This window comes from Rhipicephalus microplus, chromosome 7, assembly GCF_043290135.1.
Source record: "Rhipicephalus microplus isolate Deutch F79 chromosome 7, USDA_Rmic, whole genome shotgun sequence".
NCBI classification, from domain to species: Eukaryota; Metazoa; Arthropoda; class Arachnida; order Ixodida; family Ixodidae; genus Rhipicephalus; species Rhipicephalus microplus.
In genome coordinates this window covers 82,057,250-82,129,338 of record NC_134706.1, presented here as the reverse complement: position 1 = coordinate 82,129,338, position 72,089 = coordinate 82,057,250, and the positions used below count along the sequence as shown (strand labels likewise).

The 72,089-nt window shown below is 44.4% G+C and overlaps 3 protein-coding genes across 5 annotated transcripts in view; 2 read left to right on the top strand and 1 right to left on the bottom strand.

Moving 5' to 3' along the window:
• Positions 1-1,697, top strand: part of LOC119180410 (THAP domain-containing protein 10) — a 12,533-nt gene extending 10,836 nt beyond the window's left edge. For both annotated transcript variants that reach the window (XM_075869337.1, XM_075869336.1), the window contains one exon: positions 1,475-1,697. In XM_075869337.1, coding sequence (XP_075725452.1) covers positions 1,475-1,653 — 179 coding nt within the window. In that variant the 3' untranslated portion in view covers positions 1,654-1,697. The remainder of the gene's footprint in view (positions 1-1,474) is intronic.
• Positions 1,698-16,709: 15,012 nt separating this feature from the next.
• On the bottom strand, positions 16,710-44,767 carry LOC119179623 (sorting nexin-29). The gene is made up of 23 exons (XM_037430741.2): positions 44,557-44,767; positions 44,002-44,063; positions 43,688-43,740; positions 43,346-43,423; positions 42,283-42,338; positions 34,706-34,880; positions 33,548-33,618; positions 32,672-32,803; positions 31,654-31,747; positions 30,551-30,783; positions 29,387-29,516; positions 28,284-28,399; positions 26,446-26,604; positions 24,716-24,779; positions 22,763-22,891; positions 21,919-22,004; positions 21,439-21,542; positions 20,498-20,614; positions 19,627-19,685; positions 19,433-19,529; positions 18,670-18,810; positions 18,173-18,312; positions 16,710-17,188 (listed from the first exon to the last, which is right to left on the bottom strand). Exons 1-23 carry the CDS (start codon positions 44,561-44,563, stop codon positions 17,047-17,049), a joined length of 2,445 nt encoding a protein of 814 aa, XP_037286638.2. The 5' UTR covers positions 44,564-44,767; the 3' UTR covers positions 16,710-17,046.
• A 3,120-nt stretch (positions 44,768-47,887) lies between these two features.
• RpL10 (ribosomal protein L10) lies at positions 47,888-68,064 on the top strand. Of its 2 annotated transcripts, none has more exons than XM_037431599.2 (6): positions 47,888-47,906; positions 48,075-48,114; positions 48,235-48,293; positions 50,016-50,262; positions 59,563-59,725; positions 67,852-68,064. In XM_037431599.2, the coding sequence occupies exons 2-6, from the start codon at positions 48,092-48,094 to the stop codon at positions 68,020-68,022; spliced, it is 663 nt and encodes a 220-aa protein (XP_037287496.1). In that variant the 5' UTR covers positions 47,888-47,906; positions 48,075-48,091; the 3' UTR covers positions 68,023-68,064. The 2 variants fall into 2 exon arrangements, with proteins under 2 accessions (XP_037287496.1, XP_037287495.1); XM_037431598.2 differs by lacking the exon at positions 47,888-47,906 and adding an exon at positions 47,916-47,934.
• Positions 68,065-72,089: the final 4,025 nt, after the last annotated feature.

The following is a 72,089-nucleotide window of genomic DNA, read 5'->3' as shown; positions in this document are numbered from 1 at the left end:
TCGCAAGAATGCTTTCCTTTTCTGAGACAGCACCACCTTTTTTAGCACGCCATTTTCGATAGTAAACATGGTGTTCATGACGCAGTGAGTCTGTGTGTGGCCGCAAATGCGCTGCTTAGTTCTGCAAGAAAAATGTTATGTGACACTAAAATGCACGCTGAACCTCTAGATCCTTCTCCCATTGACACGTTTTGTGTGTTTCTTTCTAGACGCTATAACAACGCGATCCAGCCAAACTCAAATCAGGCGCAAGCTGCCGTACTACTTGTGGAGCAACAAGAGTGTGCGGAAGCTCCGCCTCCATAGCTTTAGCTCTGTTGTCAGTGTTCATCGCCGAGTAGAACGCGATCTCTATGCCGCGAGACAAAGGGGTACAACCACTGGTGGGAGGTATATATATATATACCTTCGCGGTACGCACAGCTCAGTGACACCAAAAGTCGGAGGAGCAGCCTCCTGGAGCCCAATGTAAACTCTCTTGGGGCAACTAAAACAAGCACACTTCCAAGGTAACCTCTGTACGCGATAAATCATACTTTTTTGTGAGGTGCAAGCTAACACAAGTACACTTGCAAGGTTCCAATGTAAGCCATAGATCATAATTTTGTGAGGTGGGAAACAGTACAAGTACATTGGCCCTGTATACACCTACTACACTGTAAATCATAATTTTTGCGAGGGGAGTAGGAAGCACCCTCTATGTCATGATTCAGGCTTCTGCCAATCAGCAAGGCAGCCAGCACATCTGTAACGCATTATGCACATTTTGTTGATGGGTGATGATGGTGAAGAATCGTGGCTGAGCACTGCGCAGTGGGTGCGAAGCATCAAACCACACACTCGTTGCACAATTAGCATTGTGTGATGACTGGTTGTTATTTTATTCTGCCATGCTGTATTAAGCATGTCAACAAGATTCCTTGCCTAGCATGACGTCTGTATAGGGTCTCTCCTTTGAAGAAGTGTCAACCACCAGCATGGATCTCTGGTTCAGTACTCGATCGACTGCTGCCCGTAGTTCCTTGAGTTCTCATCCCATCTTATCCTGGATATACTTTTTAGATGCGATACAGCTTTTTGACTGACACGTGTAACGCCGTACGTACTAGCATTGGTAAGAATGCGCCGCGACGCGTTTTCTTCGCCACAGGTGTTGGAGCGGTGCCAAGTAGGTCAGACCCCAGCTGCGCGTTGATATCAGGCTTTGATGTAAGGACACAAATTTATATACCCTCTTATAAAAGCTAAAATGAATGCTGAAGCAATGGAGGAGTCATGGGACGCTCATATCGTAAATGGCTCAGAATACTTTATTGTCTGGCCTTCATGGTAAGCGGACTTTTCTCGCGTTGTTCACCGAAACGTGGCCGCCAAGGAAATAAAGTCCACAGCCCAAACATGCGGATGCCAGTGTAGAAACTGTGTTGAGGTTCCGTTGCACCCTAAAGATGTTTTTGTTCTCCACGTCTTCTAGGGCCGGAAAAGGCTGATGCATCAACGCAGTGCGCGGTGCGAATGACGATGAAGGCCACCCAAGCATTATCCCATCCACGGGGCTTGAGGACGGTGGCCGTGCAGACCATGATCAGCATGGCAAACGAACGATTGAGTGGGTGTGCATCAACACCTTATGGTGTAATGTATTTTCGTTGACTGTAAATATTCATCCATGTTGAAATAAAGGACTAAGAGCTCTACCATTGACTCTGTCTTGCTAGGAGTAAAATATTTGTGTACTGTCTAGAAACTCGCCAGACAGAGAATAGACTTTTTTAAACTCTTGACAGCCAAATTTTTGTTTGCGACTTCTGTGCCTTAGAGGATGGTGGAGTCATTGAGGATGGAGAAGTCATAATTATTAGCCTTGTGCCTGACAATACTTAAATTGAATCGTAAAAACTCTAATTTATCGGATAATTAAAGAAGAACTAAAGTATTGCATCTTGTTTTTTCTGTTGGAATAGGTATTAAACGACCCACTCATGATGGCTGGAAAGCTCATTTGCTCAAGCGTGCTATAGTTGATTGTTTGGAGGTGGTTTTACAGCACTAGGTTGCAGCTTTAGTTTCAGAGAGCACCGAGTGAGGCAGGACCCAGATTGGTTTTCGTGTAAACGTAGCTGACTACGTGAGCACGCAAAACAACGTGTGCACATAAGCACTGCCTTGACACACTTTTTCAATGAAGGATTTTTGATTTGCCGCTATAATACCCTCTCAGAAGTGGTAAAAATGTGTGACCCCCCCCCCCCCCCGTCCTAAAAATGCACGGCCGAGAAATAGCCATCCGCCTTTGCACTCCCACGCAAGCCTGACCCCTCTTTCTCTGGAAAAAGTCTGCTCGAAGAGCGCTCGCAAGGGTCACGGTAGCCTACAAAAACATGCAACGCAAGGAACACTTGGTGTTTTTTTTTTTCTTTGCACAAAAGCCATAGGTGTGTACAGTTGTTCTTCCCGAACTTAAAAAAGAAATTTTTTTGAACATGTGCTTGGCTATAATCAATGATATTTCTTGAATGAGATGCGTGTCCACACAAATCTGCCCCACAAGCAATCTCGCCTTCAGAATTTTTTCAGTACTCCTTTTAACGAATGATTGCGTCGTTCGCTTTGACCAGTTAAGGCATCACTTTGAAATACCTTTTCTAGAACCGTGACAATTTAGCATGCTGCTGGGGTGAAGCGCCATAAAAACTTGGGGGACCCTTAAAAGGTGAACGTGATGCAGATATTCTGTCTCTAGTGCGTACTCGAAGCACTCGGTGTATGAGATATTTTTGAACTTGCTGTGGGCCCGCAGTAACGTGTGGGCCTTTTGTAGTGGGTGGCTGGCTTTAAACCATGAATCATTATAATCACATGTCCTGATGCCTGATGCAAAATCCCTTGTACCACGCATTATTACTACAGTATTTCATGTATTACGAAGAATGTATACAGAACACATGTGTATGCAAAGCATGTAAGTTACTTTCAATGCATTTGTAAGCGGAGGTAGTTACTTTCACAGCATTCACATGCAGACGTGTGGCTGTGTGATGGAGCTCTTGCTTGCCATGCAAACCACCCTGGTTCTATCATCACTCTGACCAAGAATTTTTTTAACATTTTCTTTATTTGAATCTTGCTAAATTTTCTGATCACGCACTAGATGATGATTTTTCGCTCACTACCAACAACGCTGACGCCACAATTTTTGTGAAACGCGCTCTTTAACGCTACCACACTGAATTGATGTGCACTGAAGCTTTGGTGACATCATGAGTGTGCACTTCATGAATGGGGGGGGGGGGCTGGAATGTGAGAACCAATAAAACGATTGGGGTGCTGCAATATCAATTAGCGTGTTTTGCAACAGAAGCATTCTCCAGCTGAAATTATATCTGCAATGAAATGGCACGCGACTCAACCATTTCACTATAATTCGAGTTAATCGTAATAAAGAAAATTAGGGTACCATAAAAGGAACATTGTGAAATAATGCTAAAGATGTGCACAAATCTTGTACGCACAAAGATATGTTGAACATTAGCGTATGTTTTATATCACCTGTTGTTTACAATTGAACGCGACAGCGATATCCTCTTCCTAGTGTGTGCTTCAAACACTCAGTGCATGAAACATTTTCGAATTTGCTATGCACCCACTACGTGGCCTTAAGTGGATAGGGGCAGTAGCGTGTGTGCCTTTTGTAGTGGGTTAGCGGCTTTCAACCATAGAGCCATTATGATAATCGCATATCCTGGCGCCCGTTGGCAATGGACACTTGTACCACGCATAATTACTGTGATATTTAATGTTGCATTGTGAAGCATGCATAAATGACGCATGTGTTTGTGAAGCATTAAAGCTACTTTCACTGCATTTCCAAGCACAGGAAGTTCTCACTGTTTACAAAAGCAGAGGCGTGGCCGTGTGGTAGAACATCCGCTTGCCACGCAAACGACCCTGTTTCGATCCCTACTTTGACCCAAACAACCCTGTTTCAGTCACATATCTGCTCCAGGATTTTTGTCATTCATTTAACTTATTTGCATTGTTCTTGATTTTTAGGTCACACATAAGATATGATGATTTATGCTCACAATCAATGACGCCGACACCGACGTCGACGCCAGAATTCCTGCGAAACGAGCTATCGCGTTAAATATTCGATCAACAGCTCCTACATACCATTGCAATCTCTGTTATGCGAAGAAGCATGCGCAAGGCACGTGACTGTTCGGTAATTTCTTTATTGAGCGGAATGTTGTGAAATAATGCTAAAGATATGCACAAATGTTATAAGCATAAACATATGTTGAACATTAACATATGTTTTATATAACCAGTTGTTTACAATTGCATAACTATCCAACAGCAACATAGGTTGTACCAACGTCGAAAGTGGTAAGCCGATATGTAGCGCTCGTTCAATTGTAAGGATGGTATAGCCCTGGCTAGCGCTACCAACTTAAGTGGATGGGGCTAAGTACTATACGACAGATGTTGACCCAACATTACTGCCCTGTCGGAACGCCTCTGAGTGGACTGATTTTGTGTGTGCGTGTGTGTCGGTGTTTTTCTCTTATTTATTTTTTAACTCTCCCTTTCTCTTTCAACCCCCTTTTCCCCAACCCCAGCGTAGGGTAGCATACCGGATACTAGCATCTGGTTAACCTCCCTGCCTTCCTTTTTTCTCGTTTCTCTCTCTTGACCCAACATGACGCCTGTACCGTGGGAGCACATATGTTATGATTATATAATTAGATGGGCAGCACTGCAACTCCACTGGACTTTTCACCAAGATTACGGGTGCGTAGAGTTTTTTTTTTTTTTTAAGCAGTTTCGAAACCTTGCGTGGATTTGAATGCTTGGTTTCGATTCCTACTGGGGCCATGTTATTTATTCTTTGCATTAGTCAGATCAATGCTGCCAATGATTCATTTTCTTAATGCTCTGGCATTTACATTACCAATGTCTGTTCGCGCCGTTCGTGGGCATGCAAGCCCTCGGCCGCCTGTGGAACATACGGAGGTCGTTGTGTACGGGTGTACGCCGCACGTGTCTGGAGGAAAGGGTTTGACGATTTACGCGATGGGATTTTGACATTATCCATGTCATAACCAACCAGATGTATTTGCCAGAGCTCCCTACAGACCCCTGCGCGCTAATTTCAGTGTACCTCAAGTCATAGAGGTACATTGATTCAGCAGTTTGCCAAGAAATGAGTCGCATTTAATAAATAAATAAATAAAAGACAACTTAGACGATCTTTCAGTGTTCACTGATTTTAATAAAATTGTCAACATATGTTCCCCTCTGTACGTTATATATGGGCCAAATTATATGACTAAATCACTTATGACAGATGGTACTGGGGCACTGCTTCATCCAATAATTGGGCTGCCACCTTTATTTCCATTATATGCTATTGTGAAAATGAATTTGGAAGATTGTAGTGTGGCATCACACCTTTAAATGTTGACCACCCTGCATTTGTGACATTATATTGTTACCTATCCCGTCCTGCCTTGCTGTGTCCTACCTCCTGTCAAGCAGACTAAGCAGGCATTATTACTGTAATATTTCATATTGCGTTGCCAAGCATGTATACAGGACGCATGTGTTTGCGAAGCATGGAAGCTACTTTCACTGCGTTTCCAAGCAGAGGAAGCATCAGGAGGCTGACAACAGCTGACACAGAAAATAATTTGGTTTTTAAACTGTGTTGTTTGTGGTAAAGAAAAACGGGCAAGCTGCTGTTCCAAGAACTGAGCAGTACAGACCTGAAGTATATTTTGTCACTCATTTCCCTCCAACAGCGCACTTCGGGGGAAGTGGCTTGGTGCTACTTGGCACGACAACCCATCCCCCAGTAAAAATGCTGGCGTGGGTTATCCTGCGAGGCCCATGGCAGTTTCTGCACGAAGCAGCTAGTTCTTTCAGTTCATATGCCTCTACTTTTTGTTATGTTTAATTATTGAAGAGTTGAGGAAACTTGAACAACTCAAGCAGTTACAGGAATGTAAAACTTCAATGTATGAAAAAATATACCGAATTTTCTCATTAGGTGGGTCAACTTGGCTAAAGTGGGCTTCCCGATTTATGGTGCAAATTATTTGATAAAGCTGTGGCAGAAAACTTGCACCACCATTTCTAAACACCATTTCAGGCCCTATTTAACAGTAGAGCAGTTACGACAGTCTGCAGTGTGTCCCAGATAGGAAATGATCTTTACGAATTGGCACACGCCCAATTCCATGCCCAAGCACTTGGTTCAGATGATTAACAAGAAAAGCTGCATTGTGCGGTCCCTAATAGGTGTTCACTACCTGAGTGTTTCCTGATGTTTAGTAGACCACTGCATCAAGCAGTGGGGTTTGCGCTATTTTTATGGCACATAAACGCTATAGAAGTTTTACAGCGCAGCTATTATGGTCACGGCTTGCCTAAATGCAGAGATAGAGAAAGAGATTCGAGGACACTAGGAAAAGAAGATATGAGGTGGCAAGCTTAGCCTTGCATGGTATAGCAAGGAGTGGGAAAAAGTACAGTGAGAGGGTAAAATCCTAAGTTGGGCCAAGCCCGGGGCCCACCAGCTCTGCTGCGATCCAGTCTTGCGTAACTAGGTGCGGCTATAGTACAGTGTAGCAAGGTGTGGGAAAAAGATGGGTGAGAGTGTAAAAGCGTACCCAAGTCGAGCCAAGCTAGATGCCAACTACCTCAGCTGCGGCCCAGCCATACGCGACTTAGTGCAGCCATTGTATAGCAAGGTGTGGGAAAGAGAGATGAGAGCGTAGAAAGCGTAGCCAAGTTGGGCCAAGCTAGGTGCTCACCAGCTCTGCTGTGACCCAGCCTTGCATCACTTGGCGCAGATATATATCGTACAGTCTAGCAAGGTGAGGAAAAGAGAGAGGTGAGAGTGTAAAAGCGTACCCGAGTCGAGCCAAGCTAGGTGCCGACTGCCTCTGCTGCGACCCAGCCATACGCGACTTAGTGAGTCATAGTATAGTATAGCAAGGTGTGGGAAAGAGACAGGCGAGAGGGTAAAAAGCGTAGCAAAGTTGGGCCAAGCTAGGTGCTCACCAGCTCTGCTGTGACCCAGCCTTACATGACTTGGTGCAGCCATAATATAGCACATCGTACAGTCTAGCAAGGTGAGGAAAAGAGAGAGGTGAGAGTGTAAAAGCGTACACAAGTCGAGCCCAGCTAGGTGCCGACTGCCTCTGCTGCGACCCAGCCATACGCGACTTAGTGAGCTATAGTATAGTATAGCAAGGTGTGGGAAAGAGACAGGCGAGAAGGTAAAAAGCGTAGCAAAGTTGGGCCAAGCTAGGTGCTCACCAGCTCTGCTGTGACCCAGCCTTGCATGATGGTGCAGCCAGAATATAGTACAGTCTAGAAAAGTGTGGAAAAGAGGTGAGAGCAGGGCCAGATTAACAGTGCAAAGGGCCTGCTTCAATAAATAAATAAATAAATAAATAAATAAATAAATAAATAAATAAATAAATAAATAAATAAATAAATAAGGCTGGGGGCTTCTCGCCCCGCCCCCTTTCTTTCCCACTTTGCCATCTGGTCTTGCTTGAGACTTGATGCTTTTTGGCTGCAGAGAACATAAGCCAGTATTATTCTAGGCCTTTCCAGAGTGTTTAATATCCCCTGGACATTTTGTTTCTCGCGGAACACATGGAGTGATTATCATCATAATAATTGACTATATTAGGAGACGAAAACACTTGGACAGCATTACGAGTAGTCTGGTTCGTTGGATCATACTGAAAGAAGACTAAACTGTGTGAGAAGTTGAGGCAAAAAAAAAGGAATGCATGTAACACTTTGAAGTGCAGACCAAGCACCGCGTATGTTTATTCCATTTGTCATAACGAATGGAAAAGGCACACAATGGCCAACGTGGTTGCTTAGGCGAATCGGTACGACATGATTCAAGTAAAAAACTGTGCCAATAACGAGGGACATGAAAAGAAGGAGACAGACAGTGGCACTGACTTACAACAAGATTTATTTGCTGGAACCGCGTAATATATACTCGAGCAGTATCTGACAAATAAGAGAAATGACAAATTGAAGAAAACAAAATTAACTTAACAAGCGAGTCATCATCGTGATAATGCGCCATGAACATCACGTGTGCCAACGTTCTGAAAAAAATCTATTTCTTTTTGTGATAGAGTCTCCTTCTTTTCTTGTCCCTCGTTATTGGCGCTGTTTTTTATGTGAAACACGTAATGGAAATTGCATAAAAGAAGTTCAACAGTGATGGTCGGTTGAAGACTGCCACCACAAGCTCAAGCAATTGCTGCGAGGGTCTGCTGGCAGCCAGATAGTGGATACATGTTGTTGATATTTCCTGTACACAATCTTTACCGAGTGCTGGTCTCTTAAGTTTACCTATATAACCACCAGGCAGGAATTAAGACAGAACGACAATGCCAGACGCAAAGATCAAACCATTACTCCTTCAGAGTCCTTGCATAATCAGGAAGTTTCGTACCAAATATTTTATGGTGCGTTGTTTACACTATAATGAAAGCATACTATAGCATACCTATATGCATCAGCTTTATGTCTGTACTTTTCATTCCACACATTAAATGATACTTCATTTATTACACCTTAAGGGCCTGAAGGCATGACATAAGGGTGAGGGCATACACAGGTTTCTAAACAGTATAATACAATAATTGGTAACAAATAAAATTCAAACGGGAACCACTCTCCATGCGCTTTCACGTTGCGTGTTTGACCGTAGCTGCTAAAACTCTTGTCAGGCTACTCTATGTATCCGTCCGCTGGATCGGCACCTTCCATCCACACGATGCATGGTCTTGGGCGAGTGCACCAAGTCTGGAGAACTGCGAGCTGACTTCAAGATTATGCATGTTATGCAACGAACAAACTCTTAATTGAAAGATTGCATATTGAACATTAAAATATATATCTGTGTCTATCAGGGGAATCCAGCTGGAGTGTTAAACTTTTTTGAACAAAACAATGAAGTCGGCCAATTTATCTGGCCCTGAAACCAGAGGACCAGGTTCATTTAAACCCTGGATAATCTGCTCCTGGGTGAGAGGGTAAAAGCGTAGCTAAATCGGGCCCAGCTAGGTGCCCACTAGCTCTGCTGTGACTCAGTTTTGCACAACTCGGTGCAAGCCGTTTTATTTTTTTGAGAGCCCCCCAAATTAGACATGGAATGTATAATCTCTAGCAGCACAGTGCAAGAAGCACATTTGCTTGAGATTTAAAGCTACATTTGGTTGAACCAAGTGGTGCTGGTTTGCTGCTGTGCTGAAAAAGCTATAAGCCCCATCTCAGGAAACACAGCACAGATTGAACACAACGCACAAATTGAAAGTAAACTTTTTTATTCTCATTATTCATAACATTCATTCAGATGCTTTACATGTGTTGACAAAGTACAAACAATGCTGCATGCAGCATCACGATGTGTGTGGTACATAGCAATGTAACTGCAACTTTCTGTACAGCAGGAAGTCCCTTCACAATCGGCAACATCTTTCCTCCGGCTGTCCACTGTGAATGCATGCTCACGTACAATCCAATTCTTATCACAACACAATGAAGGTGACAGGTGTCAGCCAAGGTTTCGAACATTTCGCCCACATTAACAAACATTTTGCCCTCAGAGCTGCCGACCCTGCAATACCCCGTCTCAGCCACGATATATACGAGAAAGATTTTGCAAGCTGCTGTGTGCATGGGTACAAAGTCGCCTCACACGAATGCAAAATAATGGTGCAAGTGAATTACAGGCATGCAGAGATACACAAACGTGTCATAAACAAGACAATGAAGGAAAGAAGTGTACATGCATGTGCAGACCCTTTATAAAGCCCGCAAGATTCTTGTGTCGAACGTCAGCAAATTTTTTTCTTGGAATTGCCATTTCATATCTGTTTGCAGAAGCCTTATCCGCCCTACAGTCTACAGAGTTGGTAGTGTTTATGGGAGCTGTGCTGTGTGGCGCTTTAGTCGACATAAAAATGATGGGTAGTGTGCACAAATTTGTCTAAACTTCGTATTGTCGGCTCCATTTGGCTACATGCGGCTTACATCAGCTTTATCGCATGACGAAGTTGAGCACATGTTTAGCAGTTACACTTCACTGACCTGACCTTTTCAGGCTCACAAATTCGAATCAGCTCCACAAAGTTAACAATGATGTATCCTTTTATCCAAAACAAACACCAAAACACAACATTAACAAAGCCGCAAGCACAAAGATGAGGCAAATCTGTGTACATTCCATCATTCCCCTGGTGGCTGACCGACTACAGCGCCAGAGTTCCCTTCAGATAACTGTAGGAAACTCGACGCTACAATGTAATGAGGTGCTGCCTGCAGAAAGCTCTGCGAAGCACCCAAGCACCAGGATTAGGTTTTGAAACTTCTGCTCTATACAAAGCAGACGTCGACCGTCACATTCTTCTCCCTCTCACCTCATCTGCATGATCTCGCAACAGTCGTTAACTTTCTTATTTTTCTGCAACAAGCACATCGCGAAGCTATGACCCCACAACCTTATCGTGATGGTGACCTTCACTGACAAACTGGGCTGATGATGTGTCATAGATTCTGCCATCTAAAGAGGCCCTGAAACCCTTCTTCAAGTAACTATGGAATGAATTCACTAGAAGAGCTTATTGTCTTACGAATTCAACGCTGCAAAAATTTTAAGAATCCGTCCAGTGCGAGTGGAGTTACAAAGGTTTGTCGCATGCTGCGATTGCATTCTTTCTCCTCTAGTCCCGATGAAAGCGCTGGAAGCTAAGCAGGGAGGGATGGCAGGGGCAAAAAAAATACGTCACACACGCCTCCTGGCCTTGAGCACTTTTTTTTTCTTCGAATGCACTGCTTTTTCAGAGTGATCTCTGTAAGGACTGAGCGTGCCATGTTCAAATCAGCCAATGGCTGATAGATGGGCTTGCTACGTGTGATTTTTGAGCGTCTTCTGTCATTTGTCGAGAGAAGAGAAAGCAATTTATAGCCGACTCTGATAATTTATTGCGTATTCCAGGCTGCGTGCTGCACTATAATATTTGGCTCGCGTGTTGTTGGGATCCTCTAGTACCGATCGGCATCGTTTTCTAACCATGTTCAAAAAGTGTTGCAGGGCCCCTTTAAGATCATGTCTCCCGTCTTCCATAGTGACGCACATGCAGGGATCATGCTGCAAGGGAGTTTGCGTGTCCTGTACAAGCAATTTACATCCAATTGCAGTTGATGACTGTTTCAGGACTTTGGAAATCTTATCATTCTGAACAGAAACACTACCTGCAACATCCGCCAAACATAACAATAGGTATGTGTGTGCACCATGCAGGGTAGATCCATATTATACAGCATCATCTATGAGTGCAAAGTGTAAGTGCACATATATATGCATAACCACTGTCAATATTTCTATGTACAAACAAACATGCATAATGCTGCGTGCTACAACTAGAATACTGGCAGGAGGGAATGTTGTACATAAGCAATGTGCAGTATGTGCACAGGCTGTGTCATGTTACTTAAAAGCAGGAAAAAAAGAAAGAGCAAACACTATAAAGGCATCGTGCATTGAACCTTACAAACCTGCCCAATACTGTGCTTCTCTAAACGTGACTTTGCAGATAATTTAGCAAAGGTGTTTAAATAATGTGCTCACAGCTATCCATTGAGACATACACCGCATTTTCATAAATTTAAGGGGAGTATCGAGTCGAAAAACAAGTTTTTTTTCCCCAAAATTACATCTTTCTTTTTTGCTTTGACAAGTTCAGTTTCTCTACTTTCACTACCAAAAAAACTTACCAAAACACTGAACATTTTAATTAACTTCGAAATAGGTTAAAATCACTTTTAAGAGCACAAGGTGGCTACTACAAACTAAGAACAGCTCATTTTTGAGAGTCTCCTGGAAATTGTCACATCACTGCTTGCCATAACCTTTTGCATGAAGAGGTCACTAAAGCTACACGCTCAAAATAACCATGATTGCCAAGCTTTCATGATGGGAGATCTCATCTCAATAAACCATATCTTTTCCACATACCTTATACCTTTACAATGCGTTTTTCTAGAGCTGGATGAAATTTTGCCCACATAATTCTTAACATAAGAAGGGTGCAAGTAGTATCTCCTTTAAAACTTGATGTTGCCTGCACAATTATTACGGACTTAAAGTGAGCAATTTCTATATACTGAGAACTCTAACATTAAAATTTTTCTTGACCATCAAAATGCTTTATACGCACTTTCTTGACAGTTGTTTGCATTCTACAGTAAATATGAGCAATATCAGCCTTTAATGGCTCAGTGCCACAAAAGTTTATTGGCATAAAACGTTTGTCTGAAATGAACTATACTTTACACAATGTCATGGCACAATACGAAAACTGCACCACTTACTATAAAGCAAATTACATACTTGAAATGAGCATAAAGGTCTATATATACAGCAAAAACTTCATTGCCTTAGACCACAGATTAACACATCTTTTTTTTTTTTTTTCGAATCGCATCTTCCCTCAAGTTCTTTTGCGTGTGAGTAAGGGGGGGGGCGGGGGAAACAAAAGGATGGAATGATCACTCTGCATCATGTTTAAGATCGTGCAAAATGGCTATATTTCGGCACAGCATGACTCGCAAAGTATAAAATTTATTTTAAACCTACTCTGTGGTTTGCACATATATTGCAATATCTTCAACTCGATATTACGACTTGTACTCTTTCGGAAAAGTTTGGTTTGGGCTGTTGATTCAAACCTTTAGAGTAGGTAAACGGTGCGATAAAGACGGAAGGAACAAGTACACAGTACGGCCATTGATCAGTTGTTTCCCTGTCGGCATATGTTTATTGTGCTGTCTTCTGATCTTACATCATTATTATTACTATACAGTCGAAACCTTTTATAAGAGGTGCTGATATTAGACAAATGGGTATAAGAAACGGAATTAAGAAGAGACTGGTATAAAATACAGGTTGATAAAAAAATGCCTACGTAGTGCCCTGCTTATAAGAGACAAGAATTGCTGCCCAGGACGTGCCTCTTATAAAGGGGTTGCACTGTATTACTATTACTACTTCATAGCTGCTCCTCGCACTCCCCTTTTTTGGTAATGTCATTTTCTTTTCTTTTCATTAATGTCAAAACGTTTGTTACCAAACCTGCTGTGCTGTAATGCAATTCAAGCACAAAATTTTTTTGCACATAATGATAACAGGCTGACCTAGTTAGTAGATCCAAGTAACAGCAAGTTTTAAATGCCCCAAAACAGATATACGGTATGCAGAATACTGGGTTACTGGAGTTGTAGGTGGGTTTAAGAAAAACGTTACAAAGGCTTCATATACAAGCGCCAATGCAAACAATAAAAGCTAAATGTGGTCAGTGACAGTGATAACAGTCACGCGTTCTCTACAGTTAAATCATGCACCACTAGATGACACTACGAGCATCACTCTGCTACCTAGGTTTACCTTAACCGAGCAATCTGCAAGGAGCAACAGTTTCATGCACTCATAACCATGCAGAAATTCAAGAAGGTGAAAAAACAAGCTCATGCAGTTTCATAGTCACTAAAGAATGGTACTAAGATCAAACAGCACACAAAACAGCACATAAAGTGGGGGTACACATTACTGAGGCTGGCTAGATACCATCTTCAGTAAGTTGACATGGTAGCTTCACACACAGTCTGGAACCATGTGGCCATTAAGGCGGCGTAAAAGCAAGCTCACACAGCTTCATAGTTACCACGAATTAGGTCATACTACACTCAAAGTACGCACAGATCTTAAACATACAGGTAGCACAAGGAACCCCACCCCCTAAAGTGTTTCACCATGTGCCACAGGTTCATGGATTGTGGCAAAATTTCACAAAAATGAGACTTTAGATAACAAAACAACATACTATATGACACTATCCATGCCTGAATACTATGCAAAAAAAAGCACAGTTGTCATATGCCCCCACTAGTTGAAAATTCGTTTTACAACCCTGCGACACTCACATTCGTGAACCTGCAAACACCGGCAGTTTGACGAAGCAAAGTAGCAAAAAAATACGCAGAGAGAAAAAAGGCAATTTTTTTTATATATATTTAAAAGACGCTGCCGCTCTTGAGGGAGCCGAGAAGTCCTTGATTGATAGCAATGTTGCCAAGCATGGTAACAAGTGAAAATTTTAGTGAAGCTTGGCTATAGTGAAAGTGAAAATTTCAAGCCTGGCTACACTTTTTTTTTGTTATTTCTCACTGTTTCCCGAACAGACGAGCTTCTGTCAAACGACTTCACAAGCCCGAGTGAATGTGGTGAGATATGAACAATACGCAAATGCCATAACTACGTCTGGCACGCCTAGCAAAGTATCACTCTGCAAAACTCACGCGCAAAATGCCAACAGTTTATATCGTTCTACAAGTATTGTTGTTTCACGACTGAGAGGTGTTGTACTGTTCCGTTTTATGTGTAAAAGCTCTGCAAGTACGAACGCCAGATGCAGCAACAACGTTCAAAACACTATAGCTCTCCTGAAGCCAGCAACAAGGCAGCAAGATGTGCCTGTAGCGATCGCTAAACTTATCTACGAGAGACGTGCAGCAAATGACTTGAAGCTGTGTGACACTGCGCACTTGATGGGCGCAAATTTGTCGTGGAGAAACCGCAACACACAACCTGATTACCAAGTTTGGTAATAAGCAATTTCAAAGTTGTATATCATGGATTATAATTTCCAGCTAGAGCTACGCTGTGCTTCCTTTCAAAAACTATTGGCTGAAAAAGAAATCTTGTGGCTTACTGTTTTGCCGCGTAACTCGACAGTCACTATAAAGTACGGCAGTTATATGTTTGTATTTATTTAAACATATAAATACATAAGTATGTACAGTAAAGTTACGACAATCAAATTTCACGGTAATAATGAAATGCATTGAATTGCACAAAATATTAACGCATTCTATCTCGCTAAGATTTTGGCATTCACACCGCATAACTTCATATTTCCATGACGACCATTCAGTTCTAATCTGGCTATTCTTTTCACTACTTTTAGCCTTGCTTATACCAGTGTGCCCGGGATAACTAGTTTTGGGCCACTTTCGGCAAAAGCTTTTTACAAAGTATTGCAGGGCATGCCTTTTCTTTTACTATTGTTCAGTCATGGTTTGACTACTTCTTAAACTTCCTGCCTGGAACTTCCTCGTTTTTGGCTACCTTTAAAAATACTATTGCGAACTTTTGAATTTTCGACCTGGTACACTGACTACTATCACTATAGACAGTTACGCTCACCATATGTCAAGAGAAAAGGTCCTTGAGTCACGTTTATGCCACCTCAACTTCTCAAGAACTACGACAAATATTGAATTCTGTTCATACTAAGTTTGGCCTAGCAAAATGACTCTTAAATGTCAAAACCATCAGTCAGTGCCAACCATAATATATTTGTTTCAGTGTCTGCTGTATACCTCGATAGGTGTCACTTCTACAATTCTAGTAAATAAACGAACTTATATACCCGTAGCTATGTACACTCGCAAGTTACAGGTACAGATCTTAGCATCCGACGCTCTTACAGGTAATCAAGCAAAGTTATGTACTGGCGTAAGTGAACCCAAGTTTTTTTTCTTAACTGGCAGTAGATTCAATATCCTACAATCTTGTCCCCTACCATATGCAGAACACATCTAAATATTGCATAAATGATTAGCAAAGACACATTTCTTGTTTCACCATCAAAAATGCGCTGCGGCAAAACAAAATGACGTATTCCAGTGAGTTCTGATTACAACCATAAATGTAAATTGTGTGCCCTCAACCCTCAAAAATACTTCAGGTACATGGAACATAACCATTGAACATGCAGTGTTGTGAGAAAAAACACTGCCACCCACTTTACAAAGGTATCACTAATGTAAATCATCAGTGTAAAAAGAGAGAAGAAAGCATGCAAACTTCCCAAATACTCACAACCACAGACCTTACCTTTCTTTTCAAGCAAGCTTTATATAATCAACACAGGTCCCATAAGAAGCAACAGAGTACATGTTTCTGTTTACGTTAATATGTTGTTTTCACTACTGATTTCAGTTTCAAGACCCGTACTTTGGTCTCAAAATTCTAACGCCTTACTTTTCAGACAAAACACAACTAAACAGTGGTCCAACCTAGGCAGACTTTCGTATCAATTGAGTGCCTCGCAAAACGAAAAAGCGTTCATGTATCGAATAAGGAACGACCAGAGCCATTGGACCATCTGACGTGTGCACCGATTCGTCGACAAGACTGTATAGACCTGAAACACGTCCCTCGTCATGAGAGAATCAACTATTGTTGATAAAACGACGAACAGCCCGTCTTCAGCCCCTCTGACCACTGTTTCTTCACTACCTATGGCGATGCTAGGCTGAAGCTATACCGCTGTGCTATTCAATACAGCCTACTTCACTACCCAAATGCAATGTGTGCAGCACCGAGGCCAATGCCGATGAATGCAGAGAAATAGTGCACCGCGAAAACGTTGCCGGTACATCGAGAAAGTGTCAGCCCACAGTTTTTCCAACAGGAACTTATATAAACTCTGATGGCTATGACTCTGATGGGCAACGTAGACATTCGCAAAAAAAATTCAGTACCTGGGCACCGATGTGTTAACCCGCGCGACTGCCAACAACACCATCCATGCCACGGGCACATAAATGATAGGTGGCGCAACTGAGCCTGCGCAATCAGCATCGTACGGCATTTTTCCTTGCCATTTGTGGGCATCAGCACCAGCAGTTAAAAACACATGTCGCGACAGCGAGCTGGCTCTGTTCCGAGACTATGGAAAGAGCACTCCTGCGACGAAAGGAACAAGGGTATTTTCACGACGGGACACGAGGTGAAAGACAGGAAATACATGGCACCTCCTCAACCTTTGGTAACGCACAACAGTAGCCAGGTAGGGAAGGTCAAGGGTGCCAGGACCGACAAGTCGCTGAGATTCTCGGACGTGGTTTGGTCTCTTCTCGCCTACCAAGCAGCGTTCAGTGACCCATGTAGTGGCGCACGGGCACCTGGGACGAGCTGGCGCTTTGGCTAGGCGAACTGCCCGCTACCACTGGCACGCGGAGCCGCTGTGCTGTGCGTCGTGCCTGTCGAACCTTTGGGTGCGTCGTCTCTTGTTCCCTGGAAAAGTGAACGAGGATGTTCTACTTGTAAATACCACTTTAAAAAAGCATGAAACGTTCGTGCCCATGTTCACGGTGTGGGACACCCCGAACGTGGGGCGTCCCCAAACACAGCGCAAAAATGTGGCACCCTCAAACATGGGGTGTAGCACCCACATACACACACAAGCAGTCTTGCCTTCTTCAAGGCAGCTTTTGCTGTTGTGGAGAAGATAAGACAGCTTGTCCAATGTTGGGTCCCGCAACAACCTGTGTTCAAGAATTCATATTTTCAAGCTTCCACCATCACCTGAACTTCTGCTTTAAACATAACCAAATAAGTATATCGCAATCATGTGACGGAGCCTGTCATGAGTGTGTGGGCTTTCATGGAGGTGACAGGCATCACCATTTATCATTCAGGTATTTAGCCACAAGGGGGGCAGCGGACTATTGCCAATTGTAAAGAATGGTCATACACCTAACACAGTTTTTCTTCACAGATGCCTTTAAATTTCTTGGTGCATTTGACAACCAATAATTGATAGCTGCCGATTAAGCTCTGCAAGTTTATGCTAATATGGCAGCAGAGTTGAGCAGAAATAGCAGCTTTATATTTTTGTTGTTTTACTGGCATCTATTCAAGCACTGAACTAATGAGCTCGCCGATCCGGCACCTGCCATGCAACCAGCCTGCAGAACAAGCTTATCAAATAAGTCGTAAAAGGCGTGTATGCGAGATTTGTCACACATGCTTCCGCCCATGCATCGTGCGTCTATTTACGTTTTAAGCACCAGCAGAGTCTTGGGCAAACTTTCGCTCAACAGCGTTCATTCAACCACTGGCACAACGAATGCCCACTTCAGAACATTGGTGTTGGCTTTTAACAGTGAAAAACTGGTCTACTGCTGTAGTAATCGTTCTGTTTGCCGCCGGTCTACTTCAGCAAGAACACAAGAGTGCACACACACATCAACTACCTCATTATGATCAGTCTCTCACCTAAAGAAAGGAAGCAGCCTGACAAGGGTGGCTCTGTCGGGACTGTCAATCAGCTCCTGCGACGTCTGCGTGAGGAAGTTGAGAACGCTGCGCAGGTATCGCTGGAGCCGTTGACGCCTCTCTTCCACGACCTTGGCATCCTGGAACAGCGGGAAAAACCATGACAGATGATGAATACAACCCCCGTTCAAGTCTGCCACTCGGGCCAAAGGTTCGAACCACAGCTTTCGCAAATCGATCTGCTTGCGGCCGTAGCAGAGCCCAAAACGCTGCTTTACTGCAATGCCTATGGTGACATGAAGAAGCAAATGAAAAACCTGAAGGGGCCACTTTCAGGACTAGTGCTACTAATCAAGACACAAATATGATGTATCGAATAGCAAACACTATTATTAAAATATTCGCATTTTCGAATATTCACACACTCCTACTCAGCTCCCCCATCCCCACATTTGATGACGAAACAATTTGCTCAATAAATGAACTTGGCGGCACACCTTGTTGCCTATCGACTTCTTGGGTGGGAAGTCAAAAGAGTAGACGACGGGGTTTTTCTTGCACAGCTGCTTGTGCAGGGCGTAGAACTGCGAGTAGCGCCGGTACACGTTCCACTCGTCGTCTCTGATGCGCACGTACACCTGCAAATAGCGCACAGGCACAAAACAGAAAATTGACACCACTCGTACCCGTCCAGCAAAATGAATCGGCGACAGCTGGCATCACATTTCAGCATATAGCGCTCAACTAGAGGCACTTATTCCCAAGTCCCTTGTTCACAATAAACAGTGACACTAATGGCTGTCAGTTACGTAAGTGTGAGATTGTGTACACCACACGCAGTGGAATAAACAGGGCGGGAGTCAACCTGCTAAGCATCTATGCATGCGCTCTGTGCAACCTTGCTATTATACTCAGAATAGTTGCCTTTGATATTCACAGCGGCTACAACACTGAATAGAAAAAGGCGTTCACGCAGTACACCTGTTTGTAGTACATTTTACGCACTGTAAATGTGGAACCTAAAAAACCAACTCACAATTGTATTCACTTTCCGTTGCAAATGCAGGACAAATTCAGGTCAACACATGGAGATTAAGTAATTTAGTTAGGCAAATACTTGTCTAATTGCAACAAGTAGATACCAAGTGGTGCAAGACGAGCCGAACAGTAAGTTGGTCTTTCATTTATGTTTTCACACGAGCCAGCTAAACTACCACGTCCTTGTCGCAAAAAACTCGAGGTTCTCTTCATTGTACTTGCCTGGTAGACATGGAATGCATGTGATTGGTGCCCAGCGAGGAATGCCGAGGGTATCCACAAGTTGATGAGCGGCCTCAGAGATGCACTCTGCGAGGACCTGCATGCGAAAACCGAAGATGACCAGCTCATCACTCCGGTTTAAGACAATGTGATTAAATAAAAAAAAGACAACAAAGACAGCGAACATGACTCACGCATCATAGTCTGACGTTACGCTCAGGTCGTCATCCGAGGTCTGGTTTTCATCGGGCAGCTGCAATGAAAATTGTTCTAGATTTTACAAAAATGCGGCAAAGTTGTTGAACGTTGACAGGGTAGACCAGTGGCAACAAGCAAAAATGCCAGTCAATGCCAGGAGCCGCACAAAAAATTTATAAATAATTTTATCTTCATTGCCTAACAATGGAACTCGAACTCTGACAAAAACAAGCGACTATACTTTCACGGGGTCACGGCGACGACTAAGGGAGCAGGCTTAATTTCAAAGATCAAACTGTTTATTAGGCCGAACTTGTGGCGAGTCAACGAAAAGTCAGATTACAGTGATACACTCACACTGAGAGCGGCAAACTGAGCGTCGTCCGTCAATTAACTGACAAGCGGCGAAACGCGTCGACATTTTTATACATTTGCGGTCGAATATTCCAGTGTTATTGCTGGTGGCCACGTAAGTTCCAGAATAATCTGTAATGTTCACGTTGCGCGCCTAATCTTGACAAAATGATCCATTACAGTCCCGAAGCTTCTCGAACACTGCAGGCGCGGTTTGCGCTGAACATTACTTAGAGCGTAACGAGGCAATAACAAAACTTCAGGAAAAAATGTGGCAACACCTTCATGACAATACGATGGCAGACATAAAAAACAATGTACAGTATAGCTGCCAGTCATTATAATGGGGAAATTGGCTCATTGATAGTAATTTCGTTAGAAATTTGGCCATCATCTAGTCAGTTTGAATATTAAAGCAATACACTCAGAAATCCCAAATGTTGTGTTAAATCTGGGGCGGCTTACAACGTTAGTTGAACCGTTGCAACAGGAAAACCACAATGTTGCTCTTACCGGTCCGCGCAGGTCGGTGAGCTCCTCGCGTAGTCTGCGGATAGTGCATTCGCGGAAGAGCAGCAGACGATGGAGCCGCTCGTTGAACTCCATCAGCTCTCCATGCATCTCGGCCACCTGTAGATAATGCCCGCATGGCATCCATCTTTTTTTTTTTCAACAGATGATTGTTGCACAGTGATGGAAATCGAGTAGATCAACGAGACAACTATATTACATTTACTCATTGTGCATGCAGACATAACATGGACACAAATATAAGATGAAGACTTTTGAGTGTGAAGCATGTAATCGTGACATGATTTGATGATGCTTCAGCAGCTAGTCACTATATATCGGCTAAAATAACAATGGCTGGCTGGATGGTGATAATCAAGAACATAGCCAGTTCTGCATGATGAAGATGGTGGTGACGACAAAGGGCAATTGTGACAATAAGCAGCCTTTGGCAACAAGTGGCAAAGCAACTGAAATGTTCCGCAGTTTTCATTCTGCCACGATGATAAAAAAGCAAGAAAAGTAATCGAGGTCAAGTGCGTCATCATAATTTTTAGATAGCGGAGCCCCCCAGTTTGGCTATTCCTGTAATGTTATTGTTCATTTACATCTATTGATTCTCGTCATCACATCCACATAACATGTCTCTTAAGTGAATTTTTAAGTGAATCTAAAAAATCACGGCAAAGAATAAATATCTGCAGGTGTATTCATGACTCATTCAAAAAATAAATGCGTTGAAATTGGCCACCCTTCAGCATAAAATTTATATGCCTAACATTATTGCAGGAACCTAAATTGGGGAATTCAAATTATACAAAACGAAAAAAAACAGCAATATTTACCTTCAAAGTAGTGCTGCCTCAATGCAGCTTCAAGCCATTTGTGGCAAACAATTGCATACATAGACAACTGTGGTTGGTGCAGTCAACAGTGTTCCATACCTGAACTAGCTTCTTTTCATACTCGCTGGCTTCAAACTGGTGGTCGATGTGTGGCTTGGCGTCAGGAATGGCTGGCTCGACGTCTCCCACCATGTTGCGCAGCTCTGGGGCAGCAAGACCAGACACCGACTATTGCATGTGCTTTTGATGTTTTACTAACTTGACGCATCAAAATCACGAGGAACCCGCATATGGCTCGCAAATAGTAAACGGATACCCTTGGATGCAGACAATCAATCATAGCCCCGAGTTAAATTGTGTGACAAGCAGCAAAAAGTAAGTACTAGCCGTAATACAAAATTTCCTCAATGCATCCTCAGCTCAAATACACACACAAAAAAAAGATTAGACCAAGCACTCATAAAAGCTATTGTATTGTCCAAAGGCAAGTTCTAGGTGAACGTTGACTGGCTTTCTATAATGTACTGAGATCTCAATCAAGTAATTCCAGCCTCGGCAATATTGTGGGCTAATGCCTACCTTCATGAGCAGCCAGGCCGTCCCGCTTTAGCATCTGCACAGCCGCTATGTACTTCTTGAGCTGGTGCTTTAGCAGTTGGTTTTCCCTGCAACAAACAATCACATTTGGCTTTTCGACCACGGCAAAAACCCCAGATTTACGCATGCTGCTCAATTGTCATACGCATAAGTTGCTGCAACCTGAACTGGGTCAAATTCAAGAGACTCAAAGCAAAACGCACGGCAAAAAGATGCGAGACCAAACTTCGTTCTTTTCAATGCTTCGTTAACGAATGCCTTTACAGCTAATTGATTTTGCAAGTCCAGCTCCAGTGCGAGCACTACGACATGTGACCTTTACAAATAAATGACGTGTTTTTAAGAGGTCTCATGAACTTTAGAAACTCATATGACTGTATTTCATAAGGCAGAAAAATGGCGTATGTGCCTTGGACTAAGGATATGTGATTGTATACTGCAGCATTCAATGATTGTGTGACCGAGCGTTCATTGGTCGTACTCTTTTCCTCAATGAAAGAAGAGTTGGCGAGATCAACGAGAAGAAAAAAACAATTTTTTACCCAGCTGGTGAGCGAGAGAAAAGCAGAAAAAAGTCACGCCACCGGAGTAGATGCCTTAATTTGTGTGGTTCTCGCGAACCGACAGAGCGCAAGTGCGTGGGATGGGAGCGGATAACAACTAGAAGCTGCACATGTTTATTGCTGTGACGACATACGTGCAAGAAAGAGGAGAGAATTGACATCGGACGAGCTTCAAGGTGCAATGCATGCACAAAGTTGTTTTCTGGGTTTGTACAAGGAGGAGCAAAGACATTGCTCTAGAAGGCTTCCCACTGATACGTTACCTGGTGAGTGTCTGTATCCGGGACTCCTGTTTGTCGAGCCGCTCGTTGGTCTGCTTCTCAGCCTCACGAGCGTCGGCCCGCAGTTTGGCACTTACTTCGCTCTCCTGATCCACCATTCTCCGCAGGGTACTGCGCAAAAGCAAGTTTAACGAACATTAAAGGCCAGGCTCTACACACACATTTAAAGGGGCCCTACCACACACTTCGAGCTTGGTCAGGAAATGCTGTCAGCTGGTAGTCAAGATTCCTGACAGCACGAGGGTCAAATATTACAGGGCAGCATTCTGCCTCGAACTTACAATAAATTCCCAAAGGCAGCTGACAATGGCTTTCTCTTCTTTCAACAAATGACCGAAAAAGCTCAAAAACCACTCGCCGCAGCCACTGTATCAGCCATTGGCTGATTTGAACATGGTGTGCTTGGTCGTTACAGGGATTGCCGTGAGAGGCCGCGACTTGCCCACGAGCGGGCTTGTGATCGCATTGAAAAGCCGCGCATTCAAAGAAAAAAGAAGTGCTCAAGGTGGCGCGGGCATGATGTAGTTTCTTCTCTCATGCCATCCCACTTTGCTAAGCTTTCGGTGCTTTCATTGGGAGAAGAGAACGCAAGTGCAGCGTGCAGCAAATCTTCATAAGTCCACTCGTACTGGGCGGATTTAAAAAAAAATTGCGGCAGTGAATTCGGCAGTGAAGCAATAAGCTCTTTTAGTAAATCCATTCCATGGATACTTGAGAAAGTGTTGCATGGCTCCTATAAGGTTTTCATTGCTCCAGGCAGTGCAAACAGGAATTGTCATCATGACTTTGTGAGCACCCCCTTCGTCTTCTTTTTCAACTTCTGCTTTACTTCTACAGCACGTGCGCATATTTGTCAAGCATGCATTACAAAACTATGATGGGCGAGTCGGTTGCATGACTAAAAACGGCATAACATCATGTTACACCTAGTCGCTAGACTGAAATCTCGCAACGTTGCCCAACTAGCCAAGTGACTGAAATTACGTATCACACAATAGTTCTGCAAGTAAAAATCGAGTAACCAATTCACGTGACCAAGTCACATAACTGTCATGTTAACTGCTCGTGTAACTAAAAATCACCCAACATCGTCTAATAGTTAGTCTAGCGATATGTTCCCACTAAAAGCTTTTTAAAGCCAGTCATATGACTAGCTTCCTCCTGTGACATCATGCAAGACGTGGACAAGTGACATGTCCAGGCAAGTCTAGCCATACTGAGTACTACTAGCCAAACCTGAGCATCTCTAGCAAGAGCTTTACATTACCAGCGAAACTAAGCTACTCTAGACACTAGCTCCACTGATGGTTCCAGCCTTGTGCTACTAGTGGAAGCTGCAGAACCTTTTTAGTATGACATGAATAATAACCATTTTTGCTCCAACAATACCTTTTTTCAGAAAAATTAGCACATTACCCTAAATTTTTACACCGCTAACAAATTGAGAACAGTTGTAATACTTGAGCCTCTTTTATTTCCAAGGGAATGTGCAAACCAGTTTCTTGAGGCCGAACAGAATTCAAAAGGGTTTAGAGTTGTTCTAGGCCCACTCTGAAATGTGGGCATGGGACAAAATGCCCCATTTAAATGGCAAATGTAAATAGTATACAGGCTGTTACAATAGACTTAAGCCGACATGCTGAGATTGCAAAAAGAGAAAAAGTCTGCCAGCATCCATATTTTTGCTTACAACTGCAACTGAGGCACCGAAAAGCCAAGTGCTTCATTCTCATATTTTTCTGTTCATGAAATTTCGCACTTACTCCATTTAGCATTTCTGAATTCATTTCCAGGGGTAAAATAACTAGGGCGTATCCATTTCGGCAAGTTGTCATACTATATTTCCTCCATTCCGACTTGCCAATTAGTGAACGACAAATTCATTTAATCAATCAATCAATAAGTAACTAAGGAAGTTTAAAATGTAGTGCTCACATGTTCTCCTGTTCAACATCCTTGATTTGCTGAGTCATCACAAGCAGAGCTTGCTTGAGCTCCTCTGCAACATAAAGAAGGCAGAAGCTATCAGTCGGTCTGCCCTAATGCTAAAAATATTGCCAGAAGTAAGAATCCTGCATGTCATATAACTGAACCCAAATATATTCCGTAATTTAAAACTGTGACATTTTTAGGGACATCAGAAATCAAAGTGGACATTATCTCAAATTGTTGGCTCCAGCATCCTAAACCTAACTAATTGGTAAAGGTGAGACAAGGGGGGGGGGGGGGCGAACTAATCTAAATTTTGAGATTGTCAATGAGCACATAAAATGTGACGATTGATGCTACACAGCATAGCAGCTAACATTTAGTTCGGGGATTATTCGCAGCGTCAGTCTCATCAGACACATGCGTGTTCTTGAACACAGTGAAAAAAAAAAGGGGGGGGGGGATGCACAATGTGACGCTTTTCCAACAGGCATCACAAGACATCACCAGGTGACACCAACATGTGACAACGACACTGTCTCGTAGCAGTGGGTTAGACAAGGGAGCTGACTAGGTAATATTGTAACGTGGCGATGACATTATCACATAGTGTGACACTTCGTGAGCTGATGTGATAATAACTGATGACAGGACGTTCAACACGATGGCTTGATCACATGAATGTGAAATCAACACTTTGCCATGTAGGTTTTGGCATCGCATTGTGCTCACATTGAATTTCTCACTTCAAGGGCCTTGGGACACTGTTGGATTTACGACGAGTAGGGAATCTGTCCACAAGTGTGGTGTCGTTTTTTTTTACAGCTTCGCTGAACATTTGCTTTCGGAGGGCCGAGATGGAGATTCAACATTTTTAGGCTTGTGTAAATATTTGAATGTTTTGAATATTTGAATGTATAATGCAGTATTCAAGTTTGCTTCAAATTGAGTTAAAATTCATGAAAATTTCGAATAATTCGAACAGAAAGAACAAATGCATATCAGGCCGTATGTAACACCTTGTAAAGGTGGTTTCATTGTAGTAAAGAAGTGCTAAACTGTGAAAACATGTATCCAGAGGAAATCTGCACTGCCACCAAGTCCCACTTCAAGGTTAAACGAGGATAATACTTTCACATCAGAGAAAGCTTAAATTTGAAAGCTTACTACACCAAGTTATATACTCTACTAAAAGTTAAATCCTGCTACTATTCCAAGTTTGTTTTCACTTTGTTTTGGGGAAAAAAGGTACCTGTACAGGCCTTCCCTGAATTTTTAAAGAATACGGTGCAGGTTAGTTAGGTAATGCCAAATATGTACATTCTTTTTTTATAATATGCAATACATATACTATTCGAATTTGATTCAAAATTATTCGACCAAAATCACTGCTACCTTTCAACCTAAAATTCACTACTTGCACAAGCCTAAACATTTTTTCTCATTCCAATCGTCTCGGAACACTAACCCGCAACACCATTGTAACTGACCTAGTAAAGCCCTAGCTGGGCAACAAAATACAAGAAACAACACACAAAGTGTGTGTAGTGTTGCCACATGGTGCAACTGAGGACAACAAACACACTGAACCTATGCCACACAAGTGCCCTTATCCGGCGGCACACTTATATATATAGGAAGGGGTGCCACCATCTCTTGATGGCAATTGAACACAGCTAAAGTCAACAAGTGCCGACGTTCGACACTACCGTGTGCAAGCTGCTTTGCCTGCTAACCTGGGGTCGCCGACACCATGTCAGAGGAAAGCTCAGCTTCCGCAGGCGCAGCACTTGGCGACTCGACGGCGCTGAGCGCAAAAGATGAGACGTTCTGCGCCAGCATTAGAGCAGCCGCTGCCGTCTCTGTGTCTTCGCTGTAGCTCGGAATAGAGTCCTCTGTGCAGACCAAAAAAGATAATTGTCGGAGTGTTATGTTTCAATACCACGATTCAAATAAGGGAGGCCATATTGGAGGGCTCCAAAAATTTGGACCAGCTGGGGTTTCAATGCACCAAAATATAAGTGCACAGGAGGCAGAAAAGGAGGACCAAGGACACTTTCGTGTTACTCGTATGTATGAACAAGCAATGGATCAGACACAAATGAAAGGTCATGTGACTGCTTTACAATGTGAGAGCTACCTCAAATTAAAGTAAATTCAAATGTTTTACACGTCATAAACTAGAATGTAACTGAGCTGTGCATCAGTAGTGAACTGCAAAATACCATACTTACTCTAATTTATGCCAACTCCGATTCTAAGCCGACCCCCTAAAGTCCGAAGCTCGGAAAAACAAAAAAACTTAGCTCAAATGTATGTCAAACAAAACAGGGAAGATAGCGTTCACAAAGAGAAAACACTCATTGAACATGAATAGCATGCAAATAACTCGAGAAACATACAGCCGCTATTCCTGTTGTGTGCATCTTTGTCTTCTTTTTGGTGCTGCTTCTAGTTATTTGTGTCATAAAGGTGCCGCACTTGCCGATGCCGCGCTCATTCCGAGTCGTCGTCGACGCTGACTTCTTTGTCACTGTCTTCAAACTGTGCGAAATCCTTGGAGCCATTAAGCACGTCGAATATGCAGCACTTCGAAGGAAAGTGCCCAATCAAAGTTCTTGAGATGTCCTCCCACGCTGCAGACCCTCTAGCAACACACAATGTTTTCGTCCACTCCAAAGTCCCGCCCGGCTTGAACATTCGTTGATGACTCCGTAGCTAGGACAGTTTTCCTTTTATAACCGGCACTATAATGACACTGCCTGTTCGGCACCATTGAGCTACACCACATACAGACCACTCGAAGCTCGACTTGAAATGACAAATGGCTCGCCTCAACACTTGCCATTTCCATGCTCACCACAAAGATCAAAATGGCAGCCTCACATGTATACACCAGGTGTTGGCTCAACTACTAATGGCTATAATACCGTGTAGACGTCGCTACTTGTGCACCGCTTTTCTCAATAAGAAATAGCGCGTTTTTTCAAAATCTCTATATTCAAGCTGACCCATGAACTTGATACAACAAAATTTGAAAAAAAAAAAAAAAACTGTCGGCTCAGATTCAAACAGATACGGTAATTTTGAACATGTGAAGTTCCCCAACGTAACTGCAAGAGGAACGAATGTGAACTGGTCTACATATGTCCAGAATCAAAAGTTCTCTAACAATAAAGAATGGTGGATGGCTTCGGGTGGGATAGCACTTTTCTGTGAAATGCCGTCAGGCATCACTGATGGCGATGATACAGTTTGGCTGAGAACCAGCCCATCCGCCACTCGATGGCATGTGCTTAGCTTTGACCACATGAGGTGTTTCTTACAGAATTAGCACAGCCAAAGAGATGAGCGGTCTGAGAGGAGCACCAACGACTGTCCTCGTCTTTGTCTTTCACAAGCACTCCATCTGCATTACACACACACTGCTGCTGGAACAGGTCACGCTTCATCTCAATGAGGTCGCGTATTATAAATGGTACCTGCGAGGTATACCTGCGAGGTATCCACTGAATGTCGACACAGTAAAGTGCGAAAGACACAGCAATGTCACTGCAAAAGCCAGCTGTCGCACCTGATCTGGCGCCATCTTCTGCGGGATGGCAGACGGGAATGAGGTCCCCGATGGAGAGGTCCAGAATGGGTGTCAGGGAAGATGGCTGACAGCTGGTGCCCACTTCTTTGGCATGGCTGAAGTTGAATAATGGAAAGATCGACCTAACCAGTGTAACAGATGCCACTCGAGGAGATACTGCACTTAAACACCCTTTTAACAATATCGATTTAGACAACACTTGCAGAGTTTATGTATAGTTATTCTGGAAGTTTAAATATGCAATTATTTTTCCAGTACCATGTGGTTTTCAATGTACTATCTTCCATTCCATGTGCCATTTTTGGGAGCTACATTTTGTCTAGAATGAGAGAGTTGCAAAGTAGATCACCTCATGAGAATATTTTTGATTGATAATGGTACTCAGTAAAACAAAAATGGATGCGCTAAGCGCACCTGAACAATAGCTTTGGTAGGTTGATAAGTTCTGACTGGAATCCCAGCCTGACAGAGAGTCACTAGCGAGTGTTAAACATACCATAACTTTCGTTACTTCACTTTGAACTTGGCGAAACTTCACTTTACTTCCTCCCAACATTTGCCTGGCAACAATGTCTGTGCATGAATTTTAAGGGGCTACTATTGCAATATAAACTAAGCTGATTCTCCAAATCGTGCAAGTCTGTCATTTTTGACTACTCCCCACATGCTTCTGACTCATTACGGGACATAAATTTCACTCGATCAAGACTTCTCAGATCACTGGCTGAATTTAATAGAAGAAGCCATTCAACATTAGCAATTCAATTTTTTTTTTTCATTCAACAATATTTTGGTTGATTCAGCATTTACCATTACCGCCTAATGTATTGGCTCCTGCTTGAGGTCAGGAAAATGCATTAGGTTGAAATTAAATGCAAAGACATTAGGGGTGTTTATTCTAAATCTTTGAACCTTACGACTTAATTCCTCATATATTTCTTTGAGTTATTTTTAATGTTAAGGGTCTCTACCATCGCAAATGGCAAAACTCATGCAAGCTTTATCAGCATATTTCATTCACTCAGAACGAGCCGCTTAGCACTGAGACATTATTAATGAGTTAACAGTCATAATGATGTCACCTCATTGGTGATGAGGACATGGAATCGGGAAGCTCAGGCCTTGGCGATCCCGAGGATTCGGTTGATCCCGACCACGTCTTCGCTCGCTCTACCGGGATGGCTGCTGATGGCTTGCCGCGGGGGTTGGGCTCTGTGACCATTGCGAAAAATACCAATGCGAAAAATCAATTTGGTGTTAATATTATTGTTATTACACAGCAGTGCAATTACAAAGTAAATTTGACCTGAAATAGGTCTCAAAGTAACATATCTCCTGGGAAGCTCTATTTAGAACATATAAAAAAATGTAGGACATACGATGACACTGGAGTTTTACAACAGGCGTCGAGCATAGGAGATTTACAGTGATGCTCGCGTGCATAGCCAATAGTAAGAAGCTGCCCCGTTATATTATTTTTAAGGAAGTACTACTAAATGAAGAAGGATTCATGAACAAGTCGTTCATGTTTGAATCGATTTGGCTTGTGTAGGATCGGCGACTCCATGGACTTCTTCAGCGACCAAGCATGTTGGTCCTCGATTTGTTTCAAGTTCACCTCATGGCTCATGTATAGGGAGCCTAGTGCGATGGCTAGACGGATCTTGTGATGATCCCCGGGGGACTAACATCCATCCTCCAGCCACTGGGAGTAGTGCTCAATAAGCCTTTAAACACTGCGTGGGTGAGCAGTCTGCATGCTTGCGTACAGCGAGTGGATGCTGGGCGACAACCCGAAGACCCTCGCTGGCCGCCTACGACATCAACCGCTTACAACCGTTTACGGCTGCTGGTTGTCGTCAGCTAAAAATCCCTCCTAGAAGAGGTGGTGCCCAAATAATTCTGCAAATGCTGTATCAGCAATGCATTGAACAGAACAGAGGACAATGCCTTCTGGGGCGTTACTAGTGAAAAGCGTGCATCACCTGACTTGAGTTCGGACGAGTCTCAATGACAGGCACATCGTGACCTTCTGGCATTCAACTATGTAGGATCACCATCCAAATAAAAAGATATGGAACCGCAGTACAACTGGTTGTGTTGTGTATTTATCAAGGTAAGGGTGTCTCGCAATATTTTGCAATTTTTAAAAAAAATTTCCATTTTGAAGATAGAAAGTTTGAAAGGTCAACCTATATTCTCGTTTTTATGGTATTCTTCTCAGAAGCAATGTAGCCTTCACCAACCTCTCTCGTCAGACAGGTTCCCATCAGAAGTTGCGAGGGACTCGACACTTTGAGCGTCGTCTGCCGGAGCCTTTGCAGACGTCGCAGTGGCGGCACCCCCGTCATCGGCAGTGTCCCCCGCAGTTGACGACACCTCATTGTTCGCCTGCAGGGTTGCAGCTGGGAACTCGGTTGCCACAGGAGACGAGACGCATGTCGCTGGTGCACTGAAGCAGCTGTGGTTGCCCAGAAACCTGCATTTCGACCACATGTAGCATTGTCTTATCTCCCCCCGTAGCGTGGAAATTAATTAAGCAAGTCGGGCAAGAATGTATAGTAGTACACAAGCATTTTTATAATGTCGTTGTGAGCGAACACACATTACCAGGCAACACTAGCTAGTTGTCACCTTGTGACATAATCATTGCGTTCCAGTTTAATGAAACCTTTTCATAATTTGCAAGTGCGCTTTTCCGCACAGCATATTTTAACAAGTAATGGCGGCATCTGTCGTGCTTCAAGCGGAGACGCGGTACTAGTTGAACGTGCTTATGCTTATCTATTTATGAGTTTATATCAAGAGAGGCGACTCAACATTTTTCACGTCGTAGCATAAGCAATCCGCACTTGAACAGGCTGTTGGCAGTAAGTGACTAACCACCATCAGTTGTTCCAACTGCATAACAGGAAAGCTAACCTTACAATTTTGAAAGGGCCTATTGTACTGGTATAAATGTACACTAAGATACTGCAGGACATACATGCACGCACCTACTACCAACACACTTTCATTCCACGTTTAAAACTTTTGCAGCATTGGCCATGTGCACTAGACAAAGTGAATTCTCGGTTCTTGAAAATTATCTCACCAATTCGAAATGACCCCTCCCGATAAAAGTAGTCATTCTGGTGAGGTGCAACTTTAAGTGACCCTTCATTGCGCATTTAGACGTTGGTGCATGTACGTTCTACGAAAACCGCAGATTGTACATGCACCGCAGTGCGCAGTGCACACATTAACTTATAGTCCATGCTGGCATGATACCTTAACACGTATTCGAGGCATAGAATCAAAGAACAACAAAATGGCTGCACAGAAGCAGCAACTATGAAATGACCCTGACCTGCTGTCCAAGGTGTAATCATCGTCGTCTTCGTCGTCAAAGGAGACCACGTTGGACCGAGGCTTGCGCCGCTTCTTCTTCCGTTTGCCCTCCACTGCATTATCAAAAATGGTAATTATAACCTTGCCTACTCGTAAATGCCAGCGATCTGAGCAAGCAGCTGCAATGAAAACTGCAGAAGTCCATTACACAACAACTGTGCAGAACACAACCATACAAGCTTCTACGCACCTGACTACGCACATGCCAAGTTGAAGCTCCACTCATGCCCTGAACCCACTAAAGCCTGGAATTCTCCATACGGTTCTGTTTGTTTATGCCCATCCCCCAGTTCTGTATATTCCATGCACAGTATGCTGCAATACACTTGAACTTTAATATAAGGAATTATCGGTTATAATGAGGAACAGTTTTGTCAAAAGTATAGTGCCACAGATATACATTCATCACGAATTTTTGGATATGACGACGTATTTTCAGCGCAGATGCGACTTCATTATGGTGAGGTTTGAATGTAATTAAGAATAAAAATAATGCACTGCAGCATACAGGAACGTTAACTTCTTTTCACTAAGCAGTTGAACCTCAATTTACGTTCTGCCTGTAGCTGGGAACTTTACTGAACTGAAAATTTCACTAAGGAAATGTTTTTCTTTCTTAAGATTGTCAAAGAAGCTCCATAGAGAGCATGGGTACTTTACATGGGGCTATGCTAAAAGTGCTCACGGCTACTTCCACGGTAAACATCAGCACTTCTAGCATAGCTTCTCGAATAGACCTTGACCTGCCATTGCCTACAATGCTCTTCCAACGTGCTGTCTGCAGGCATTTCGAAGCCCTGGCCAAGGCAGTGCAAACTCGTTTCAAAAGTGCTGCCGTGAAGTCAGCACAGTAGGTCCTTGAAAGGCTTGCTGGCTTCCCTCCACTTTTGCTGTCCACTACATGCCTTGCAAAGTGCAATATATCTTTTTTATTCAAATTTGACAGGCCGGCGCTTGCAACGATGAAGGTGCCCTACCCAAGCCTTTGGCCAAGACTGGACGTGTGTCCGCAAGTCCACTCTGCATGGGACCGCGCACTGTGACACTTGACTCGGGAGGGTTGAGGTCGGGATTGTCGATATTGATTGCAAACAGGATGGATCCCAGACCTGCGAATGTGATTGCAGAAGAGGAAGAAGAGAAGCAAGAAAAAAACAGTTCTTGGATTATCTGGCTACCCTGCAATCCACAAAATGTATGCTGATGATGATGTGAAGCTCCTTGGATGATTATTAAATGTTTATAAAACTTTTATTAAATTATTATGGCGGTGCCAGGTGGCTACTGGGGTGTGCCAACGGACACCGGTCACGCAGGACTCTACAGCACTGTTGCTTTGCTTGTGTAGCGTCACTGTGCCCAGCGTGTCCAATCACGCAAGGGAGACCCGAGCATCGCATTCGATTCGAACCGACCACATCTCAATAAGCACAGGCATTCGCCGAACACACTCAAGAATGTAAAAAGTGACGGAAATAGGGACAGACGGATGTACCGACATAGCACTGCCTATCTTTGAACCATATGCATAATATAAACGCTATAAGTAGGGCATATATAACACCTGTGTTTCGGCTTGACAGGAACCTACTACAACGACGCCGTCAACAGACATCGTGCGAGCCTAAGAAGCTTCGCTTCCAAAAACAGAAAGAGGAACCACTTACAGCACCGCTACATACCCACCAACAACTATGTGCGGCAACAAATGCAAAAGCTACAAAGGCAAAAGAAATGCGACCGATCTCTGGAAAACAGTTCTTAATGTCTTATTAATGCTAGTTCACGTTAGGAAGCAACAAATGTAAACTCCTCGTTCCCTACAACTTCTACACCAAAATATGCAGACTCACCTGCTGACATGATGGGAAGCATGCTGCTCTTTTCCTGGTCCATCAGGAAGGCAGTGTCCTCATAGAACTGGCTGCGGGCAATAGCACGGCAAACCTCACATGGTGCACGGTACTGTGTTTGTATTCTACTTCATATATTCTAGATGTCTAATTTTTCTAATAATTGCAATGCCATAAATTAGTTCTGCAGCTGTTGCTTTTCTACTAACAATGTATTAACAAACCCTATGCTCTCACTTACTAATAGTTTTCTCAACTCTGGGACATCCTTCTGTATCAACGAATAGATGATTGAATCAATCAATCCCTCAATGAACAAATGAATCAATCAATCAATCTATAATTGAACCCTCAGCAAAAACACATTCCAAATTCACCACTACTGCTGTGCACAGCTTGGGCGCTAGCCACTCAGCCTGATGGTTCGCAACAACAAGGTATATTATAATCAGAGTACTTATTTTTCTGCTGAGATACACAGCCACTCTCACGAATATCTTGAGCAATGGGTACAAAACGTTTTGTTAATTAGTACACAACACTTAAAGGGACACTTCAGTAAAACACTAAATCAGTTTTGACTGATAACATAAATTTGAGAACTCTGCTGACATTAATTTCACCGTGATTAATAACTAGCAGAGAAAAAAGAATTGTGTTTTTTTTTATATTGTACAAAAGCTACAGCTAGTAAATGCAGTATGACACTGCAAAAGTTTAATGTTGTTTGTTTCATATTTCAGCCATGATGGCTGAAAAAACCGTTCCCCAGAGCTTTCCACATTAACTTAGTCACATCTGAGTGTGAACCGGTTTTACCACTGGCTACCATACTATGTGAGCGAGTTTTTTACAACACAATGTCATGAATTTTTAAAAATAAATATATATGCTCTAGCAGGTGGCACCGAAATTTATCTATATATTGCGGCGAGTTGGCAAGGGAATTTCAGGGCAACCTCGCCAGCTCCATTTCGTTTCCACACAATTTCTGGCTTACCAATTATCTTGTGAATGCAAACGTAGTCCTCTTGGTATTATGAAAAAAAAATTTTGCTAATGTGAAAGAAGTCGTTTTTCTATTGCATGTCCCTCTATTACCGGCATTAACGAGGCTACATTCAAACGACCCATGTGCTACAGAGAACAAGGGCGCACCTGATGTGAGCGGGATCACCGACGAGCATGTGCATGTACCGCTCGAGAGCGTGCTCGTTTAGCGCCGACCGCAGCCAGGCGCGCCCGCGGCCCTCGTCGGTGTTGACGTGCCGCAGCACCAGGTACCGCTCTAGCTCGTGCTTGGTCAGGTGAGTCCGCACATAGTGCCAGAACACTGCAGCAGGACAGCGGCCAAAATTAGGACGCGCAGTCACTGAATCTCAATTCACCGAATCATATGTGGTCACCAACACTCAATTAGTCACTGACTCCCAACTTTCAAGTCATCGACTACCTATTAGTCACTGAATCTTGATTCACCGAGTCATATGTGGTCAGTGACACCCAAGTAATCACAAACACCCCATGTAGTCAGAGACTACCGATTCGCAGAGTCATATATGGTCTTTGACACCCAATCAGTCACTGACTCTTGACTTTCAGGTCACCGACTGACAGTCACTAAATCTTGATTCGCCAAGTCATATGTGGTCACCAACACCCTACATAGTCACAGACTACGAGTTCACTGAGTCATATATGGTCATCAACACCCAATAAGGCCTGACTACCAAGTCACTGACTCCCCATGAATCTCGATTCACCGAGTCTTATGTGTTCAGCGGCACCCAATTAGTCGCGAACACCACATCTAGTCACCGAGTCACACCACTGCAGGTTTGGGTCTGAATAGCAAAAGTAGGCAATGCAGTAGAAAAACTTGAACTGCGCCAAATAATTATGATTAAAAAGACAGCAAACACCAGATATTTCACCTCGCACCTCACTTGTACTGTATTTTTATCTAATAATGTGATACAAATTAAATACTCATCCATTGCGTTCTTTTTTTTAGTGTGAAGGAGGTCAGAACACACAAAAATAAAAGGAACTTAAAGCATAGACTTAAAATTGTGTTTAGAGAAAATATGCATAAACACCCTCAAATATCATCCACCAAGAAAGATGGTATGTAAAGGTGTTTAAGCATACCACATTTCAAGAATATTAAGTCAAAGAAAAAAATGCAAACTGATAGCTACACAGCTATCACATCTGCTACACTGATTACCTGTTAGGTTCCCATGAAAACCATCAGACCATCTTCTCGAGCCAATATGTCGGACTGTGAGAAATATGATGCACGTTTTTTGTTTTGCTTTATAATTAATTATCTTAATCAGTAATTTTTAACTGCAACTGACTGACCCGCACTTGGCCTACACCTGCAAATACAGCTGAACCATCTCTCCTAAGTAATTGATATTCTGTGTTGAATAACATAGCGTTGTGGTGCTTATTGCCAACTTTTACAAGCTGTAAAATAATAAATGATACATCAGCAAAATTGAACAGAAATATCCCCGTTTTTTTTTGTTCTTTTTTGCCAGCAATTCATCATTAGATTTGCCCATAGGGCACAGAGGCGCGATTGCAACGCCTCTGATAACAGATTGACGCTACGGCCCTGTAGGCGAAAGCTAACCTGAGGCAAGTAAGCAAAGCAAAATAAATCTATACCGATGTTCCATGGCTCACAATTACAGAAAGCCATTGTGTTCTGCTATCAGCAGGAACATGTGATTCATCTATCTGAATGACTGAATAATCCCTTGTGCAGTGATGTCATTTAAGAACTTGATCCAGAATAGAACGGTCAGTCATAACAATAGAAGGCAGCCCAAAAATGTGCGCTGGCAACAATGCGGATAGCCCTGTGCATTGGGTACTGCTATAAAAGTGTGCCATTCGTAACTCCTGCAACGATGTTATTGTGTATTTATAGATGCATACATTGCTTTAAATTATTAGGAATTATGATAATAATATGTATAAGGCTTTTGCATCAAATTTGGACCATTATTTGTTTTGTTTGACATTACGAAAATAAAGAAGTAAATAAATATATTGCTCGTATCAAGTCGAGATCAGCGATACGCACACTGACATCATGGCTGCGCAGGGTTGTCTCGTTAGGACGACGTGGATGTAACATTTTGCTTGATAAGAGCTCTGCAGCTGTTTGACCTGATAGACGCAGCGCAAGTACGGTTGTAGGGCACTGTCTGACATCGCAATTTTTCTCCAATGATGGCAAAATGTGTGCGACAAAAAAGCCTACCGACAAAAACCAAAAACATCATTTACATTTTATCAGCGTTAAACTACTCATACCTCCGTTACTGATAGCTCCTCCGCAACACATCGCAATGTTACAGGAGCCACGCGAGTGCTGCGTCGTCATACGTCGAAACGATAACAACAAAAAAAAGCGACGTTCGCAGGAGGCACGCATTAGGACGCAACAAAAGCATGCGCCGCTCGGCAAACCTCGCAAACCGTCGCAACTCGACAGCACATCTCCATTGTTTTAGACTCTGCTTATCAGTGCATCGATGTCACGAGTGCGGTGCTTCCGAAGCCGTGTTATCAGCGCACTCGCGACATGAGTCCACTTTCGCCTTGTAAGCATTAACTCTATGCCAATATAGCTGCCCTGCACGTCACACCCCTGTTTGAGCCCTTGACTTCCAAGGTCAAGCGTTAAGACTTCTCCGAATCGCAGACAATTGTTAACATCACTGTCCCACATTCTTGGCTATTATCTGACCTTGTTTGTCGGTACATCTCTCTTCTCTAATGAAGGTTGCTTTGAGAAGGCTGCACGGAAAAGCACGGTGGTCAGGTGTTGAAACACTACATCCCTCAATAAACTGTAGCATAAGCAGGCAAGTTGTAATAGAAATGCCTGGGCATTGTGTCTCTGTAAAATAATAGAACATACGCAGATCATAGTTCTGCTGACTTATTATTAAGCTTAAGCACAGCAGTATCAGCCATTTAAAAAAACCTTTCAAGGTATATTTACTAAATTGTGGCAACAAATTCTAGATTGAAAAAAAAAGTAAAGCCAGATAGTGACGACAAGAGCCTCAGAATTTCTAATGTTCTGAATGTTTCGACATGTCAAGCAAGGTCACCTAAAGAAATCTTACCAAGGCAAAACTTTTCTTTAGAAAAAAAAGTCCACAAGCTCTTCAAAAGTAAAAAAAGATATCAATAAAATGAGTAAAGCACTCGCTGATTTCAGTGGCTTCCCTACTAGCTTAGTAATGTTATTATAGTGCCTTGTTATACAGTAGAACCCCTTTATAGGAGACCCTGATATAAGAGACAAATGGGTATAAGAGACCCCAGTGTGCCTAAAGTAAAATACGGGTAGATAGGAAAATGCATGCATAGTACCCTGCTTATAAGAGACATCTCATATAAAAGACAAAGATCCCTGCCCAGAGCATGCCTCTTATAAAGGGGTTCAACTGTACTTGATGGCAGCATAACATTAATAACTAGGCTTATGATGGGGTGCATTGATTAAATTAAGCTGAGAGCAACTAAAAAAAGGCTTTTTTTTATATTGGTCATAATCAAGCAGTTGATCAAGTTGTGTAAATAGACCACTAATAATAACAATGGACCAAGGCATCACACTGTTTTTAGGTTTCAAGACACTAAAACTGCTGCATTCAAAAGCACAAAAAAAAAACTACTGTGGTTGGAAACAATGCTTGGTGCAGGTAAGCATGCCTACTTTACGACTGAAATCTATGATATAAGGTTACTTCAACAAGATAAACAGTCCCATGAAACCTCTGCATTAGTTAATAATTAACTAAGTGCATTCCTTCCTATCTTGCCACGCTTCGTGTCATACTGCATTCACTTTAACCAGATGACCCTGATTGTTGTCTATGGTGCCAAAAACACCGAAACACTTAATTACAACATAAAAACGTTTTCATTGTTTTTGCACTGTGCCTAAACACTTTATCTTAACAACTAGCCCAACTTTCAGTACTAAAGCAATACAGGTTTGAATAATGTCGAAATAATCACACCATGCCTCTCGTGAACTTTCTCAATACAACAAACGACATTTACAGGACGATGCAGGGCCGCAGCTCTCCTATAGTGCGAAAACATTACAAGTTAATCGCGACAAAGTCCGCAAACTGCTGGCAAGAGCCTGCCGACATCAACCTACCCACAGCTCTGTCGCAGAGAATAGATGTAAGCGGCCTGTCTTTCACAGCTGGCACAGCCCCTGTGGACGTGCTGGAAAACTGCGCTAACATTAACCTTGATACTGATTTAAGGGTGCGCTGCTTTTTTTTCTTTGTTTCTTGAGCGTTCAATGCACTAGCCGTTGCTTTCCTGTAGCTCATAACAGCAGCCATATGATTTTCTGTGACTTGTAAGTTTTAGGTAAAAACTAACAAGCCAAAATAGAGGTCTTGATTTTTCAAGCTCCCTCTTTGCCATAGGGAATTAGACGAAAGCGCAGTTACAACGCTGACAAACACAACACAAACAACGGTTACCACAGAAATCATTAAATTATGAAATACTTATGCAGGTTATTGAAGAATAGGGTATGTTGCAGCATTTAAGAAACAGGCATTAGTACTTTAAATGACAGCGACATTATGCTGAACACAATTCAAACGCAAGCATGTGTACCGGGAATCTCCGAGTGATGACAAGTTTTTTCACAGTTGCTGCTTGAAACACACACACACAAAGTATGTCAAGCCGTGTAGTTCACTAACACACATGTATATATATGTAAACATGTTATATCGCATTCCCGACATTTTAGCAGCCGGATGAAATTAAATCTTCTTAGCCCTATTGCTTCACCTTGCTTCTCAATAACATTCATTCACAAAAGCTCTCACAATGTAAAATCTCCAATTTAAGGACTGTAAAAGTAATAAAAACACCATCACAAGTCACTAACAACAAAGTAACAGGAGCACAAAAAGCCTCAGCAAAGAAATAAGTTTGTTGACACAATGCAATGTGTTTTGCCCTTGTTGTCAAGGTAACCGACAGCCAACAACTCTGTAAAAGCTTTATCTGCCAAGGCAGGATTATTGCAAGGATACCCCAAACCAACAGGTGGCATGATGGGTTTTGTTTGCCTCAACAGTAAGGAAGACTTTGCTGTCTGCTACCAGTCTTGGCACTGATAAGATAACGTGCAGTTCGGACACTTGGTTACCTTTGATCATCAGGCACAACTTGTCGTTACCCGGAAAATACGCGTCTATTATTGACAACTCACACGTGCTCTTCGCTGATAATAGGCTGTTGATTGTAAGTGCATCACTTGGGGGTTAAAACGGGAACAGCGAGTGACGTGCGTGCGCCACACACACAAAAAAAAGGAAGCAACGCTGAGTCACTGTCTACAGTTTTTGTCCCATGGTACTACCATATCTACAGTAACACAGGAAGGTCATAATTGAAAATTTTGTTCTAGCGCACTAAAAAACAGATGGACAGAAGAGGCTGACAAGGACAGTGCTTGCTCTCACAACTGATGGTTTATTAGTCAGAAAAGATATTTAAAGCAGATACATGGCCTTTCGCACATGTGCATCAGAACAGGGTGCCACAGAAACCACTCGTGCCAGGATTACAAAAATTGCCCATATTATGTGTCATTTATTATATTTTACAAGTTCTAGGTGTCGAGATGCGCACATTTTTCATCATGCAGTACAATCGTAGCTTGGCTCGACACGAGTAGTTTCTGCTGCACCCTGTTCTGATGCACATGCGCGAAAGACCATGTATCCACTTTAAATAACAATTCTGACTAATAAACTTTCAGTTATGAGAGCAAGCGCTGTCCTCGTCAGCCTCTCCTGTCCGTCTGTTTTTTTAGTGCACTTCAAGAAAATTTTCTATTATGAACGTAATCCAACGGGCCTAACTAGCCATCTTGCTGCAGCACGGGAAGACTTGTGAAACGGAACTTTAAGTGTACAAGAATATATATGCCCCGCAGCACTGAAAATTGGGGGAGTTGGCACTGTTGCATGGATTTTTGAACGGTGCAACAAAGCAGACGAAAAGACTACTGACCACTATTGTGTTCATGCGATCACTAGTCTTTTCGTCTGCTTTATTCCGCAATTACAAAACCCGCACATATGTGTTTCACTAACAGAGAGATGAACAGGATGTCAAATTCGCGAACGAGACCAATCATACCAGAGGTAGCTGAACCATTTATGCTACAATTCAACTTGAGAGATTTCAGTTTACTGAGAGTGAACTGTAGTTTGCCATCTCCTTAGTAGTTATGGAACGGAGCACTGAACCGGGTAGGCATGACACCTTACACAGGAAATGTTGGTCAACAAAAGAAATGTTTAATTAAATTATTTTTTAGATGCGGAGCATCTTATACTCGCGCCTTGTAGTGCGCCGTCCGTTCCGTCCGCGCCGTCCGCACCGCTTCTCGAACATTCGACAGCTGACGCGCGCGCATGCGCCGTCGCGCCGTCGCCCACTCTTCCACCATCTGTGCATCCCTTCCTCCTCTACACACCGCGCGCGCTTCACTCCTCCACCATCTGTGCACCCTTCCTCCTCTACACACCGCGTTCGACATCTACAATTCTCCTGATTCTCCAGTGGACGCACATGTGGCGTCGCGCTTCGAGAACATTCAACAGCTGACAGTGCATGCGCCGTCGTGCTGTATATATACTCAAGGTCGGCGCTCGCTCGCTCAGTTGCCGCTCGTCGGTTGGTTTGTACGGCGCGTCGACGTCCAAGGTCGCGGTGAAATGAATTCCAACGAATCCACAAACACAATGATCGACGTCCCTTCGACCAGCGCCGCCCTTTCGCATACGTGTGTACGTGTTCACTCATTTAACACCCCCTCCTACAACCACGTTAACCAATTTAGCCATCGACCCAAGTAAGTCGCAATTTAACACCCCATTTCACAACCACGTTAACCAATTTAGCCATCGACCCAAGTAAGTCGCACTTTAACACCCCGTTAACCAATTATATGGTCCGCATCCTCCTCAGTGTTCCCCCGAGGGAAGCTGCGGGCAATTTTTTTTTTCTGGGGGAAATTGACGGAGCACTTTGCAGAATTGTTTAGCATGCTAGAAATGCCAGGAACCATCGACAGTCATACATATCCTAATCACATGCCCTTATAATCAAACACAAAGACGAATACATTTTTGGCAAGTTATACACACCCCTGCATCCCAGTCTAATCACAGAAGATCACCCACTTGTTCCATAGCGTTGCCACCTTTCTGAAGGCGACCAACCTTTTAAGTAAACTCTAGTATTGTGTAACCTCAACTACTCAACACTTAACATCTTGTGGCTGCCCCAGCATAACCTTGACTGCTTTAAGACCATAAAACCTCAACCAACTATTTGATGATATTGACAGGAAAAAAAATTCAATTTATATTTCTTCTTGATTCAAGAACATCAATTCTGTAGCTTGGTATGTCTTAACTAAAATAAAACCGCAAGGCGCACAACGGCTGGGGACTGCGAATTAATAGTCAACACCCAAGGTTAAAAGCGTGCACCTCAATATATGCATGCGCGCTTTTTTGCATAGCGCTCCCTTTAAAGTGAGGCCACACAGGTGAGAATGGAACTCACATTCTTGTCAGTGCTGCTAGGCTATTATGACAGCAAGCTTTACATGGGAAAGCAATCAAACAAGAAAGCACTCTTACCATAGTCGGAGTCGCTGTTCCAGAGATTCAAGCCCTTGACAATCTCGGAGACTTGTCTGAAAGTTTTGGAGAAACGTGTCACAAGTTTTTGTAAGGAGAATGAAAAGAGCGCCTAGATGTCTAAATGTTCCAACACACGTGCCAAGCTTAGTTGTCACTTTAATATTGAGCAAAACATGCTGGCCTGAAAAACTCAAATACAAGCCGCACTGCATCATTTTATCAATGTAAAAGCATGCCATAGAAACAACGCTCCATCCGATGAACAACTGACTGACAAGTGAAAAGACCTGGAAAATAAAATAAAAGACTGCTTTTCAGGATCTTAAGTATGAACTGTGTCGTGCAATATTTTATGAAACGAAATATTTTGACACACAAAACAGATATGCTACTAGACTCTTCCAGATGATTACTGGTGATACAAGCAGCATACAAGCTTACCACACGCAGTGTATTTCATTTAATGAAGTAAAATGAAAGGACAATCAGTCATTACAAATTGACTTGGTATAGCCAATCAAATGAGACGAAAGCAGCTACGTAAGAGAGGGCCGGGGCACATGGTGTAACTCGCTACTGCCCGAATTATCTGGGAATAGGTCATCTGAAAAAGTTCATAAAAGAGCATATTGTGATGCGTCCAATCGTTCACAATACCTGATAACCGAGTGGAACAGCTGATGACAATAGAATGTGTCATGTCACACGGGCTGCCAATTCAACGCTGACAAAATTGATTTTAGCCAAAATGAAAGCTCGGTGATCAAAAACAAGGCTGAATCGATACGAAATGGCTAGACAAGACTGCAATCCCCAGAAAAGTGCCTCGGTGTTGTTAATGTACAAATGGTTTCCACGGGCACTTACGTACTCACAGTTTCATCAAAAAGGGACAGAAATTTGATAGCACTTAGCAACAACAACATGGACGAAATTATGTGTAACAATATGTTGTCACCAGAGCTCGCTATATATACTCATGGTTTCAATAGTCGACAGAGGTTTGACAAGACTTAGCAACAAGAACATGGCCAAATTACTTGACAAAAGTCAATGTCACCTGATTGAGCTGAGTCCTTTGGATTTTTTTATTCCATGCTGCAGGACGGCCTCGAACTGCGTGCACAGGTTGACAACCCTGTGACGGGACCAAAACAAAAACATCGCTAAACGAAACCGGGCTGCAAACGACCTATCGCGCCGCAAACGTCACTCGGCGGCGAAGGCATGCAGCTGTTTATTGGCTAGTTAAAAAACAAAACGAAAGGTTATCAAGTACAGGCCTGCAAGCGTGCCAGATGGTGACTGAGCGTAGCAACGAGATGCCGACGAAAAGAAACAAAACTACAAGGGCACAACGTTGGAACAGTGAAAGGTGACAGGACCTAATGACGAAACGAACCTGCTATCGCTCTCCGTGGCGAGTTCCTTGCGTCCCCCGAAGCGGATCTGGCACTGCGCAGCACAAAACGATTAGGTCGTGTTGTAAGTGCGTCATTCGATCGCTGGGGTAAAGTGCTGAGAGCGATCAAAGCACGTGTTCGGAAAGCTCGCCGTAATTACGCATGCATATGCAGCACATCACACACTATATACTTTACAGTGAAGATCTCGCACACATTGACAATGCATAACGGTTATACTCCACGTAAGAGTCAACGAACTTGGTTAATAGAGAATGAATGGTGCGGGGAATTCCCCGCTCGGTCGGGTCACCTGTTTAACGGCGTCCAGCAGGCGGGAGAGCAGGATCTGACGATCCGAAGGACTCGTATCCTCTGGAACAAAAAAAAAAAGGAGGTACAGAACTCACGGATGTGCCAAAAACGTCAGAGCAGTGCGGGGAAAATAAAATACAAAGGGACTTGGCGGATCGTAAAACTGAAAGCTGTCGCTTGACAAGCATACATCCGCTCTAAAGAGAAACGAGCGAAGCGAAACCAAGCTTACGCGTTTTTTTTTTCTTTTTGTTGTTTGCGTGTATGAGACAAAGACTGCAGCTTGGAAGAATATAGAGACCGGGTAGCGGCGAAGAAACACCGTGCAAAGTCTGCCCCTCCGCAGACACAACACGGCGATCCCAAAGGTTGTACTGAGACGGGAATTGTAACACATGTACGGGCAGAGACGAACGATACTACTAGCTGCGCATTTCGCGAACGCTGCAACTCGGATATCTATCGTGCAGGGCGTCCATGCGGAATCGGGTTACTAGAGACACCAGGCTGCGTTTGTAGGGAGAACAAAGTAAAGACGGCAAGACGATCTCACCGCTCATTGTCGAAGAGAGCGTGTAGAGACGCGGCGTTTTCACTTCGTCCCGTCAGTGGCTTTGCGCGCACATGACTGTTTCCCTCGGCTGCACGTCGACCAACGAGTACGCGGAAGATAATAATCTCGCCGATAACGCGTGGCGCTAGATTACGCCTCCGGTCCCGAGCTCATCGCGATGGATGAGAATCGCACAACGAAGAGATTTCGCAAACACCTCCCCGCGATCGCTTCTTACATCACCCCACGGGCCCACACACGGCGAGTGGAGAGCACGACTCTAGCGACTGCAGCGCTGTTTGCGGCCACAGACGCTAACCTCTAGGACCAACAAAAATCAATGCACTCGCCGCTCTTGCGGTAGTGCGGGGCGCTGTTTCGTTGCGCTGCTGGACGTCGTGTCTCTAATCAATCGTCGGCTTTTGCTGACCTTCCCGTACGGTCTTCGTTGCCACTTATGCTCTCTTTGTATCGATCTGTTTTAACAGGAAGATGAATGATTCGACGAGCTCTTGAGCCAGTCTGAATTTGCGCTAGGTGTCCTGGTTAAAAAAAGAAAAAAAGAACATATTTGTGTTTGGTCTACGGTTAGTGCAAAGATGAATAATCATTCCTGGTTAACGGGAACCCGGTCAATTATGTCGAGTGAGCCAGAGGTACGACGCGAGTGAAATCATCGAAAAAATAGTTTTGCTTTATCGCGGAGGAGCAATTGTTCAAAACATATGTCTCTGATCTGCTGTAACTGGTGTTTTTTCTTGTGTCAAAACTATTTGTTTCAGTAACAATTAGCTGAACCTATGGTTTATTGACTGTGTATTCCTCAGAAATATATGTTTCTCGGTGAAGTTCTTCAAAGCAGGAATGGTAAAAGTTGAGATGATTTGTCGGGAGTCAACATAGAAAAACCTCATTGTGCATATACGGTCATACCTCATGTGCATACGGTCACCAGTAAGCAAATTAACAACAATGTGCCAGATAAAAGACAATCAACAAATTATCCACGATATGAAGCTGCACGCTGCTGTTCCACTGACAAGTCCAGCTGGTCTAGCTAGTCCAGTGGTAACGCCCCACACTTCCAAAGTGTGAGGCGTTACTGCTTCAAGCGTTCTAGAAATGTTGGCTGCTTCAGCACAGGCCTTTTTATTTGTACGAGTCTGATTGCGTCTATAATTTGGTTACAATTCGCTAATTGTGGCGTGCATGCTTTTACGCGCGAGAATCATCGCTCAGCTGAAATTGAATAAAGTAGCGAAACCGAAACCGTTTAAAAGTTTGCGCGAGTTCAAGCCGAGCTTTTTTTTTTTTTTATCTGAAGTTGGAAAATTGAGGCAGGGGGCCCGTTGTATTTCCGTAGTGAGCAAAATAATAATCGATGTTGAAGTCCCCGATGGATGGAAACTTAGAAGGATGAGCATGATCTATAGAGGAAAGGAGGACAAAGCTGACATATAAGCACCTTTCCTTCCTCCGTGCATAAGCAACTATCGTCCTATAACAGTGACATCAGTGGTCTACAGGCTGGCGATGCAGATTATAAAGAAATAACTGCAGGCATGGATAGAGGATGAGGGGCTTCTGGGTGTACTGCAGAATGGGTTTCGGAAACACAGGAGGTTGGAAGACAATCTGTTCTCACTGACGCAGTGCATCGAAATAGCAGAAAAGGAACACAGGCCCATGTGGCTAGCATTTTTGGATATCAAGGGAGCGTACGATAGCGTGGTTCAAGAGAACTTGTGGGGCATACTGGACACACTAGGTGTGGAAGATGGAGTCACTAATCATTTAAAGGTTATCTATAAAACTTACAAGGTAGTTATGAAGTGGGATAAACAGGTATCCAAGCCCACAGAGGTAAAACGGGGGCTTTGGTAGGGGTGTCCTCTAGTCTCCCTTGTTATTCATGTTGTACCTACAAGGAATCTTAGAGGCCAGATTAGAGGCAAGTGGACTTGGCTTCAACCTCTCTTTTGTCAAACAAGGAAAACTCATTGAACAGGCACTACCAGCATTGATGTACGCAGATGATGTACGCAGATGAAAGGCCGACAAGGAAGCAGAGATTGATGCAGAGATTGATGGACAATCTGCGGTAATGATGGAGATAGGTTAGATTTAAGATTCCGCAAGAAAAAATCAGCAGCCATGATTTTTAATCATAAGGATACAGGAGGTCACGCTAGAAATAACAGATAAATAAAAATGTCTGGGCGTATGGATAAGCAATGCGACCGAGTACCTAAGGGAACACGAAATATGCGTAATGACTAAAATTAGGGTAACAGGAATGCAGCAGTGATGAAAAATAGGGCACTGTGGAATTACAATAGGTATGATATTGTGAGAGGAATATGGAAAGGGGTTATATGGTTCCTGCGGTCGACGTTCGGCAATGCGGTCTTGTGCATGACATCAGAAGTTCAAGCAAGATTAGAAATTAAGCAACGTGGAACAGGTAAGCTTGCTCTAGGAGCTCACAGGAATACAGCAAATCAGGGAGTACAATGTGATATGGGATGGACATCATTTGAGGGCAGGGAAGCTATAGCAGCAAGATAAAATTTGAGAAGCGATTGAGGGAAATGGGGGAAGGAGCATAGGGATAGGAATTAAGGTTTTCAGCTACTTGTACCTGAAGAATGTCCATACAAAATGGATGAAGCGAACCAGAATATTGACGAGTAAATAATTGAAAAAGAGCGGAGGGCCACACCATGAAGAACTATCGGTTAAGAAGAAGGTGAAGGAAACGGAGACCGATATGTGGAGAATTGGCATGATTAATAAATCCGCAGTAGAGATCTATCGAACTTTTAAGCAGGAACTTGCCAAGGAAAGGATCTATGATAATAATATGGTATAGTTCTCTACTCTTTGAGGCCAGGACGGGAGTATTGCGAACCAAGATATATAGGGCCAAATACGAAGGGGTAGACAAGGTGTGCAGTGCATCTGGAGAGGAGGAGGAAACTGCGTACACTTGATAATGTTCTGTAATGGGCTTCACTCAGTATGATGGCGCAATGTTTTTCAAAGCACTGGGGTTTAGAGACAGGGAGGGCAAAATAGACTTTAAGCGGGTAGAAATAACTGGAAGGAGGTTATCTGACTGGTGGCTAAAGTCAAGGCACGAGTGAAAATAAACCCTTCACTGCGAAATACCAGCCCTCAACTTCGCAATTAAAAAAAAAAAGATAAAATTAGTTTTTGGTTCACTAAGTATTCCGGGTAGGTGGCGTTAGCCGCCGCCCATTCTAAAGGGTACAGCATCTTTCCTTCCTCCTCGTGTACGTACAGCCATATCAATCCATCCATTCATCCTTCTTTTCGCCTCTTGCTCGGTGAGTGTGCAGCTCGTGCGGTCGTTGGGTGTGTGTAAAATCAAGCTTAATCGGCTTGTTTAATCGCCGATTTTATTCGCGGAATAGCTTAAAATGAATCACCATCTTTCATTAATATAACGTTAATTGTGATTTAGTGAATTTTTTGTTTTTGTCCCTCGTTTTCAGGCACTTCAGCCAGCAAGATGGGTCGCCGACCCGCGAGATGGTACGTAGCATTCTATGTCGTGCCGTGTCGAGAAATTTCGCTTGTTCGTCCAATGTCGATCACCACAAGTGACAATATCGCCGACTGTGTGTGACGTATTCATTTGCATTCGTTTTGCAGTTACCGCTACTGCAAGAACAAGCCTTACCCCAAGTCGCGGTTCTGTCGTGGTGTACCCGGTGAGTATTCCGGCACGAGGCTTAGCTGTCAATGAAATATGGTTTTTCCTCGCGCATTGGTTGCCGGTGGCAGCATTGCGCCTAGGGATTTCTTGCAGATAGACTTGGTTAGCAGGTCGTGAGGCGCGTTGTCTTTCGGCGCGGTCTGACGCTTGGTGGACTAGAACACCAGGTCGGCATGGTGTTTGCCTGCATGCGTGGAATCGTAGTCACAGATATGTTTTACTCCCGAGAAACCCCAGATTGTCTGGAGTTTGGCCGGAAAGGTGCCACTTTTCTGTTAAACTGCAACCACGTGAGGCAGCGCCCCTGTTCCCGACTTCTAATTTTTGTGGCGTGCGCAGTGATGTGGGCAGCTGGAAGCCCCGTATCAAGTATAAATTCTGTGACCGTAGCTGATAGTGAAGTAGTTAAATGGGTTGCCTCGTTTGAGCAGTTGCCCAACGAAATGTCTACAACCCACGTGGAAGCAGGAAGTTCACCGGTGAAGTGACTGCCAAATTTCTTTATCGGCTGACATAAATCGAAATGAACTTCGATTGCACATCAAAAGAGTAAGCGTATCTTGCGAATTTGAAATTTCTTGATGGGCTGACAGAAACGGAAATCAACTTCGATTGCACATCAAAAGAGTAAACATATCTTGTGAATCTGAAACATGTTTGTAACTGGTGTAAGAAAATTCACTAGTGGTCATGCAAATTTGGCTGACAGGTCTGTGGCTGAGATGAAGCATTGATGAAAGGAGAAACTAGCCAATGAGTGGAGCCTAAACTATTGTGGGCTGATTACGATTATTCAAATGCTTGTGTATCAAACGCTGACATGGGCACAACCTCAACAACTCCAGAACTATATTGATGATAGGCCATTTGTAAAACTATTTTTCCCGGCACACTCATTCTTGCCAGTGTTTTCTAGGCTTTAAAGGCTTGCCCTTCTGCTTCAAACCAAAACCTGAACATATAGGTATCCCATTAGAGCATAGACGAAGATATCTGACGAGGATGCTGCTAATTGACTGTGAGTGGACATGTGAATTGTTTACTATTGAGGTGGGAACCATCAGTTGTGTGATGGTTCCCAACACATCTGCCAGGATTTCTGGCAATGAGGTTTTGATTAAAGGGTCACTAAAGCAAATATGAGGTGACAAAAGTTCAACTACTTCATACAATTACCAAAGCCTGGTAGCCTTATTTCCAGCCAGAAAAAAAAAATGAATAAAGATACGCTCCCAGTACTGCAGTCCCAAAGTTAAATGTGTGGCAGCTTGGGCTAGATGGTATGACATGACGATAGTTATAGCGCGAGTACAGAAGGACAACAGAGAGACAAGGACACGAGTGCTAACTTCTAACTGAGTTGCGCAGAGCCCGAAAACATACAGAGGAGACAGTAAACCATGTGGCACAAAGAGCAATGCATGAGTAAGGGAAAAAACAAAAGCACAGAAAAAGGCAAGGAAAAGTCTATAAGCAGATGAAACAGAAAAGTATTATAACTACTTGCGTGTAATACAGAAGGCCTACGCTATATCCACATCTCTACATTGACTTCTGTACTCCTGTTTTATGTCCCCTTCAGCATCTTTCAAATAGCATAGCTCCATTTTCTAATGTCTTATGTTGTATAGCTGTGGTAGCTTTTGTGCTGTACAACCAGAGTTGAACAACGATCCATTTGGGTGGTGCTTAAGTGTCTTGTGGCTCCTCTGTGCAGACCCGAAGATCCGTATCTTTGACTTGGGCCGCAAGAAGGCGCGAGTGGACGAGTTCCCGCTCTGTGTGCACCTCATCTCCAAGGAGTTCGAGCAAATCTCGTCCGAGGCGCTGGAGGCTGGCCGCATCTGCGCCAACAAGTACCTTGTCAAGACCTGCGGCAAGGACGCTTTCCACCTCCGGATGAGACTCCACCCCTTCCACGTCATCCGAATCAACAAAATGTTGTCGTGCGCTGGTGCTGATAGGTGCGTTCTTGTTTGCCTCATTTTCCACTTTTTATAGGAACTTGGTTTGGTTGCAGTATGGTGCTAGTGTATTACAAGTTAAGAAATCAGATGAACCAGGGTATTTCAAATCTGAAGGGTAATACAAGAGATTTCCATGGGTCTAGGCTATTAGACATCAAATATTTGATGCATCAAAAACATTTAGAGCATTTTCAGGCTGTTCAATATAAGTACACCAACCTCTTAATGAGCCCATATATAATGAAAAATTTGTTATAAAGAAGTAAATAAAAAAGTCTTGTAATAGATAGTGCTAGAGATAAATCTTTACAATGAATTTTTGGATATAACAAGCTTATTTTCATTTAAGATGCAAGTTTGTTATAAGGCAGTTGGAGTGTATTCGTGTGAAGTCATCTGAATGAGGGGCTAGCTCGGCAGTCGCCCTATTTGCATTCTCGTGCACAGACGTCCGATTACAACCAAAGTTTTACTCAGAATCTGTTGATTTTATATTTTTTTAAAAGTGTTGTGGTGAGGTCTGCCAAACATTAAAGTTGTCATATGCCGGATTTCTGAATGGCCGTGGCTATGGTGCTGCAATTAATGTCACCACCTAACCGGGATAACTCTGTGAATACCTTTTATAGTCAGTAATTCGTTGTCTCAGTTTCACTCGATCAGGGGCAATCGTGATTTCGTTGGTAGGTGCGCTTGCTCGGCTGGCTGCAATAGGGGACGAGCAGTCTGCAGGGTCTAATGCCACGATGTTACATGCATCAAGTGGGGAAACTAGCCTTGCAGGAGAACTTGCGTCGAACTACTAATGTTGAGGAGCGGAAGCTGAATGTAGTTGTCCTTGATAGTCGGGATGGTATGCGGCACAGCAACACTTCGGGCCAAGAGCACATCCACTAGTGAAGGCACTATGTAGTCGCAGTCTGGAAGAGCTGGTGATATCGTTAAAGCCACAAATGTGGTGGCTTGCGGTGGCAGCCGAACATAATCAACAGCGCACAAGCGGTGTGACTGTGAGAACGGCACAGCCCCAAGTCGAGGCAGTTCAAGTTGGAGAACGCCGGTTGCACAGTCATTTAGAGTGGCATGAGTGGACAAGAAATTCATTCCAAGAATCAAGTCATTGGGACACTGCTCAATAACTGTAAAGAGAACAGATGTGGGGTGATCGGTGATTGTGATGCGTGCTGTGCACATTCCTGTGATGGCAAGCTTTCTTCCGTCGGCGACACGAATAATGCCAGGAGCAGCCAGTGTGAGAACTTTCTTCAGGCAGCGACGGAAGTCGGGCACCCATCACAGAAATATGCGCCCCGGTGTCAATAAGTGCAGAAACAGGCCGTCGACGTCAAATTTCGTCGTGTCGGCAGTACAAGGAGATGATTTGAGGTCGGTGTCGAGGATGCCGCTTCACCTCGAAGAGCTGCACCGCTTAGTTTCCCTGATGAGAATTGAGCGAGGAGGTCGGGCGTCGTAGAGAAGGGGACGACGGGGGACGTCCAGGCGGCGAACGAGACGAGGCGACGGTGAGCAACTGTGCTGCGTATCAGGGGCATCGAAGGCGTTGGAATCGAAAGGTGTAAGGCGGTGGTAGTTGTCGGGGATCGACGCAGGAGGCTGGAAAAGGTGGTAAGTGTTGGCGCGGCAAGCAGTGTGATACTGTGTTCGGGACGAAGACCAATGTTTGTGGCAATACCGCCTCGACGTGCCCTATGCGGCGGCAGTTAAAGTATATTGGCTGATCATCCGCAGTTCTCCATTTGGCCGGTTTGCGAGAGCGTGGATAAGACCGCTCCTGGGGCGGTGACCGGGGGTGAGGTGGCGACCTTGAACGGAAGCCAATTGGTCGAGACTGAGCAACGGTGCAGACATCGAAGCCCAAATTGCAGAGTTCTTCGCGCAGAATTGACTGTACCAATCAAACCTGAGGTATTTGCAAATCGACGTGGCTGTTGGTCGGAAAAGCAGGTGTACCGTATTTACTCGATTCTACCGCGCCCTCGATTGTAACGCGCACTCGATTTCCACGACGAAAAAAAAAAAAGGCAGCATATCCACATAGTGAATGATGGAGAGTGGGGTGAAGCATTCGTCCGTCTGTGTGACCATCTATGCGTCTGTTGGTGCGCCCGTCCCTGCGTTTGTTCATGCATCCGCCCCTGCGTCCTTTCATGCGTCCATCCATGCATCTGTCTGTGTGTCTGTTCGTCCATCTATTCAACACTCCATGTCCCACCATCTCATCTTTTTATCATATATTCCCCATATAGAAGCACCGCCATTCAGTGGACATTCCAAGGACTAAACGAGAGGTGGTACACACACACTTTCTTACGGCTTGCGCTTCGGGTCTACTTCCCACCTTCAACCACCTTGAGTTCATGGTATATACCAGTTCACTGTATTAATGGCATTGCGGCCCAATGTTCGCTAAACCTTTCTAAAACGAAGGAGGTTGCGCCCAGCGAGTATAACTTAGCAACCTTTTCCTGTCAGATAGTGCTCAATGTACATGCCAGTGGCTGCTAATGTGAAATGAGAGACAGGAGGATTCAGCTTTTAATTTCTTACGGCTTGCGCTTCGTATCTGCTTCCCCCCTTTAACCACCTCGAATTCATTCATGGTATATACTAGTTCATTGTATTCATGGCCCTGCGGCTCAATGCTCGCTAAACCTTTCTAAAACTAAGGAGGTTACACCCAGCGAGTATAATGTAGCAACCCTTTCTGGTCCGATAGTGCTCAATGTACATGCCAATGGCTGCTAATGGGGATCGCAGCGTGCGCGTTGACTAAAAGCCGAATGCTCCTGTCTCTCATCCCCCGTTAGCAGCCATTGGCATGTACATTGAGCACTATTTTTTATTGTTAAAAAACGCACAGAAGAAATCTCTCACCGGCACCACCTTGGAGTTCAAATGTTATACCTATTTCGGGTATGTACCACTGGTGGTTATGTACTTGTACTACGAGACCCAGCTAGTATAATGTAGCAACCCTTTCTTGTCCGATAGTGCTCAATGTACATGTCAATTGCTGCTAATGGGGATCGAAGCGTGCGCGTTGACTAAAAGCCGAATGTTCCTGTCTCTCATTCCCCGTTAGCAGCCATTGGCATGTACATTGAGCACTATTTTTTATTGTTAAACAACGCACAGAAGAAATCTCTCACCGGCACCACCTTGGAGTTCAAATGTTATACCTATTTCGGGTATGTACCACTGGTGGTTATGTACTTGTACTACGAGGGACACACAAGCCGCGCCATAAGGAGCTTCGCCCCTAAAAAGACATCAATTGCAACTGCGCACCCATTTTTCTCGTTGGCCCACACGATCACACCACTCGGGAAAGACTCCTTTCGGAAGCACCCCCCCGTTTAAGGGGGGAGGTGGCATTGAAAAAAAACTTTATTTGTTGACCTACAGCAATGAAATTTGGCATGCATACTCATAAGTGTCTCGAATAGGGAAATATGCCGTTTCATCATGATAGCTTCAGTAGTTCTCAAGTTACGTAATGCTACACGATCCAATTACATGGTCTGCTCGTGGAAAGCCTAGCGCTGCAACAAAACATGCCAGGAAGCTGCGAATGGTGTTGATCTTTACTCAAAAGAAAGCTACAGGGTATGGCACTCTCAGAATTTTTTAATAAGTTCTCTTTTTTTTTAGAGATCATCATGGCTGCCGACACACATTGTCAGAAACATTGGCACGGACAAATCATCGTCTAGAAAAATAACAGTGCCATAAAACAGAAATTGAAGATTGCTGTACCCACAAGCAGTGTTCAGAGATTCAGGAAAAAAAAAACAATCAAAATCGGTCCAGTCATTCCCGTGCTACTCTTTCCACGAGCAATGCACAATGTCCAAAACACACTTGTGAGAAAAAGCCTGTTGAAGTTTTCGACAAGCTTTTTTCAATGAACTTTTTTTTTTCTTGTAGGATATTGATGAAAATTGGCACAGACACTAAGAATGACCTCACAGTGCTTCCATAAAAATTTTGAAGCGACCACAAATACTTTACGAGAAACAAATTATTTCTTCATTGAACCATGTGGAGAGGCTGAGCATAATGTCAAAAAAAAAAAAAACAGTATTGAGAAAACTGCGTTTAATGTTTCAAATTTTCTTTACGTTTCTAAGACACCTAAAAATTGTGATCTCAAGTTTGTCTTGAGATATTTGACTTCTTTTCATGATTTACTCCTTTTCATGATTGACAAAGAACAAGTATGGATTTCAAACCAAGTGTTCAGGGATTCAGGAAAAAAAAAAAACAGAATCAAAATCGGTCCAGTCATTCCCATGCTACTCTTTCCACGAGCGCCGTATATGGAGTGGTGTGATAGGTATGACAGAAAAGATTGTAAATGAATAAAACCATATACTGAAATTATTACACATACTTTTTTGTGCTGAAGTTGTAATTAGCGTAATTAAGTACTTGATTACAAATATTCACTGAACTTTTCTTTATTTGGAGAGAGGCTTATTGCATCAGAAAAATGGATCACACCATGACGGCCTTTGCCTTCTTTCTAAATAACAAAGTTATGGGCAGAAGACGGGTGGCACGGGAATTTCTAGCACTATAATTAATGACACGAAACGGGCATATAAAAATTCGTGCCCCTGATTCATACATGCTCTTTCGCCGCTCTAGTTGTGAAATGCATCATGATGCAGCCGGTCGCGGAAACTTTAATCTACAGCAATTCATTAACCTCGGAACATTCATAGACGTTCGTGGCGTTATCAAGCACGTCTGAATCGCATCACAAAAGCTTATTGACAGCACTCCATATGACCGTGGGGTGCGCGGCGGCCGCGTGGACAGTGCAGCCGGCGTGTAATGCACTTGCCGGCGGCGTTCGATGACGATTCGCGAAATGTGTAACTACGAAGACAAAAAATCGGCACGCATTGCACTTGGCATCGCATTTTCGAATGACGACGCGCGAAACTGCTAGCCGCTGTTCCGAGCGATCCTTGGCAGTGAAGGGGGGAGGGGGGGTGACGAGCTTGACTGTGTTGCCTGCTGCCTATGCGTAAAATGCCCGTACGTGATTCAGAGGGGCTAGCGAGTGATGTGATACATTCCTTGCGAAGAAGCACGTCGCCAAGAGTGCGCTTGCGCGTCGTTCCTGCCCGCAGTCTCGCTCACAGCGAAGTTAGGCCTAAAGCCGACTCCGTTGACGCGCCGCTCTCGTTGAGCGCCGTGCGCCCGCTCGTAGTAATCAGATCGTGCCGCCGTTTTCAGCTTCGTTGCTTGCGAAGAAGCACGTCGCCACGAATGCGCCAGCGCGTCGTTCCTGCCCGCAGTCTCTCTGTCGGCGGAGCTAGGGCTAAAGACGACTCCAATGACGCGCGGCGCTCGTAGACTGCGCTCCCGCTCGTAGTAACCTGATCGCGCATCCGCTCACTGCTCGTAACTAAAGCGTAGTTATATCTTAAGTGATTATCAAGCCGTGAACATGTCATGAAGTGGCGATTTTCGAGAGCCATGTCCTCGCGACGCACAAGCAGCAGACGACGATCTCCCGGAGCGAGCATCGGGCCAATGGCGAGGCGAGCTGAGGCAACATGGCGGCCACGGCCAATCAAGGGCCTCAAAATGACGTTCAAACATTTGCTTTTTGCTCGCTTGTTGTTAAAGGGAGGAGCCAGCTGAGGCGGGAAAGTTAAACACGGAGAAATGCTCTTTCCGATGAGCCCAAGAAGCTGGCTCCCGGCCCAAGCATCGCGAAGCTATAATTTTTTGAAAATCGCCGTTTTCTCGCCATTTACAGAAAAAGTTTTGCTACCTAGGTGGGTGAAACGAATTTTCCAAAGCACTTCTGCGCGGTTTTCAGTGTAGATATTTTAGAACCAGATAGAAAAAGGGTTCCAGGAACTGAAAACTTGAGTTTCAAAAAATCGATTTTTTTGCCATTTTTCGCGATCCCAAAGCCGCGTCCCCCCTTAGATATGAGGTATGGGGGAAGTTTGTGCCTATCTGACGTGCAACGGAGCATTGCCGTCACTCTAGTTTTACCGTGGCCCGATGTCAGCACGCGAACTTGCTTCGCCCCCTTCTCGACGGTTGTGGTGCCAGGCATGTCGAAGTAAAGAGGCGTCTGATCGGCATTCCCGATTTGCCCAAGCAGGGAGCCGTTGTTGTGCCGCAAGTTTAGGACGAACCTCTGAAAACTGAAGCTTTTCATTGTACTCCTCCGCAAAACTTTTCGCATATGCCCGTTCGCCTTCGGAGGGAAAAGCTTTTCCTCTTCATAAAGTTAGTTAGCCAGCACCTGCTCGCTTTGAACTGGCTGCGCGTTAGCCCTTTTTCTAAAGCTAACTGCATAGCCCGCACTTGGAGCAGTTCTGTTGTCACGGGCCGCTGTGCCGCTCACTGCTCAATCACATACTCGCCGAGCAGCTCTTCAATTTGCGGAAACCGACCCTGCTGTGGTCCGCTGAAGCCTTTGCGTGAAACTTTGCTGTCGGCAATATTCTGCTTTTGTTTCCGTCAGTCCGCACGCACGTTTCGGGAACTCCGAACGGCAAGGCTCTGTTTGGCGTTACCCTGAACAACCGCGATGCAGCCCGATTTCCGTCCGTTTCTGCACACGCGATGACTTCTCTTTTAAAAGTGGCATCGTGGTGCACTGGTCGAGTTTTTGGAGACTGCCCTTCCATGCCGTCGATGCTAATGCACTACAAGGTGACGAACTTCTCAGCACACGTGCGAAGTGCCGCACATGGGAAACACATAGGCAGAAATGGCCGACGAGCCATGCCGACGCACGTTGGGGGCGGCCATTTTGGAATGCCGATGGCAATAAATTGACCATATTCATTTTTTTTTTCGTACTCTATTCTAACGCATGCGATTTATGAACTTGCTTAACCGAAAAAAGGTGCGCGTTAGATTAGAGTAATTACGGTAATTGCTTCGATTTCTCGTCGGACCATATGCGTAATTTCAGACGCAGGTGAAGTCTGCCGGCGAGAGGTTAGTTCGTCTTCACAGGAGGACGTCGCAGCGGTGTTCGGCAGTCGAGTGAATGATCTTGGAATACGCCTGTTTTTGGCCAGTTCAAAATGCTGGTATTCCTGAATAATTTCCTCGATTGTCGCACAGTTCCGGAACATTAGCAGGTTGAACGCATCGTCCGCTATCCCCTTGAGAATGTGGCCAACCTTATCAGACTCCGACATGTCGTTGTCGACTTGCCAGCACGTCCTGTGTATACGAGATATACGGCTCTGTGGATGTCTGAGCACGTACAGACACCTTTTTTGCAACCGCCTTTCGACCGATGGGCTTCCCAAATAAGTCGCGACGCTTCTCCTTGAATGTGTTCCAACTGCCGATTTCCTCCTCATGGTTCTCGTACGAGGCTTTGGCTGTGCCTTTCAGGTAAAACAGCACGTTGGCCAGCATGAGAGTCGGGTCCTACCGGTTGAGCGCACTGGTATGTTCGTAGTCGGCTATCCAGTCAACATCAACTTCGTCCGTACCGCAGAACGTTCCTGGATGCATCGGCACGTACGTGGGTGGGATGGGTCGGTGGAGGCGTTGCCGTGGATGGTGCAGGCGTTGCCGAGGCCGATGGAGAGGTGGCCGTAAGATCAGTCCAGTGTTCCATCACGGAAACTCCAATTTGACGACCACTGCGGAGCTCCGTTGTATGGCGATTCGTTACCCAGCACGTCCACCAATTTGTTACGGGGATTACAAACACAAGGAAGAGAGAAACGAGTGTATTTGGAATATTTACGGGTAGGTGTGACACCCAGGGCTAATAGCATCTTGCGCTTTGAGTCTGCTTCTTCTTCATCGATTCGTCTACGACGGTGGAGCCATGGCCACTGCCTGGTAACAATATATATAGCGCACGGCGCCATGCATCTCGTCAAGAAGTGCCGACATGCGTTTATCTCCAACGCATACTTTGTCCCACGGGCTCGGGGGTGGGGAGTTCGATTCTTATGCGCGCGTGCTTATCCTTCGTTGAGGAAAATTGCGCACCTTTGACTGGAACAATTGCATTCAAAGATCTCTCCGCTCGCTGGGCAGGCACGCCGTTTGTGAAAAGAGTGCGCTTTTCAAACACGGCGCTGTAACGAAATTAACTGGGGCGCTTCTTACTTAACAATCATATCTGCACCTGTGATTACGTTTCATGCCCCATTTTTATTTAAACAGCGCGTTAAGTGCCGTGTGATAAGCATTGTTAGTTCGTTCTTGTCCTGTGTATGTGCTCGTGCGTGAGCCGCGTTTCGCACGTTTCGATCTGCTTACATTCCAAGTTGTTGCTATTGCATTCTATGCTTCGCGCTTGCGGCGAAACTGACTTTTCTTAATTTCGAACAAAACGTAATTTCGAACAAAACGTGTTCTCACCACCGCGAGAATGTCGGTTTAGGCGCTAGTGGCAATTCTCCTAGACCATGGTGTTCTGGTAGCGTTCTGGTAGCGCAGTCTGGTAGCGTTCGCGATTAGCCGATTAGTTCTGGCAACATGACTGCACGTTGAATGCTATGCTGCGAGCGCGATAGCAAAAAATTGTAATGTTACAAGACGAAAGGCTGGCAGCCAACTCTTTTGAATCCGATATCGCGAAACTCGTAGAAAACACTAGTGTGAGCAAATACGGCCGCTCCTGGGAAAAGTGCTCCTTCAAAACGAGTGGTTTACTTTCTGTTTACAGGCCAACTTTTTTATCTCTGCTTCAGCAGCACTCACGCGCTTTTACCTGCTCATGAAAGTTGCGATGTGCGGCGGGGGCATGTTACAGAACATGGCAGCGACGGCGAAAACCCGCCGAGAGTGTCCATACAATTGCTTTTGCAATAATAACAGTTTTTTTTTTTACTGTAAAATGAGTGTTTTTGGTTAGCTCTGTCTTCAGTCCTCCTTTTGTTTATATGCATGTTTATTTTTCAGTTTTCGTGCCGAACCTGCATACAAGGAAATTCTCTTTATAACAAATTTTCTCGGGAATTTTATTTGGCTATATCCAGGTTTAACTATCACTGAGAATTCCGACATTGCTGTTACGTCAAACTCGTAGTAAAAATAGTGTAGTATTTACTTAATTGGGATTAAATCCTTAGCTAAAACAGCTGTCTTGCTGGTGAACAGTAGGTGTGCTGCAGCTCTGAAGGTGGAGGTTCAGGTTGTAACTGACCACATACCGAAATTGGGTCTGGGAAGAAAAGCGCTCCATTTTTAAGGGAGGTGGTAGCATACACCTTAAAAGGTGCTAGAAGCAATCCTGATGTCCTTGTTCTATTTCTGCAGGCTCCAGACAGGGATGCGTGGCGCCTTTGGCAAGCCCCAGGGCACTGTTGCCCGGGTGCACATTGGACAGAAGATCATGTCTGTGCGTGCCAAGGAGCAGCATAAGGAGAATGTGATCGAAGCACTGCGACGTGCCAAGTTCAAGTTCCCAGGTCGCCAGAAGGTTAGCTTTTGCTTATTGTACCCAGTGCTGTTCCTACCGGTGAGCAAGAGTGTACTTTGTGCGCATTGCCATTTTGATGTAAGCTTTCACCCTAACAGCTCCAGATGGAGGGGGGGGAAGAGGGGGGAATGGCATTTTAATGTTTAATTCTTGACTGCTTTTGATGACAATTAGTTTATGTATACAGCATTTACTTGCGTAATCCTTGCACAATAATCGCACCCCCTACATCGCCCAACAAAAATACGATTTCTTTTTTTTACTTGAGTAATTATCGCACCCCGGAAACTGCCGCAATAATGTCGTCTGCTCGTTCCAGCCACTGATGATGACACGTGCCATCTCTCAAGCATCAAGCGTTCTGTTATTGCACGGAGATTCAATCCTAGGCAAGCCAAAGTGGCAAGTGCTCATTGCGGTGTGTTTTGTATGTTGTGTCGGTAATCTTGTCACGTTGTGGGGCGATACTGAAGCTACACTGCTTTCAAGTGTAAAGGTTGAAAGTGATAGATCATGCACTGAACAACGGCAACAGGGCCGCTGGTAGGCCCTTCGGAGTCTGCGAGTTTTGTGTTGTTTGCTACAGGTGACGGCAGCTGAAAGCCACCAAGACGCGTTGGGCCTGCCATGTGCCTAGAACTGGGATTGATGGTAAACTTCATTTCTTCACAAGGAAACAAATAGCCATCAGCCCAATACTGACTTCTTACGATTGCCTTTTGAGGGCTCCTGTTGAGCGACGAACGTTACCGCTGCGCCCGCAACGTCCACAAGCTTTGCATATGGTATTCTAATTCTCGACTATTTGCTTGCACTTTTTGTGTGTCAAATAAATCTTGCCTTGTGTTGAACCTGTGCTTTTACTGTTGAGCTAAGTTTTAATTAGTACTTTGATGTTGCTGGTGTGAGTATCCCGATTTGCAGCCACTTTATTTTCTTTTTTGCTCTGTACGTTTTCGTGGAAAATTTTTCCTGCGTAATTCTCGCACCCCCCAACTTTGCATTGGTTTTGTGCCAAAAAAAAGTGAGAGAATTATGCGAGTAAATACGGTACATCTGTCCGGAATCCAGATATGTGTCTTTTTGCTAGTATGGTGTAAGTTCTGAAATACTAATATTTAATGTGAATTTTGGTGAACAAGTTTTTTTTAAACAGAGGTGAACTGCTATGATCTAGAAGCTGACCTGTGTTGAGTGCAACATAAATGAATGTGCTAAACCCATTAGAAGAAAGTATATGTTGAACATTTGCAAGTGATACCCCAGTTTGGAGTTGACTCAGTCAGAAATGTGAACATGCAGGGGTGGAAGTGGTGCATAACTCTCGCCAATCTGAACTTCTGCGCGTAAATATGAATTTGCGCGATAATTGTGGATTGGAAATGTAAACCGTCAAATCTAGCCGATTGTTATTATAGGTACGCGACGTACGTTGCCTATAGACAGACGCTTTAGGAGAGCAGCGGAAAATGTGCCAGCAGTTATCGTTGACTGAGCAACACTGAGCCTTGGCTACGCAACGGACGAGGCCGCAACCATATCTAGAGTTGTTTCCATTGTAATTGGGTTCATTCATAGGGCGTGATAGTGCTAATCTCATCGCTGTTATTGGTGGGGTTGCCCCGCAAAAATAATGGCAGCAACACGAGTACCGTATTTACTCGCACTTTTTTCGGCGGAAAACCGATGCGAAGTTGGGGGGTGCGACAATTGCGTGGCGAAAACTTTCCACAAAAACGTACAGAGCGAAAAACAAAACGAAGTGGCCGCAAATTGGGATTCTCACACCAGCAACTAACAACAAGCTTTGAGAAGTACTAATTTAAAATTTACCTCAGCAATAAAAGCAGAGGTTCGACACAAGGCAAGATTTACTTGAGACACAAAAAGTGCAAGCGAATAGTCGAGAAATATACCATACGCAAAGTTTGTGGGCGTTGCGGGCGTAACGGTAGCGTTCGTCGCTCAACAGAAGCCCTCAAAAGGTAAGCGTAGGACGTCAGTATTGGGCTGATAGCTATTTAACAGAATCATATCCAGTTTCCTTCTGAAAAAATAGTTTACCATCAATCTCAGTGACACGGTAGGCCCAACGCGTCGGTGGCTTTCAGCTGCCGTCACCAGTAGCGAACACAAAACTCGTCGACTCCAAAGGGCCTAACGGCGGCCCTGTTGCTGTTTTTTAGTACACGATCAATCACTTTCAACTTTAAAGCAGCCGTGTAGCTTCAGTATTGCCCCATAACGTGACAAGGTTACCGACACAACATACATAACATGCCGCAACGCGCACTTGCCGCTTTAGCTTGACTTAGATTAGATTGAATCTCCGTGCATCAATAGTATGCTTGATGATTAAGAGATGGCGACAGATGGGGCACGCTGTCATCATCAACGGCTTGAACGAGCAGACGACATTATTTTGGCAATTTTTGAAAGTGCGATAATTACTCAAGAAAAAAAAATCGCATTTTCGTTGGGCAATGTGGTGGGTGCGAGAATTACCGTATTTACTCGCATAATCCTCGCACTTTTTTTGCCAGAAAACCGATGCAAAGTTGGGGGGTGTGAGAATTACGCGGGGAAAACTTTCCACGAAAACTCTGAGAGTGAAAAAGAAAACGAAGTGGCCGCAAATCTGGATTCTCACACCAGCAACTTACAGCAAGCTGTAAGAAGTACTAAGTAGAACTTACCTCAACAATGAAAGCAGAGGTTCAACACAAGGCAAGATTTGAGACACAAAAAGTGGAAGCAAATAGTCGAGAATTAGAATACCATACGCGAAACTTGTGGGCGTTGCGGGCGTAGCGGTAGCCGTCGGCACTCAACAGGAGTCCTCAAAAGGTAAGCGTAGGACGTCGGTATTGGGCTGATGCCTATTTAACAGAATCGTCCGCAGTTTCCTTCTGAAGAAATAAAGTTTACCATCAATCCCAGTTTTAGGCACACTGCAGGCCCAACGTGTCTTGGTGGCTTTCAGCTGCCGTCACCAGTAGCGAACACAAAACTCGTAGGCTCCGAAGGGCCTACCGGCGGCCCTGTTGCCGTTGTTTAGCGCATGATCTATCACTTGCAACTTGAAGCAGCCGTGTGGCTTCATTATCGCCCCATAACGTGCCAAGATTACTGACACAACGTACAAAACACGCCCCAACGCGCACTGGCCACTTCGGCTTGGCTTGGATTGGATTGAATCTTGCGCAATAGTACGCTTGATGCTTAAGAGATGGTGCCTGCTATCATCATCAGTGGCTGGAACGAGCAGACGACATTACTGCAGCAGTTTTCAGGGGTGCGATATTTACTCGAGGAAAAAGAAAATCTATTTTTCTTGGGCGATGTGGGGGGTGCAAGATTTATGGGAGTGCGAGGATTACGCGAGTAAGTATGATAACCGTGAATTTAGTAATACTGTGAAACCTCAATAATTTGTACCAGGTGGGAACGCGGCATGATCATATTCATCTTCCAATGGAGCACTGTATTGGTGCACTATGGTCGCCAATACATTACCACAGCTGATGTTGCCCAAAGTACCCAGCAAAGTTTTTCTTCCTTTTTTTCCAAAGTGCGGAAAGTATACTAAGATGGAACTCTTGCATGATTACTAAGATGGAACTCTTACTAAGATGGAATATACTAAGATGGAACTCTTGCACGCTCAGATGTGTCGCCAAAGGGCCTTTTGAAACTATTACAGGGTCTGGAATACTCGGTGACAGAACACACTGTCTGCTTTCCACCGTACATATGTGCGCTTCTCAGCCGCAATTTGATACTACTAAGGGACAGCAGATGGTTTTCGTGAAACATTCAGCGGCCGCGTGGACTCTCATCTCCTGGTTAGTTGCATGCAGTGCGTCGCCTATGCTGCCCACGCTGTTGCTGCGGGCGGCTGGCAGTATCGTGTGCGCGGATTTGTCGTGTGATTTGCTTAATTGCCCGTCCCCGCTCAGTGCCAGACCAAGTACAGATAAGCAGAGTAGGGTGTTTAATCAGTGCGGCGATAACAAACCTGCGCCTAGCGGAGTGCACTACTACTATTAAGCGGTCATGGAGAGAAGAGATAAGTATCGCTTGTCCCTTATTTTCTCAGTAATTTCTGTCAGCTGGATGTTTAAGGGGGGACGTGGCAAGTAAAACTAATTTTTTTATTAATGTACTGTTTGTGATGAAATTTGGTGTGTGTATGTGGATGATTGTGAGGATTCCAAATATGAAAACCGTTTTCAAATACCTCTTGTACTTTTTGAGTTACAAGCATAATTATACTAATTAATGCTCTTCACACTTAAAGAGATAATTATTGCTAAATGAAATTATTTTTTCATATTATTATGTTCCCAAAGCATCAACTTGTGCAAAGAAGCTATTAGTTGATTTTTCTAGTTCTTGTAACCATAAATAAAATTTCCAAAACATGGATGTTGTTTTGCGCACACATCGCAGTAATTATAAAATGTGTTCTAAAAATTTTAAATGATGAGTAAGAAGAGAGATAAAGCTTTATTGCACTGCTAAAGGCCTCCTGAGCCTAGTGCAAAAAACGGAACGACTCTATCAGTCTTTGTTAAAAAATGACAGATGTTCTAGCGAAGGCACATAGGCGAAAATCAAGAGTTGAGAAAACTGACTTTGAAAGTTCACTCTTGTTTGGAAGTTCACAACATGCCTAAAACACTCAGAATCCTCCTGGGCAGTAATCCTGAGATGCTGTGGCCTTGGCCTCTGTAGAGCGCAACCCAGTTTTGCGCTTCTTTGTCGTGGAACAATGCGCCTTTTGAGCCCTCTTCACCCTTTTGGCATCCTTTTCGGCTGCTCGCCGCAAAGAGCAGTCTCCTGGATTGAAGCCCAGTTGAGCAGTGATCTCTTGCAGCGCACTCTTGCAGCCACCATTGAAACGGCAGACTGCATCTGCAACTGCACTTTCCACACTTCGAAGGGAGGCGAACTGGCTCTTGGACTGGAGTGACCAAATGAGGCTGTTCATACTCTCCACAGCGTTCTGGGTTTTTCCCTGCGCACACCTTTCAAGGAGCTCTTTGTTCGAGAGGCGCTTGTAGATTGGCAGCAGTGCCACTCGCACGTGAGGGGGCAGTTTATGTTTGTGAGGCGGCAGCGGCTCTCCCTTGGCCAATGCCTGATTGTGCGGGCACCAGGAGTCAGTCCCACTTGGGCACAGGTCGTGGTGTGGATCCTGGTCTGTGGATGTTACATGGTAATAAGTGGCCATGATGGCCCTCTCCATGCCAGGAACATTGTTGGGGTGGCTCTTAATGGCCCAGCCATAATAATTCGTCAACTTCTTTATAAGGCCCTGCGTCAGCCGGCCTTTGCCACCCATGCTCAGTCCTCGGCCTTTGGATTTGTGCTCATCAAGAAGGTTGCGCAAGGAAGTGCCCATTCTTTTTTTCACATGGTTCACACACTCCTGTTTCTTAATCAACATGTAGCCATGCGAAACATGCGAAATGTCCATCGCAGAAAAAATGTCATTTATGGCAGATTGTTTTGCGTGAGGGCAAGGTACGTACGGCTGTCACCGTCGCAGAGCACATTGATGTATCGAAGCTTGTACTTGGTAAACGATCTTTCAAACATGATCCTCGCTGCTTCTACTTCCATTTGGCCTGCATTAGCATCGGTGTTCTTTTGGCACTGTGGCTTGTGTTTCTCAAGCCACTCCTCATAGTTGTCGTCACCAGGCTTGGGGCCAACAGCACAGCCTTGGCAGTAGTTGGACAGGACACAGTGGTCCAAGACCAAGCCTGTGTACAGCTCGATTACACAGCCCACGCCAATATGACTTCTGTGCCCCCTCGTCATCCACGTGCCGTCGTAAATGACGTCAATGTTGCCTGGCACTCCTCCTAGGTCCTTGTAAATGTCATGCACCTTCTGTGCACTTTCTGCTTCAATGCGGGTGGCAGCTGATGTGGTGGCAGGGTGGCTGTACTTCCTTTGCAGTCTCTGGTAGGACTTGTGGTGCAGTGCTCGATGCGAAATGTCCATCGCAGAAAAAATGTCATTTATGGCAGATTGTTTTCTGCCAACTGACTGCACAGCCCTCAAAGCACGCACGTTTACCTCAAAGGGGTTCGTTTTTTGTTGCCCGGAGCACCTCGGGGACGACCACGCACTGTTCACTATGCCACAATTGTCACAAAAAAGTTCCATCCTCGCCGCGAGTCCAAGGCAGTGCGTAGTCTCGAGGCGTATCGACCCTTCGTCGCACTTGTTGCACTTTACTGACGAAAGCAGACCGTTCAGCATCTTCTTATTTACAATGAAGAATGTGGAGTCCTTACCGCCGTCATTTTCGTCGCAGCCTTCGTTCAGAAGCTCGAGCTTCCGCTTTGAAGCGGATTTCGATGCTACGGCATCCAAAACATCCCGCCTTGTCTGCGCCCGCTGCGCGATTTCTTCACTGCTCGGAATCTGGGCCGAAACTCGCGATAGAATGTTCGACGCGCGCACGCCCGGAGTTGCAACGGCTGCCGACGCGGTGCCACCGCAATCGGGTTCGCGAGAGCGTCCATCACGGTCGACGGCATCCGGCGGTCTGACATACGACGATGTGGCACCTTCCACACTCTCGGCCTCACAACAATCAGCGAAGGGTCTGAGTAGAGGCTCCGTGACGCTTGAAGAGCATGCTCCGTCCGGAACTGCGACTGGGACGGCAGCCGCAGTCGTCTGCCCTTTGTTCCAAGCTTTCCGACGCTTGCCGTACTTGTGGACGCTCCGGAACTTTTTTTGCGACAACATAGCACCGCAGTATGAGCAAGCACTCAGAAGAGACCACCGATGTAAACAAAGCTTGGTAAAAAAAGCACGCGAACTATCACAAAAACAGCCAACTGGCAAAAAACGAAGCGCACGCCGAATGATTCTCGACTCGGCGGCCGCAGATGCGCTCGCGCTTCCAAGGTTGCCAAGGTGCGCGGCGCAGCTTTGACCAGTAAGAGGTCGCGCCTGCTACCACGTGACCCGCGCAGCCAATTGCCGTTCTTCGTTTTCGTTTTTTTACTTGCTCCTCGCGCTTTTATTTTCGCTCGGTGAAATACGAGACCGCGACCATCGGGAAGCCGGCTTTCTCCTCTTTCCAAAGCTACCAAAATGGCGGCCCACGGTCAACAACTTGGCGCGTTTGTGCGGCGTGAACAACACCGTTTCAGGGGCTTTTTTTTCACACTTTTCGGCGACTAGCCTCGGCAAAAACACTATTTGCGGGATTTGTAGCGCACGTTTCGCTGTAATATTTTAGAACAAGGAAGTTGAAGGTCTGAAGATTACGAAAAAAAATAAATCAGAAAATCGCATATTTTGACCAAAATCGGCACTTTACTTGCCGCGCCCCCCCTTAACGATGGGCACACATGCATGTATTTTCTCCCTCTCACACACACACACACACACACACTTGTGGGTGGGAAGTCTGGTAAGCTCATTAGTACACAAAATTGAAACGATTCTTGACCAGAAACAATTTTGATTCACGATGTTTGACCCTAGAAAGCTGCTCCAAAACACTAAAGACCACTTCCACCTCTGAACATACCATAACTTTTGTTCTATTGGGCCATCCATTTTCGTTGCATTGCACGAAGTTGCCTTTCCAGTAAAGATTTGATACTTTATTTTTTAACTGTTTGGGAAACAACATTGCTCCCCTAAAGGCAAATGACATCTTGCATTTCTGAAAAATAGTTGCAGATTTCAAACCAGCATGCATATGTCGTGTTTCATGAGAATCAATGCATAAAAATATAAAAATTTAGGAGCACTGTTTTTACTGAAGGTTGATGGGATAGTGGCCTGGAGCAGCTGTGGAATGTTACATATTTGGGTGCATTTCATGGCCCCTCAAGGGTTCTGCTTTGGTGCAATAACTAAGCAGCCTCAGCATTACATCACCCCTCCTTTCCTCGCCAATCTGTCTTCATACCCAACAGCTCGTTCGGCCAAGGTCGCTCGAAGTTGATTCCCCCCCGTGATGAAACCCAGATTGTGTGACTGAGATTTTGTTGCACAAATAAGTGCTGCTGTTGCTTTGGTTCTCATAGTTGCCCCTTGTGTATCAGTCTAGCCTGTGGGACTCACTCTAAATTTTCTTGTTGCAGGTGCACGTCTCGAAGAAGTGGGGCTTCACCAAGTGGGATGCCGAGGACTATGAGGAGATGCGTGCTGACGGCCGGCTGAAGCCTGACGGCTGCTACTGCCACTACCGTGGTGGCCACGGCCCCCTCAACAACTGGATGAAGATCCAGAGGGAACTGCGAGGCCTGGAGTAGGCACCACTGATCACCAGAGACAATAAATGGCTCTCCTTGTCATGCGCTTGTGTCTCATTGTTGCTATGATTATGCCACTCGATGCTGCACTTGCACGCTTCACCTTGGGTTCAGTTTATTTCGTCATCCATTGTGCATTTTGCAGCGGCTCATATTGTCACACAGTCGCTGACCGATTTTTCGAACACCCGGAATTCCGATTTCGAACTTCATCAAGGTGTACCATCAAGGTACCATCAAGGTTCCCACGGCACTAATGCATTTTTGCGACCAAATTTTCAGTCTTATGCCTTAGTTTAAAGTCGCTCATTTTGAGCCGTGCCACTTAAGTTTTGGAAGTAGATGCTAGTTTTTTCCGCGGGCTTGGTCATGTTTGGCTTCTAAGGGCAAGTTGTGTTGTCACCATGACTGGGAGTGTGCACCTTTAAGGTCCTTTTTTGGCCCGAGTAATGACAACTGCCTTCTCTCCCTGCCCATCGCACACTGTGGCACAGCCTACATCTGCCTAGATTTTCTTCCCAACTTGAAAGACTTGCGAAGCCATGCATCTTCCAGCGGATAACATGCGACTGCGATGCATTAGTGAGCGAGGAATGTTTCGCTGGAAAAGCATTGCACTGGAGCATGTCTACCAAAAGTGACTGTTTTAAGATTAGATGGTGACGATGATGGTTAATACTTAAGGCAATTAAGCAAGATCTAGGTATTTTACGCACAAGCTTTGTTTTTGAGGTCATGCTCGACCTTCAACCGGCAAAAGCTCTTGTCAGTCTTGTTTTCTTTTCAATCTATGACATGCATCCACGTTACTGTTGGCCAAGAATGCAAAGTTGAAAATTTAAGATGCTGTTTGAATACTCTTAGGTAGTATAAAAATAGGGAAATACGTGATACACTTGAAGTAATTTGAAATACATTAAGACTGAAAGCATAATATTGAGCTTGTATTCCAGACTCGCATAACCCAATGGGGAAAATTTTGCAGATTAGCTAAATTTTACTTTAATTTTATACAGAAAAATTTTAAATTCAAGATTAAAATGGTACTCGTTTAGTAGTAATGAAATTGCACACGGCATCAAAGGCAGCCCTATGGCAGTATTCCAAACCCGAGACACTGAAGCTTAAGACAAGGGGCTTTTTTCTAGTCTGAACAGCACCCGAGGTGGAGGTCGCCGAAATCAAAACTGGTGGCTCTTAAACTCCAAAATTATCCGCCACATGCCGGTAGGCAATGTCGGAGGCCTGCATTTGCGCCTCTCTCTGGGACTAACATTTGCATGTTTGTGGCACCAGATGTGGCTTGGAGCTACCCGGAAAAGGGGCTCATTCCTCAGTTGAGGTTAAGCCTATTGAAAGCGCAGTGATGAGGAGTGTTCAGAAATTTGAATATCGGTGACATGACAAAGTCATGCGCAACATTTTCTAATTCTCCGCAGAATTGGGGACGCAACTTTCTTTTTCAGTCGGCCTTATTGTTTGCGCTGGTGGGGTGTTCTTGTTGCGTTTTTTTCGTTTGTCGTTCCACACGCGGTCATGGTGCTGTGTCAAGTGTGTGTCTGCTGTTGCGGTTGCTCAGTGGTGACAGTGCTCCGCTACCGACGTGAAACACGCCGTTTCGATCTCTACAGTGGCGGTAGCATTTCGATGAATGGGAAATTCTGGCGGCTGGCGTACTGTCGTTAAATCCCGAGAAACAAACTACACTTCGCGTGCATCTTTTTGCAAGCGGCATCAAGGTTTGTGTGCTTGGTGCCATGTTCCACCAACTGCGCCGCCCGCAATGGTCGGCGGCATCGATTGCCAACGCGCTGACGATACCACTGTAGCCCAAATACATCCAAATTTGCTTCGACCCTTAGCTTGGCTTGAAGCAAAGCAATATTGCGGAATTTCCGGCTTCTCTTATTCAAGTAAACTTCATTAAAAGTATTTTGCGGTCCCCGTGAAATACAGAAAACATATTTCGCAGGAGTACCGACACATTTAACGAGTTCGGTTCGCAGAAATTTCGATGTCTGCCACGTTGTTTGTGAGCGGGAAATCCACGCAGCCAAGTCACTGCTTGAAACTCGTTTCGCGAAGAAGCTCGGGTGCTCGAGATCGAGCGCAGATCGAGTGGCTGTGGTAGAAGCACAAGTGGATTGCGCTGCAGTCTGAACGAATACGAAGGATCCGCGTTTCAGCAACATTACGCCTGCATAGGGTCTTTTTGCAAAGCTACTTCCGAGACCTGGCGTTGCTCAGCGGTAGAATACTTGAGTGCCACGGATCACAACATTCGTTCTTAGCATTCGTCGGGCCAAAGTAACCGATGTCGAATTTCCTAAATGCTATCGCATCTAAATTACCGATATCTGTTCTCTCCGTTCCTGGGCAGACACCACATCGTGGTAGATATCAACTGTCAAACATCTGTGGCGCATACCCCGGCCAGGACGTGGTATATGGGTATGTGCCACTGGTGTCTGCACAAAAGTGTTCGACGCCGTACACAAGATTTTCACAGTATTCGTGTCAATGACTGAAAAATCAATCGTCAAACGTAGGTGGCTGGATAGATACGTCAACAGAAATGCTCAAAGGGTCTGCAATACGGAAAGAGATGCTTATAATTTAATATGCGTTCACGTATGTGCCTATTCACGTCTGTATCTAACATGGTACAACTGCTCCATGTTAGAGTCGTTAACTGTGGCGTTCAAAAATTTTGGGCTGCAGGGTAGGCTCATTCGCTCCTCCAAAGCGGGGCTTTATCTTATCCGGAAGCTGCGCCAAAATGGCTTAGCTGTCAATCAAATCACTGAATTCAGTAGCTTTGAAGTCGGACACCGACAGCAAACAGGCATGAAAGTCGCGTTCTTTCTTGTCATATGCGCTGAGCTGCTTATTTCGGTAGCTATGTTGACTTGCTTTCTCACATAAATTTTTCAGAGTCCCGAGAAAGCTCTGAAGCAGCCACCCGAATGTGCCATTAATTCACGTTGTGCTGTCATGGGTTCCTCCAAAGGACGTTGCTGCGAGTTATTTTTCTGGCCAAGAGACATAATATTTGGCCACCTATACGAAAGAAAATAGCGGAAAACTTACATACAGAATTGCCAAACATGCAGAATCATCAATTGTGACCGTGAGGGAACTGAAATATGGGAAACTATTTGAGACATGGGATTACTTACTCCCCGACCGACCTCGACACGGGCTGTTTCACGATATCGCGTGAAGCAGCCCGTGATATCGCGTGATTCACAGAGATAGCCTTTCACGCTATCGCGTGAAACGCTGTCACTCTGGTGCACGCCCGTCTACCACGGGTCGCAGTGTGCAGGTATGTGCCACACTGACTGGCGGGAAGTGTGTCGCGACGTGCCCGATGGGGTCGTATGTATACGTTATTCGTGTCACGACCATGCCATGTCAATTTTGGCATCTAACAATTCACATTTAAAGCCAGGAACCCGCAAGTGCGAGAGACACGTACGTAAAGCATTATTAACTTTTGCTCCACCAGCTGTCTTACTATCGGGGCTTGTGTGTTCTTAGAGAAGTCGTTGCGCCACCACCTGTCTTACTATAGGCGCCTGTGTGTTCTTAAGAAGTCGTTGGGCGGGCAGATGTTAAACTTTGGGACACCCTTCCCGTTAACGTTCCCACAGAAGCGCGCGTAAGATATTTCAGAGAATACGTACACCAGTCTCATCACTGGACATGTGAGAGCCGGGCAATGAGAAATAAATACTTTGTGCATTCGGTCACTTCCGGCCCAGCATCCTTGTGTATTCTCTTGCCTTGTGTGAAGCATCAGCTAGCTGGGTCTCTCGATATTAGACCGGAAAGTCTTCTCTCTTGTCATTAGCTTGTACAATTGTTGACTCAAAGCGCATGAATAAATGTGGGAAAGTGATAATATACTGCAAAAGGGGCGGATTGGTCAAGTTGACATTGCCTTTGGCACTTGATACTCGAGAAAAATATCCACTGAACGACTGTAATGAAATCACCGTGACCAAACTTACCACTGAATTGCGGAGTTCGTGCAGTATAAGAATGAACCATTGAATTACAAT

Bases quoted from the DNA above. Each gene is read 5' to 3' on its own strand.
- LOC119179623 (XM_037430741.2), bottom strand. The intron at 22,005-22,762 runs GTAACGTATCAG...TGTTTGTTGCAG, and splicing joins CGGATACAGACACTCACCAG to GGAAAACCAACTGCTAAAGC. The intron at 18,811-19,432 runs GCAAGTACAATG...CGCTATTTGCAG, and splicing joins ATGCATTCCATGTCTACCAG to GTGTACGTGCGCATCAGAGA.
- RpL10 (XM_037431599.2), top strand. From the start codon at position 48,092: ATGGGTCGCCGACCCGCGAGATG. The intron at 50,263-59,562 runs GTGCGTTCTTGT...CTATTTCTGCAG, and splicing joins TCGTGCGCTGGTGCTGATAG to GCTCCAGACAGGGATGCGTG. The intron at 59,726-67,851 runs GTTAGCTTTTGC...TTCTTGTTGCAG, and splicing joins AGTTCCCAGGTCGCCAGAAG to GTGCACGTCTCGAAGAAGTG.